The following is a 72,089-nucleotide window of genomic DNA, read 5'->3' on the forward strand; positions in this document are numbered from 1 at the left end:
CATAACGCACGTAATCATCCTTGACAGAAGTTATCACAAATTGTAGTTTTGTAGGTAGGTAAGGCGCTTTGCAGTTCGTACTCCCTTAGTATTATTCTCATTTTTGATTTGGTAGTGATTTCCCTTACGTGCACAGTTCGCTACAGCTGAATAAATTGCCTGTAAAGTCTACTCACATACATTTCACTTATTGTATTTTCTAAAAGGTGTTTAACATGTGATAGGTACGAAGACATATATATATATATATATATATATATATATATATATATATATATATATATATATGTAAATGTACTAGTATCAAGCAATTTTAAACGTTTGTTTTACGTCGTAGACTAAGCATACACATTTTCTCAATTTGTTCAGGCTCTGTACACTCAAACAAATTTTCTCTACTAAGCAGCATACAGAAATCATTATTCTATAGAACGTGAAAATGTACTGATGATGACCCTTTGGAATTTGGAAATTTTTGATGTAGTTAAAATTGTTCTCAAGTTGCCAGAAATGAATCATTTAAGCAAAAGAAATGGTTCAAATGGCTCTGAGCACTATGGGACTCAACTTCTGAGGTCATTAGTCCCCTAGAACTTAGAACTAGTTAAACCTAACTAACCTAAGGACATCACACACATCCATGCCCGAGGCAGGATTCGAACCTGCGACCGTTGCGGTCTCGCGGTTCCAGACTGCAGCGCCTAGAACCGCACGGCCACTTCGGCCGGCATTTAAGCAAAAAGTTTACCATTATCTTCTACAGGGCAGTTGTCCAAGAGACATGTCATTTTAGTATACTCGATGGATCATTCTTCAATCATTATTCACACTTAGGAACCACTCCTCTGTTCTATCCTAATTGTCTCATTTAAGTGTTTTACCGAGTATTCTACAAACACTGGATCTCTTGTCGCGGTCTTTGTACTTCCGGTGTTTTCTTATTATCTTTGTTTTTATATTTCCAGTAGTCGTCTCAAATATACTGCTGGAAGGAAAATTAGTATACCCTTTTAGAGGTTTCCAGATCACTTCAGATTTACTGTTGCAACAGTGCATATGGAGTACATGAAATGATTACATTTACAGATCAACAGCGCAAGCGGTTCTGAGGTACCAGGTATCAACCCATACTGGAACACCCATATTAGTGAAACTTCCTGGCATATTAAAACTGTGTGCCGGACCAAGACTCGAACTCGGGACCTGTGACTTTCTTGGGGAAGTGCTCTACCAATTGAGCTACCCAATTAAGACTCACGACCCCTCCTCACAGCTTCAATTCTGCCAGTACCTCGTCTTCTACCTTCCAAACTTCACAGAAGCTCTCCTGGAGGTAGAAGACGAGGTACTAGCAGAACTCAAGCTGTGAGGACGGGTCTCGGTTGGGTAGCTCAGTTGATAGAGCACTTGCCCGAGAAAGGCAAAGGTTCCGAGTTCGAGTCTCGGTCCGGCACACACCTGCAATCTGCCAGGAAGTTTCAAATCAGCGCACACTCCGTTGCAGAGTGAAAATTTCATTCTGGACCCATATTAGTACCTGGTGTAGTCTCCACGCAATGCAGGCTCTGACCTTGGCATCCAGTCAATAGTACAGTTGGCGAATACTGTCCCGGCATACGTTATGCCAAGCCTACTCAACCTTTCCATCTAGTTCTGCGCTCATAGGCAGCTCACCGCGCATGGTACACGCGGCGCTCAGGGACCACAGCACAGCTACGCCACCTGAGAATGGGCTTAAACAGTCCGAAACCGGTCGTGTGAAAATAAAGTAATTTACAACTGAAGCGGTATTTTCAACCTCTGCTATAATGCTCAGTTGCGGATGTTCTGCCAACAGGATTGTTTTTAGTTCTTTAAGAGTTACAGGTTGATGAGTCGCACAAGTCACTTCTCGTCCCATCATTGGACGTGCCCGATTGGAGACAAGTTCGGAGATCGTCCTGGTCATTGAAGTTGCTGCACATCTTTCTGTGAACGGGGAATGTGTGAGCGAGCATTATCCTGTTGGAACAACACATCAACTAACTGTTGCAAGAACTGCAAAAGAACGACTCTAAAACATTATGCACATTCCGAACGCTGGTTAGCGTTCTCTTCAGAAACACCAACGGTGAACGAGAGTCGTAGCTTATCGCACACGGACCATAAAGCCTAGAATGGGGCCAGTGTCTTTTGGATGAATGCACACTGAGGCATCTCGCCAGGTCTACTTCTTATATGTAAACGAGCATCATTTGCGTGCAGGCAGAATCTGCTTTTACCGATGAAGATCACTGCTCGCCATTCCATCTCCCAAGCGATCCTCTGACCGCATCAGCAAACGAGCCGTGCACTTCGACGTTGTGGGGTGAGTCGTAGACGGGCTAGAGGCATGCGTGTCCTTAGTCTTAGTGCTAATTACCTGTTCGCAACAGTTGCTCACATACCGTCTTATCTGTGCTGTGATAGTTCTACGATCTGCCACTGCTGCTCTTACATTACAACAATCCTAGCGGGCGTCTGGCTGGATGAAAATCCAGAACCTCACCGAGAGAGGTGGCGCAGTGGCTAGCACACTGGACTCGTATTCGGGAGGACGACGGTTCAATTCCGCGTCCGGCCATCCTGATTTAGGTTTTCTGTGATTTCCCTAAATCGCTCCAAATACTGGGATGGTGCCCTTGAAAGGGCAGGGCCGACTGCCTTCCCTGTTCTTCCCTAATCCGATGAGACCGATGGCCTCGCTGTCTGGTCAACCATCGTCGTTGCACAGCTAACGCAGCATGTCCATCTTGTGCAGCAGTTCTCCGAAGGGAACATCCCGACACTCGGAAGGCCACCATTTGTCCCCATTCAAACTCCGTCAGTTGGCTGTAGCAAGTACGAGTGCGTCTCCGCGGCATAGTTACCTACTTGCTTCACACCTATTAAAGGGTAACACAGATGGCGCTGTGGTAGCTATGCCACTGTACTATCTGTTGGCGGACGACGTTGAACGCTTTATCAGTACATTCACTACCCACCAAGTGGCATTGCTCTCATCGGATCAAAATCGCTAATACGCTCCTAGCACACAGTTTGCATTCAAGTATTACAGGACACTGAAGATGCTTCGGAAACAAATGAAGAGAAAAGCTTCTTCTTCCATTTAAGATGATGACATTCATCTGCAAAAATCACCCTTACTGACAGAGTAAATTACATTCTATTTCTGATATTGAAAAACTGGAAAGAGAAAGACGAAATTTTCATTATGTTGCCGTTACACGTAGGATACGTTTTATTTTTAGCTCTATTCGGTTTTACTTCAGCTTCGAGCGTCTTCCTACCTAGAAATAGTCGATGGTCTTGCTCCGAAATCAAATCGCTTTAAACCTGCCCCGTCATTACTCGATTTACTCATTACAGAGTGGCGCACCTCAGTTCAGTCATTTGTTCGAATGGCTCTGAGCACTATGGGACCTAACTTCCGAGGTCATCAGCCCCTAGAACTTAGAACTGCTTAAACCTAACTAACCTAAGGACATCACACACATCCCTCCCCGTGGCAGGATTCGAACCTGCGACCGTAGTAGCAGTGGGGTTCCGGACTGAAGCGCCTAGAACCGCTCGACACCAGCGACCGGTGACTGAATCATCGACTGCACGTCTCCATCCACAGTGATCTTCAGCTCTTCTTAGCACAGAATGACAGGTTTTACTAGGTGGAATGGTCATTATTCAGGGATATGAGAGGAACGATCATTCGAACCAAGAGATTATAGCAAATAATGGGTTCTAAATTGCATCTCTTAAGAGCTATGAACACTTCTTCATCCTCGATACTGTGATACAAATCTGTTCTATTGCAAGCGCTTTGTTTTCCATATGTCTGAAGGAAGTAATATGGATAAAAACAAGATAAAATTGAGTAGTAAAAATGGGCTCTAAAATGCTTACCTTAAGAGTATGAGAACTTGTTCAGTGGAAGAGGTGTTTCACAGTAGCGAAGTTGAAAAAGTACTCGTAGCTCTTAAGGCATACATTTTAGAGCTCTTGTTTACTGGACTTATTTCCGTGTTTTGCTCCCTAATACCACGTCCCGAAATAAGGGAAGCAAAGGGCTCGCAGTAAAAGAGATTTGTTTCATGGTATAGAATATAGAGAAGAGCTCATAGCTCCTAACGTAAGCATTTTAGAGCGCATGTTTCTAGAATATTTTTCTTTCGAATGATCGTTCCTGTCGTATCCTTGAATACCGACCACTCCTCCTGGGACACACTATATAATGTGAAGAGAGAAGACGTCTGGACCGTGAATGTTGGTGACAAGTATTACCTTAAACATGTGGTGTTGGAGGAAGATGCACTGAAGAGTCAAAGAAACTGGTATAGGCATACGTTTCCAAATACAGAGACATGTAAACAGGCAGAATACGGCGCAGCTGCGTGGGGTAGCCGCGCGGTCTAGGCTGTTTGTCAGGGCTCGCGCGTGTCCCCCCGTCGGAGGTTCGCGTCCTCCCTCGGGATGGGTGTGTGTGTTGTCCTTAGTCTAAGTTAGTTTAAGTTAGCTTAAGTAGTGTGTAAGCTTAGGGACCGATGACCTCAGCAGTTTGGTCCCATAAGACCATTCCAAAACTTTCCAACTTACACGTTTCCAATACGGCGCTTCGGTTGGCAACGCCTTTATAAGACAAAAGTGTCTGGTGCAGTTGTTAGATCGGTTAATGCCGCTACAATGGCAGATTATCAAGATTTAAGTGAGTATGAACGTGGTTTTAAAGTCGATATACGAGCGACGGGACACAGCATCTCCCAGGTAACGATGAAGTGGAGATTTTCCCGTACGACCATTTCACGAGTCTACTGTGAATATCACGAATCCGGTAAAATATCAAACCTCCGACACCGCTGCGACCAGAAAAAGATCCGGAAAAACGGGACCAACGACAACTGAAGAGAATTGTTCAACGGGACAGAAGTGCAACACTTCTGCAAATTGCTTCAGATTTCAATGATGGGCCATCATCAAGCGTCAGCGTGCGAACCATTCAACGAAACATCATCGATGTGGGCTTTCGGAGCCGAAGGCCCTCTCGTATACCCTTGATGACTGCACAACACAAAGCTTTACGCCTCGCCTGGGCCCGCCAATACCGACATTCGACTGTTGATGACTGGAAACATGTTGCCTCGTCAGACGAGTCTCGTTTCAAATTATATCGAGCGGATGGACTTGCACGGGTATGGAGACAACCTTATGAATCCGTAGACCTTGCATGTCAGCAGGGAACTGTTCAATCTGGTGGAGGCTCTGTAATGGTGTGGGGCGTATGTAGTCGGAGTGATGTGGGACCCCTGATACGTCTAGATACGACTCGACAGGTGACACGTACGTCAGCATCTTGTCTGATCATCTGCATCCATTCATGTCCATTGTGCATTCCGACGGACTTGGCCAATTCCATCAGGACAATGCGACACCCCACACATCCAGAATTGCTACATAGCGGCTCCAGGAACGCTCTTCTGGGTTCAAACGCTTCCGCTGGCCGCCAAACTCACCAAACAGGGACATTATTGAGGATATCTGGGATACCTTGCAACGTGCTGTTCAGAAGAGATCTCCACCCGCTCATACTCTTACGGATTTATGGACAGTACTGCCGGATTCATGGTGGCAGTTCGCTCCAGCACTACTTCAGACGTTAGTTGAGTCCATGCCACTTCGTGTTGCAGCACTTTTACGTGTTCGCGGTGGCCCTACACGCTATTACGCAGGTGTACCAGTTTCTTTGGCTCTTCAGTTTATTACGCGTAGCATCTTTATGCATCACAACTTCTCGAAGACATCACTTGTCACTAGCTGCCACGGTCCATGTATCCGTATAAGAAGAAAGTGAACACTAGTGATTCTACCAACTGCATCTTCATTGTTTTGGCTATAGCCCAGTTCTGCCATATCTTCATGAGTTTGACTATTGCAGTTTGGACAGGACGATTCTACGTTTTATTTCCTTAGCAGAATTTACTGCCTATTGATCTGATATTCTAGATATTCAAGGTCATTCACTATCTCAAGAGCCTTTAAGCAACCTGAAAGTTGGACTTGATCTAAACTATTAATTTTATCAAATCAATGACTATCAGTAGTCAAATTTACGCAATAGAATTTGCGCTCGCGTGACGTCAGTCTCCTCGTCGACCTCTCACTTGTATGATCTCGCCCAGTTTTAAATGAACTAATTGACGTATTTTTTTATAACAAATAAAACTAATCGGCTGTTTGTTGCCTGTTGTTCTCGCTATCAGTAATGACTAACTTAATGTCTCCGCTACTCACCAGACTCCCCGGAGCGGTCCCCGCACAGTTTTACAGTGCCCAGTCTCAGCTCAGCTTGTCCACACGGCAGGCGCAACTCCTCAAGGTCCACCTGCAGCTCACATGAGTCCTGAAACACGCCGACACTCCTCTTCACGCATCCTATAACACGTACTTAACTACATAAAGCTAAAACTGTTTACAGCTGAATACCTTAAACAGCAGTTACTGAATCAATGCTGGTTGCGAGCTGATGTCATGAAACTCGCACAACACTCATCGTGACGTAGGACGAGCAGACGATTAGAATCGGCGATCAAAAGTTAGTGCGTAGGCTAAACTCATCCACTGAACTGTGCTATTTGCCGTCCATCCAACGGACGGTTCATAAGAGATGAGCGTTGTGGGGTATGATCTTAACTGCAGAAATTTCTGTACTGATCGTCACAAAACTGGGGGAGTTTCTCCTACGTACAGCATTATCAGTTAATTATAATTCTGGATGTTAGTATAAATTCCTTAAAAACTATATTAGACATGCCCATTTTTAGTCCATAATGTGATGGAATGCTTCTCAAATGAAAATTCTTGCCAGTTGCTACGAAAAAAAGTAAAAACTAATGTTACAAGAAATTTTTGGTGAATATATTTTCTTACTTCAACCAGTGGAAGAAGTCAGAAGCACTAACATATATGAACTGAAAAAAATACGTGAATAATCTCAAAGTTTACAGATGCCTCCAATACATATTTTATCATAAAAACATGAAACTATTCAAGCGTAAAAAATAATCGCTAACAAGTTTATAACGCAAAACGTCGTCGCTGATGAATCTGCTTTCTTTTGGACATAATGGAAACTACAGGTGAGAAGACTGTTAACAACAATATAAAATTAATTTTGATAACTGTGGAGACATCATTATTGTACTGTCTCATTTATAACTCGATTTATTTACGAGAGACACCGTGTGACGCAGAGGGCCGCTGTGGCAGAGCGGTTCTAGGCGCTTCAGTCTGGAACCGCGCTGCTGCTTCGGTCGCAGGTTCGAATCCTGCCTCGGGCGTGTATGTGTGTGACGTCCTTAAGTTGGTTAGGTTTAAGTAGTTCTAAGTCTTTATGATCTTAGATGTTGAGTCCCATAGTGCTTAGAGCCATCTGAACCATTTGAACACCGTGTGACGCAGCGGGGAATGACAGGCATGCCGCTGCAAGGATTAATGACTCGACGACTTGACTTAATAGCAGCGAGAATGTTCCTTATCTCCCAAAGAAATTATATTTTCAGCTATTACAGACACTTCAACCCATCACTCATTACCCAAAGCACATGCTATACAAAATGACCCGTAGTCACTAGTAGATCACCGTTTCCCTTGGCGTCGTGTCAGATATATACTGCCTGACAAGAAAGCAAACATAAAAAATGAAGCAAATCAGAAGCACCCCGCTCATTTCACGGAATTTTCTTACAACCACCCTCTGTAATGCTTGACGCTCCCTGTCCGTCAGAACGTGACATGTGCTCGCTCTTGGTTTCACAATCAGGTCACCAACAGTCGACTTGGATGTTTTAAAAGTTTGGAAATGTCTGTGACGGATTTGTTGCTCAGAGGACATGCGCCGATTAGCCCACATTCGAAGCCATAGGAGCTCTCCGACTAACCCATTCTGTTGTTACTGGTTCTGCTACACTCATTTTATATTGTCCTCTCGTGACATCTGGTCGTTAGTTTCGCATTACGCAGGGGTGTTCGGTTACTTTAATCAAATAGTGTGCCAGTGGAGTGCTTTTGGCGAGATATGCTCTTTGTCTTTGCTAGTCTAATTACACTGAGGTGACAGTCATGGGAGACCACACTACATCGTGTTGGACCTGCCTGGCTTTTTTTTTTTTTTTTTTTTTTTTTTCCATCAGTCTACTGACTGGTTTGATGCGGCCCGCCACGAATTCCTTTCCTGTGCTAACCTCTTCATGTCAGAGTAGCACTTGCAACCCACGTCCTCAATTATTTGCTTGACGTATTCCAATCTCTGTCTTCCTCTACAGTGTTTGCCCTCTATAGCTCCCTCTAGTACCATGGAAGTCATTCCCTCATGTCTTAGCAGATATCCTATCATCCTATCCCTTCTCCTTATCAGTGTTTTCCACATATTCCTTTCCTCTCCGATTCTGCGTAGAACCTCCTCATTCCTTACCTTATCAGTCCACCTAATTTTCAACATTCGTCTATAGCACCACATCTCAAATGCTTCGATTCTCTTCTGTTCCGGTTTTCCCACAGTCCATGTTTCACTACCCAACAATACTGTACTCCAGACGTACATCCTTAGAAATTTTTTCCTCAAATTAAGGCCGGTATTTGATATTAGTAGACTTCTCTTGGCCAGAAATGCCTTTTTTGCCTTAGCGAGTCTGTTTTTGATGTCCTCCTTGCTCCGTCCGTCATTGGTTATTTTACTGCCTAGGTAGCAGAATTCCTTAACTTCATTGACTTCGTGACCATCAATCCTGATGTTAAGTTTCTCAATGTTCTCATTTCTACTACTTCTCATTACCATCGTCTTTCTCCGATTTACTCTCAAACCATACTGTGTACTCATTAGACTGTTCATTCCGTTCAGCATATCATTTAATTCTTCTTCACTTTCACTCAGGATAGCAATGTCATCACCGAATCGTATCATTGATATCCTTTCACCTTGTATTTTTATTCCACTCCTGAACCTTTCTTTCATTTCCATCATTGCTTCCTCGATGTACAGATTGAAGAGTAGGGGCGAAAGGCTACAGCCTTGTCTTACACCCTTCTTAATACGAGCACTTCGTTCTTGATCGTCCACTCTTATTATTCCCTCTTGGTTGTTGTACATATTATATATGACCTGTCTCTCCCTATAGCTTACCCCTACTTTTTTCAGAATCTCGAACAGCTTGCACCATTTTATATTGTCGAACGCTTTTTCCGGGTCGACAAATCCTGTGAAAGTGTCTTGATTTTTCTTTAGCCTTGCTTCCATTATTAGCCGTAACGTCAGAATTGCCTCTCTCGTCCCTTTACTTTTCCTAAAGCCAAACTGATCGTCACCTAGCGCATTCTCAATTTTCTTTTCCATTCTTCTGTATATTATTCTTGTAAGCAGCTTCGATGCATGAGCTGTTAAGCTGATTGTGCGATAATTCTCGCACTTGTCGGCTCTTGCCGTCTTCGGAATTGTGTGGATGATGCTTTTCCGAAAGTCATATGGTATATCGCCAGACTCATATATTCTACACACCAACGTGAATAGTCGTTTTGTTGCCACTTCCCCCAATGATTTTAGAAATTATGATGGAATGTTATCTATCCCTTCTGCCTTATTTGACCGTAAGTCCTCCAAAGCTCTTTTAAATTCGGTTTCTAATACTGGATCCCCTATCTCTTCTTAATCGACTCCTGTTTCTTCTTCTATCACATCAGACAAATCTTCACCCTCATAGAGGCTTTCAATATATTCTTTCCACCTATCTGCTCTCTCCTCTGCATTTAACAGTGGAATTCCCGTTACACTCTTAATGTTACCACCGTTGCTTTTAATGTCACCAAAGGTTGTTTTGACTTTCCTGTATGCTGAGTCTGTCCTTCCGACTATCATATCTTTTTCGATGTCTTCACATTTTTCCTGCAGCCATTTCGTCTTAGCTTCCCTGCACTTCCTATTTATTTCATTCCTCAGCGACTTGTATTTCTGTACTCCTGATTTTCCCGGAACATATTTGTACTTCCTCCTTTCATCAATCAACTGAAGTATTTCTTCTGTTACCCATGGTTTCTTCGCAGCTACCTTCTTTGTACCTATGTTTTCCTTCCCAACTTCTGTGATGACCCTTTTTAGAGATGTCCATTCCTCTTCAACTGTACTGCCTACTGCGCTATTCCTTATTGCTGTATCTATAGCGTTAGAGAACTTCAAACGTATCTCGTCATTCCTTAGTACTACCGTATCCCACTTCTTTGCGTATTGATTCTTCCTGACTAATGTCTTGAACTTCAGCCTACTCTTCGTCACTACTATATTGTGATCTGAGTCTATGTCTGCTCCTGGGTACGCCTAACAATCCAGTATCTGACCGAGCGAGGTGGCGCAGTGGTTAGCACACTGGACTCGCATTCGGGAGGACGACGATTCAATCCCGTCTCCAGCCATCCTGATTTAGGTTTTCCGTGATTTCCATAAATCGTTTCAGGCAAATGCCGGGATGGTTCCTTTGAAAGGGTATGGCCGATTTCCTTCCCAATCCTTCCCTAACCCGAGCTTGCGCTCCGTCTCTAATGACCTCGTTGTCGACGGGACGTTAAACACTAACCACCACCACCACCAGTATCTGATTTCGGAATCTCTGTCTGACCATGATGTAATCTAATTGAAATCTTCCCGTATCTCCCGGGCTTTTCCAAGTATACCTCCTCCTCTTTTGATTCTTGAACAGGGTATTCGCTATTACTAGCTGAAACTTGTTACAGAACTCAATTAGTCTTTCTCCTCTTTCATTCCTAGTCCCAAGCCCATATTCTCCTGTAACCTTTTCTTCTACTCCTTCCCCTACAACTGCATTCCAGTCGCCCATGGCTATTAGATTTTCGTCCCCCTTTACATACTGCATTACCCTTTCAATATCCTCATACACTTTCTCTATCTGTTCATTTTCAGCTTGCGACGTCGGCATGTATACCTGAACTATCGTTGTCGGCGATGGTCTGCTGTCGTTTCTGATTAGAACAACCCGGTCACTGAACTGTTCACAGTAACACACCCTCTGCCCTAACTTCCTATTCATAACGAATCCTACACCTGTTATACCATTTTCTGCTGCTGTTGATATTACCCGATACTCATCTGACCAGAAATCCTTGTCTTCCTTCCACTTCACTTCACTGACCCCTACTATATCTAGATTGAGCCTTTGCATTTCCCTTTTCAGATTTTCTAGTTTCCCTACCACGTTCAAGTTTCTGACATTCCACGCCCCGACTCGTAGAACGTTATCCTCTCGTTGATTATTCAATCTTTTTCTCATGGTAACCTCCCCCTTGGCAGATCCGAATGGGGGACTATTCCGGAATCTTTTGCCAATGGAGAGATCATGATGACACTTCTACAATTACAGGCCACATGTCCTGTGGATACACGTTACGTGTCTTTAATGTAGTGGTTTCCATTGCCTTCTGCATCCTCATGTCGTTGATCATTGCTGATTCTTCCGCCTTTAGGGGAAATTTCCCACCCCTAGGACAAGAGAGTGCCCTGAACCTCTATCCGCTCCTCCGCCCTCTTTGACAAGGCCGTTGGCAGAATGAGGCTGACTTCTTATGCCGGAAGTCTTCGGCCGCCAATGCTGATTATTTATCAAAATTTAGGCAGTGGCGGGGATCGATCCCGGGACCGAATACGTTTTGATTATGAATCAAAGACGCTACCCCTAGACCGCGGGTACTGCCTCCTGCAGGGTTTAGTGCAGCAATTGGACGTGGCATGGTTCAACAAGTCGTTGGGTGTCCCCGCAGAAATGTTGAGCCCTTTCTGCGATAGTGTTGCCGGTCCAGGATTTTGTGCACCAACTGATCTCTCGATTATGTCCCTTAAAAGTTCGATGGGATTAATGCCGGAAGATATGAATGGCCAAATCATTCGCTCAACCTGTTCAGAATGTTCTTCAAACCAACTGCGAACGGTTGTGGGCCGGTGACATGGCGTTTCTTCATCGATAACATTAAGTCCATGAATGGCTGCAAACAGTTTACAAGTGAGCCGAACATAACCATTCGTAGTCAATGATTGGTTGAGTAGGAGCATTCCGTGTTAATACAGCCCACACCAACACGGATCCACCACCAGCTTGCACAGTGCCTTGGTGACAATTTGGGTCCTTGGCTTCGCAGGGTCTGCATCACACTCTAACGCTACCATCAGCTCTGAAATCGGGACTCGTGTGACTGGCCACGGTTTTCTATTAGTCTAGGCTCCAACCGATATAGTCACGAGCCCAGGAGTGGATGTGGTGCTGTTAGCAAAGATACTTGCGTCAGTCGTCTGGTGCCATAACCCATTAACGCCACATTTCGCCGCTCTGTGCCAAGCGATACGTTCGTCGTACGTCCCAAATTTATTTCTGAGGTTATTCCACACAATGTTGCTTTTCTCTTACCACTGACAACTCTATGTAAACGCCGCTTGTATCGGTCGTTGAGGGAAGGCCATCGGCTACTGCGTTGTCCGTGGTGAGAGGTAATGCGTGGAATCTGATATTCTCGCCACACTCTTAAGACTGTGGATCACGGAATACTGAATTGCCTAACGATTTCCGAAAAGGGATGTCCTATGTTTCTCGCTCCAACTATCATTCCGCGCTCAAAGTATGTTATTCTCCTCGTGCGGCCATAATCACGTCGGACACCTTTTCACATGATTCAAGAGATTCGTGTGAAAAGATGCCCGACGTGATTATGGATGCACGACAGGGATTAATTGACCCCGAACGTGGAATGGTAGTTGGAGCTAGACGCATGGGCCATCCCATTTCGTAAATTGTTAGGGAATGTAATATTCCGAGAAAAAAATGAAAGCTTCGCCAATGCATTGCCATTTTACACCTTTGCGATACTACCGACATCTGTTAACGTGCATATCGCTTTCCCATGACTTGTGGCTTCAGTGTATTATTTCCTCGTTGTCTGTAGTAGTAGCTGGCCTTGGAATCGTCTGATGTGAATGACATCTTTTTTCCACGTGACAGACAGCAGTTCCCCCCTCCCCCCCACTCTCTGAATCCTGATCACCCATGTCCACCGTTCTCCCCTTCCCTGACCTCTCTCTCTCTCTCTCTCTCTCTCTCTCTCTCTCCCTCGCTCTCGCTCACACACACACACATACACGCGCAAGCGCGTATATGAAACTAGTTGTTTTTGCACCGCAAAACAAAAACAAAAAACACACACTACAACACGCCACGGGTTTTTCCATCTAGTAGCAAATGTTTTCTACTCCATCCGCATCATGTTGTCTTCCTGTAATATTTATATCATCTGCAGCTTCTTCCTCCTGCTTCTTCGCCTTCACTAGAGGCGAGATTCTCCAGATGTCTCAGCGCTACGCTACGGTCCCAGTGAATGTTTCTCCGTGTGCTTTCTAGCCCTGTCTCTGCCGGTTCCATCCCTCAGGCAGCGAGGACTTTCAAGGGTTTGAAAGCGTGCAATGTAATCGTCGCCTTCTGAAAGTTGAATACGGCTCTCAACCGCCGGTGTTTTTACTGGCGTTCTCGTATATTGAATGCAACAGCAGTATTTTTCTCATTAAACATGTCATTTATAACATACTTTGTGCTCCACTTGCAGACTAAACTTATTTGGTTGCTACCCTTCTAACGACGCGAAAGATACAGTGCGTAAAGGAGAAAAGTAAAAAGAGTAACCAGAGGTGGAGATATGAGGTGTGTGAGGTGGGGAGAGGGAGAGAGATACAGAGGGCCGGAAACCACAAGTCTGCTGTCAGTATATTTCTGTACTAATTAAATTACCCATGTTTTTGCATACTGAACAAAACGCACTGTTAACTATTATTTAATAGTGTACCGCCTTCCTCACTCAATCTCGAATTTTATCTATCCGTCTTACCGCTTTTCTCATCCTGCTGTGCTGCAAGGTATTTTGGATATATCATCTGGCTGTGTGCCTTTCGCACCTAGTTTTTACATCAGAAGGACACAAGGCGTGTTATGTAATTGAAATCCACAGAAATAACACCTCCGTTCTATGAGAAATTTTAGACCTTTTCCACACATATCCCCAAAAAATTACGATCACTCATTCCATGCCACTGATAGTACATCAGAAACAGTCGAAGGAGTATGAATCATAGAACGACAGGGAAAGCACTAATATCGTGTAACCCACATGTATGTACTCTACGTTCACAGAACATGAATGAAACCAAATCGTAAATCAAGGCACTTTGACAGTCTATAGCAGATATCAGCTAACCTGATTTAGATATCTGTGATTTCCCGAAACTGCCGTAGTCCGCAAGCAGATTTTTTGCGGTTCCTCAGACCAATTTCATATCACGTCTCGCAGGTATACAGATGAATTACGGGAACTAAGGACTTACTCTAGAACAGGTCAGATGAAACCGATTCATGAGTGTTAATGCGTCTGGCGCCGTAACATGCTTGCAAATTTTAGTTAACATATTTCATTTCGCCGCAACTACGAGCAGCCTCTGAAAAGGGGAGGAGCAGTTTTATTTTTTTATTTATCTCTGCACAGCATGCTTTATGCCCAATCTTCCTAATGAATGTATGTTGAAACGATTATTATTACTTGGGAAGTCATATAAAGAGGGAATTATCGTGTCAGGCTCAGTTACCAGAATGAGATTTTCACTCTGCAGCGGAGTGTGCGCTGACATGAAACTTCCTGTCAGATTAAAACTGTGTGCCGGACCGAGACTCGAACTCGGGGCCTTTGCCTTTCGCGGGCAAGTGCTCTACCAACTGAGCTACCGAAGCACGACTCACGCCCCGTCCTCACAGCTGTACTTCGGCCAGTACCTCGTCCCCTACCTTCCAAACTTTGCAGAAGCTCTCCTGCGAACCTTGCAGAACTAGCAAGAAGATGCAGGCTCAGTTAGTTTATTGAAATGTAACAGTTACTGAGGAGAATAGTTAATAAGAAATACCCCAGCAGGGTAAGCTAAATAAGATATCCACTGTGTGAGTACACAGAATAAACAGAAATTTATTCTACGCATTTGTTGAAGGTAAAGTGCCTCATATATAAGTATCGCGCATGGCACTGATTAATCCCTAATCTCAGAGTGACAGAGGTTAACTTGCTACCGAATAACAGCAAATGAAATTCGATTCCTGCAAATCTATTTCACAAGAATCTACGCATATGGGGGGCAATTACACATGTTCAAAACTGGTCATATAGATGTCACTCATTAAATTGTCTCAGTTACACATAATACATACATGATTGGCTCGTAAGAAGCAAGGAGTATAATATAAAAGATGTGTTACCTCTATAGATAATGACAGAATCAACTTTAAACAACCGGATAGAAATAGTTCCCTTTTCACGGTAAACGAGGGCTGATCTGAGATGTGCACAGGAAATAATCCACTGTCCAGTCACATTAATGTGACTTCCTCTCAAAAGCTTGAATAACCATCTTTTACAGTTCGGATCGCGGCGAGACTTACTGAAAGAGAGGTCAGCGAGGTTCTGGAATGTACCGACAGTGATGTGAAGACACGCCGACTCCAGCGCCGTTTCTCGGCTGAGGATTCACGGCGCGTTCAACCTGATCAAACTGATCCCTCAGATTCTCGATAGAGTTTAAATTCCTGAGAGAATGGTGGCCAGGCGAGTACGGTAAACTCATTCTGGTGCTCTTCGAACCACGCACGTACACAGTGAGCTGTGTGAGCTGTGTGCCACGTTGCATTGGCCTGCTGGTAGATGCTACCGTGGTGTGTTGATGCTTTAAGCCTTCCAGAATGCCTTCCCGACCATAACGGTCCGACGATTGTTGCGGAGTGTTTGCTTTCGGATATTTCACGCTATACCCATCAGCGGGCATATGTCCAATGGAGCATAGAAGGTGATTGGCGACAGGTGGTCTTATCACACCACTCAACGGACTTTCAGTTGCGGTACTGGGGTGCAAATTCCAGCCTTCGTTGCCGATGAACGGCAGTCATTATAGGTGCGTGAACCGAGCGGCTATTGCGGAGGCCCATGCGCAGCAACGTCTACTGAACTGTCGTAAAGGAGACACTGTTGATAGCCTCATGGTTCATCTGGACGGTCAGTTGCCCAGCAGCAGCATGTCTACTCGCCCGAATACGTCTCCGAAGCCACCGTTTACCCCTGTCATCTATGGCCCGTAATGCAGCACAGTTGGTTCGTCGCCGGTTTTGGATGGCATCATTTTGCCGTCCACAGTATGCTTTAACGATGGCGGAACGGGAATAGTTTACAAACTTTGTCGTTTCGGAATTTCTTCTACCCTTGCTCCGAAAGCCAGTGCTCTTTTGCACGTGAGACAAATCGTTCAGATTCCGCATTATGACAACTACAGCACTGTTTTCTACGCCCCCGCCACCTTCCGAGAACTTTATATACCCTCCATCTGCGAGTGACGACGAACATAGACGGTGGTCACATTGTGACTGCTGGACTGTGTACACGCCCTTGACAAGGTAACGAGCAAGACATGACAACACAACCTTCGCTCACTAATAGGAAAGAATTGAAGTGACAAAAATACGAATCATGACTATGGCTTGAAGCAAGATCTAATGGTATCATTACTCTCCGAAATTCAAACACAGAAGCAAAACACTTGTCAGTCTCCACAGCACCAGAATCGGAATCCCGTTCTATAATGCTCCACTTTCGGACCCCGGATCTGTATTGCTCCATAATCGCAACCCAAATCTATACTGCTCCAGAGTCGAACCCTGAATGCCGAAAAAATTTTAGTCTTTCTAAATTCTGGCGTCCCATCGCAAAAATCCACAAAAAACCAGCGACAGCTAACCAAAGTTCGTGGCTCTTTGTTTATCAGAGAAGAGAGAAATTTTCCACTCGAAACTCCTCCTGTTCTGTTACGTCCCCAAGAAAAACCCACGCCGTGATATTAGTGGTCAATCAGAGCTCTAGACTCGTTGTTGGCCTATGAGAGAAGAGGAAACACTTGTGCCTACCCCTTCCAATCAGAATATTTTTTAAATATCTTGACCAGACTAAAGTTGACCTTCCTCAAAAACGGGTGCACATTAACATGGTGGACAAGCAAACACCACTGCTGGTTCCAGGGCGTCGCCTCTAAGCGTTGCTCTTATCAATTATAAACCTGGATTGTCAATTGCATTCCAGCCCAAAATTTAGCGGGCCACCCCTTCCTTCGCATGAGATGCGCGGTGTGGAATTGTGGGAAGGGGGGGTGGAGGGGGAAGGGAGGGATCCTCTGCGCCACAGTGCCACCTATATATATTACGTGTAAGGAGTCACAATTGTTTGAGGAACAAGCAGGCTGATATTCCAGAATGCACACGACTCAGATGAATATCCTATCAGGCGAACTTTACACCAGACGGAAAGCCCTATTATTTTAATAAAATCCGACATCCTTGTTCTGTACCATAATACAGAGATACAATCACATTAATGTAACCACCGGAGACGTTCGATGTCTACGTGCAAAAGCCACTCACAGACGTGTCGGGACCGCCGCGGAAAATAGTGCTCCGCTGTCATAATGCTGAAACGGAGTAATTTACCTTGTGGGGTCCTGCCCAATCGTCTCTTATGGGGTGAGTAATAGATGCTGCTATCTCGGATAGCTATACAACAATTCAACCAAATCACATTAATGGTGTTTATTACAATAAAGTAGATTAAAAATACTTAACTTTGGTTTACAATGTCGTGTCGCAAGCTATTGGCGACATGCAAATAATCAAGGTCTTTCGCAATATAGAATGTCCATGCAAGCAATGGGTATGGATCACAAGTAACAGCTCTACTAGTCTTCTACTGTCCGGCCTAGCGGTTCTAGGCGCTTCAGTCCGGAACCGCGCTGCTGCTACGGCCACAGGTTCGAATCCTGCCTCGGACATGGATGTGTGTGATGTCCTTAGGTTAGTTAGGTTTAAGTAGTTTAAAGTCTAGGGGACTGATGACCTCATATGTTAAGTCCCATAGTGCTCAGAACCATTTGAACTGATCAGCTGCACGTTACGCTACTTTCTACACTCGCAAATACTGTGGTAGTTATTATGAGGGCGGCGCACCGCATCGACGTCTCATGCAACGACAACGATTATTCCAGTCAGTGCCAGTACTAGATGCCCATCAATACACCACTAACAACCTAATCGTTGCCAAAATGGCGCGTGCCAACATTCGACTCCCATGAATAGGTCCATCGTAATCTATTGTTAAACGGGCACGTGGCAATTTGAAATTCTAGTTACCTATATTGGAGGATTTTAATGTTATAAACATTTCTAATTAGTGATAACAAGTGCACAATAATTTTATTCGATGAGGGAGTCATGTATAGATAGGGTTATAATACGTCGAGGATTAGCACGGACAGTTCTGATTTTTTAGCCCTGTTCAGGGTTGCAAAAAGTTAGTTAAAAAAATGGCTCTGAGCTCTATGGGGCTTAATAAGGTCATCATTCCCCTAGAACTTAGAACTAGTTAAACCTAACTAACCTAAGGACATCACATACATCCATGCCCGAGGCAGGATTCGAACGTGCGACCGTAGCGGTCGCGAGGCTTCAGACTGTAGCGCCTAGAACCGCTCGGCCACCCCGGTCAGCCAAAAAGTTAGTGGTTCGAGAATTTTACGACCGGCGAGTACTTTTTTCTTTTTTTGCCTAGATGTTTCACATCCCGTTTTTAAACGTCCTCTTACGTCGTCCCTCTCTCAAGCTCTGACCTGGACGGAGAGTCATTTGGCATCAAAGCAAGATCAATGTGCAACGCGTTTAGGTTGTCTAGACGTTTTTAATCATTTCATCTCAATTCGTTTTTTCTCCGTTCTTTTAGAGATGAGCAAAAGAAAGTGTGTGTTTAATGTTAACTTGGAACGAGAATACAAATTTTTGAAATTGTGTAATGATAGTAACAACGAAAGTGTTTATTACGCACTGTATGCTGCAGAATTTTCTGTTGCACATGAGGGAAAGGGTGGCATTAAAAATCACGTGAGAACAGCTAAATATAGGATTGTTATTACTGGTACTGTTTCACCAAACATAAGAGATTTTTTTAAAGCTTAAGATGGTTGATAATGACATTATAAAAGACACCATCAATATTGATGACCTATTTGATAGAGAAGTGGAAAGCAACTTTTAATCTGTCCTAAAAGACTGATACTTCGTGTTGCAGTATTCCCAAATGGTTTAGTTTACCAGCATCTGCTGTAGTTGAGAGAAGTTTTTCAATTACGGGGAACATTTGCTCAACAGAAACGGTTTGATTTCTGATACCTATTGTTAAAGGCTTATCTCACTAGGGGTAAGATAGATACTGCCTTCAGGAAAATTAAAGAGACCTTTGGAGATAAGGGAACCACTTGTATGAACATCAAGAGCTCATATGGAAACCCAGTTCTAAGCAAAGAAGGGAAAGCAGAGAGGTGGAAGGAGTATATAGAGGGTCTATACAAGGGCGATGTACTTGAGGACAATATTATAGAAATGGAAGAGGATGTAGATGAAGATGAAATGGGAGATACGATACTGCGTGAAGAGTTTGATAGAGCACTGAAAGACCTGAGACGAAACAAGGCCCCAGGAGTAGACAACATTCCATTGGAACTACTGACGGCCTTGGGAGAGCCAGTCCTGACAAAACTCTACCATCTGGTGAGTAAGATGTATGAAACAGGCGAAATACCCTCAGACTTCAAGAAGAATATAATAATTCCAATCCCAAAGAAAGCAGGTGTTGACAGATGTGAAAATTACCGAACAGTCAGTTTAATAAGCCACAGCTGCAAAATACTAACACGAATTCTTTACAGACGTAGGGAAAAACTAGTAGAAGCGGACCTCGGGGAAGATCAGTTTGGATTCCGTAGAAATACTGGAACACGTGAGGCAATACTGACCTTACGACTTATCTTAGAAGAAAGATTAAGGAAAGGCAAACCTACGTTTCTAGCATTTGTAGACTTAGAGAAAGCTTTTGACAATGTTGACTGGAATACTCTCTTTCAAATTCTGAAGGTGGCAGGGGTGAAATACAGGGAGCGAAAGGCTATTTACAATTTGTACAGAAACCAGATGGCAGTTATAAGAGTCGAGGGACATGAAAGGGAAGCAGTTGTTGGGAAGGGAGTAAGACAGGGTTGTAGCCTCTCCCCGATGTTATTCAATCTGTATACTGAGCAAGCAGTAAAGGAAACAAAAGAAAAATTCGGAGTAGGTATTAAAGTCCATGGAGAAGAAATAAAAACTTTGAGGTTCGCCGATGACATTGTAATTCTGACAGAGACAGCAAAGGACTTGGAAGAGCAGTTGAACGGAATGGATAGCGTCTTGAAAGGAGGATATAAGATGAACATCAACAAAAGCAAAACGAGGATAATGGAATTTGTCGAATTAAGTCGGGTGATGCTGAGGCAATTAGATTAGGAAATTAGACACTTAAAGTAGTAAAGGAGTTTTGCTATTTGGGGAGCAAAATAACCGGTGATGGTCGAAGTAGAGAGGACATAAAATGTAGACTGGCAATGGCAAGGAAAGCGTTTCTGAAGAAGAGAAATTTGCTAACATCGAGTATAGATTTAAGTGTCAGGAAGTCATTTCTGAAAGTATTTGTATGGAGTGTAGCCATGTATGGAAGTGAAACATGGACGATAAATAGTTTGGACAAGAAGAGAATAGAAGCTTTCGAAATGTGGTGCAACAGAAGAATGCTGAAGATTAGGTGGGTAGATCACATAACTAATGAGGAAGTATTGAATAGGATTGGGGAGAAGAGAAGTTTGTGGCACAACTTGACCAGAAGAAAGGATCGGTTGGTAGGACATGTTCTGAGGCATCAAGGGATCACCAATTTAGTATTGGAGGGCAGCGTGGAGGGTAAAAATCATAGAGGGAGACCAAGAGATGAATACACTAAGCAGATTCAGAAGGATGTAGGTTGCAGCAGGTACTGGGAGATGAAGAAGCTTGCACAGGATAGAATAGCATGGAGAGCTGCATCAAACCAGTTTCAGGACTGTAGACCACAACAACAACAATTGTTAAAAGATCAGCTAAATGCTAAAGTTAATTCAGAGCTTTATTGTTGTCGCCGGCCGCGGTGGTCGTGCGGTTCTATAGCTGCAGTCCGGAACCGCGGGACTGCTACGGTCGCAGGTTTGAATCCTGCCTCGGGCATGGATGTGTGTGATGTCCTTAGGTTAGTTAGGTTTAAGTAGTTCTAAGTTCTCGGGGACTGATGACCTAAGATGTTATGTCCCATAGCGCTCAGAGCCATTTGAACCATTTTATTTTATTGTTGTCAATTTTATCGTGTAATTCATCCGACATAGAGCGCAACCGAGATTCATTGCTGCTACTCATCAGCTGTCTATATCTTCCTATCACGCTGCCATTTCAAACGCAGCCATACGCGCTGTGGTGTTAACATGGGACGGTAACTTTCAATTTCGGCTGCTTTTAGTCTCCGAGCAGTGGTACGGGATGAGTCAGAACGTTGCACGAAGCCCATTACTTGCTCTCGGATGACAGATGCAGATGCAAACGAAGAGAATGTCTGTCTGCCTTCACGTTCTCATGCAGTTGGACATTAATCCGCACTCACATCTGAATGCCCCACGGACCATGATATTGCACAGTATGATATTGCACAGTATGATATTGCACAGTACGACAGTAGTGGACCAAATGAGGCCCCTTTAAAACTCGCCGATACTCATGAACGAGCATCCGACTGTGTCGTCCAGGTACTTCACCTTTTTTTGGTCATGCAGTGTATTTCCATACACTGCATAAATAATTGAGGAAGGAAGGAGACAGACATCATAGCTTAAACGTCAGTCAGTAGGAAAGCCATTATCATCCAAAGAAAAGGATACGAACATTTCCTGCAAGTAGGCAAACATTCTACATTGCACCTGCAAGAAACAAAAAATTGGTTCAAATGGTTCTGAGCTCTATGGGACTTAACATCTGAGGTCATCAGTCCCCTAGAACTTAGAGCTACTTAAACCTAACTAACCTAAAGACATCACACACATCCATGCACGAGGCAGGATTCGAACCTGCGATTGTAGCAGTCGCGCGGTTCCGGACTGAAGCGCCTAGAACCGCTCGGCCACCGCGGCCGGCTGCAAGAAACAAATTGGATTAATTCTCATTGCGTATGGATTATTTTCACCAGCACAGCGTCATCCCCCGGGAACCTATTCCTCCCCTTCTCATCTCCTCTCCCTCGCGTTGCTACGTAATACAAGCTGATTGCAATTTCCATGTCAGACAAATCGGAACCTTGGTTTTGAATACTTTGTTTAGTTTACCAAAAATAATCCATTTTTCGCTTCTGTTTCTTTCTCTTGATTTCTCTGTGTCTGCCAGCAGATACGAGACGCAGCCACACACAGAGAGGGCGCCAAGCAGCTAGGCCAGCCCCCATGGGGAGCTACAGGGTTACGGTCAAACACAATGGAGGGTGCACATAACACGTACAGTGTTTTGCTTCTGCACATCACAGAAAAAGTTATGAAGTTATCATACATTTCCCCACCGTGTATATGAGCAGCAGTACGGCTCCACTCAGTCAATTAGTCGACAGTGTCAACATTGTGCCTCAACACATCTTCATGAATTATCTCCACTGGCTGCCCAGAAGATGTTGACGGGTCATTCTACTAGTTATTCACTGAGTTAAGGACAAGGTGAGTGATCGAAGACAGTTCTTCATACTCAAGCTACGTAGTGCACGGATATGGACAAAATGTGGAAATACCAAAAGCACAACACATTACCATACGTAATACGTAGTAGGAATACCGTTGGCATTCAGAACAGTTTCAAGTCGTCTTGGAATGGATGAATAATGGTCCTGTATGGTTTTCAAGGTAATTTTATACCATTTTTTCTTCTAAAACGACGAGGGAGACAGATATAGTTCATGTGTCCATCTTCCCAAAACAGGCCACAGTGGCTCAATAATACTGAATCCTGGTGAAGACCAGGGCAGATGTGACAATTGTTTCTCGTGCTGATGAAACCAGTCCTAGACGATATGAACTGTGTGATCAGGGGTCCTGTCGTTTCGGAACACAACATAACAAACATTGTACCATGGAATGAAACTGATTGGCCAAAATGGTCATATTATTCTTGTCAGTAAGGCCAACCTTGTATAGAAGCTCTGGGTCACATGGAATAACACATTATGGCTGCCAAAATCATCACTGAGCCACCACCACGTTTCACTGTTGCAATGTATACTGCATCAGAAGTTGAAAACAATGTAAAACGAGAATCATCAGACCAAATGACTTCCCTCCAATGCTCCATGCTCCATATTTTATGGCTTGATCACCACATTTTCCAGTTATGGGCATTTTCACCACTGATGTGTGGTTTTGGAATTCCATCTTGGCCTGCAATTTTCAACTTATAGAGGTGCCTTCATGTTGTTCTGGCGCTGAGAGGATTTTCAAGTGCAGCATTCAGTCCTGAAGTAATTTTGCAACTGTCGTTTTCTTCTTTTTCGTCAGAGTCCTGTTCAATGATCGTCTGTCACGAACACTCAATACACACTTCCATCCACATTGTATTTAAAGTGATGATCTTTTATCTGCTTATCCTGTACATGATGCAAATCATTATATGGTGCATCTTTTAACACTTTGGCTACATTAGTTATGCAAGCACCCAAGTAGTAGAGCTATAGTAACCTTGGCACACTTTGCACTTACATGACCTTCAAAAGTCCAAGTGTTTGAGCAGGTTGCTTACTTTCAGGGGCAGGGATCAATGACCTTGACCTTGACCTCATGATGCAATCATATCGCCTCCCTCATCCCCTTCGTATCTTCCCAGGCTTTGTCTGCACCCAGTCATAGTGTAGTATTAAACCAAAAGATCCAATGAAAAATGCCTAATAGTAGAAATAACCTAATTGTGACAGTGCAAGCTTAAGAAACTCCCAATTTTCCAGTCTCCTATCAAGTACAACACAGTGCTCTTTATTTCCAACCATTCATAGTACAGTCTGAAAACTCAAAGATGATGGAAACAGACTAATTGTGTGTTTTATACCACACACCCTAATCTCCTTATCTGCAACCAGTTAGAGTGTAAAGAAAAAATGGGTCAAGTTACATAATTTACATGCAGATCACTTGTGTGTTTTATACTCCATGTCTCCTCCATCTCCATCTCATCAGAGCATAATAATGAAATTGTGTGAAATTACATTATTTCTGATATACACATCAAGTCATGCCCCTCCCCATCTTTATCTCCAGAAAATCACATTGCAGTATAAAATATCCAAGAGATGATAGAAACAGACCAATCATGTGTGTTTTATACCTCCTCTCCCTTCTCTTTTTCCAACCAATTAGAGGGTAGTACTTAAATGACATGTATCAATGGTGACATATATGTAGAAAAAAATCACATAACCTCCACTTGAACATCAAAAACACACACTACTTACGATGTAAAAGCGGCAGCAAGTTATGTTACTTACATGCATATCAATTGTGTGCTTTTCACCCCTTCCCCCCCACTTTCCAACCATAGCATGGAAAGTTTGTGTCCAATTACATTACTGATGTACATACTAACTGTGTGTGTCATAATTCCTCTCTTTTTCCCAGCTCAATATTAAAAATCCAAGTAGAAGGAAATAAACAAATAGTGTGCTTTATATCATCCTGTCATGTCCATCTTCTAGTAAATGCTGAACGCTAAACTCTATATTCAACACACTAAACAGTAAACGCTTAGTGGTAAACAGTAAATGCTAAATGTCTAACAATAAATGCTAAGCCATAAATGGTAACTTCCTATCGCTTAATGCACAATATGTATTAACTACTGACCATTAGCCCTCAAACTGTATCAACTTGCTTCAGATGTGTATCAGCTTGCTCTGAAGTGTATCAAATTACCTCAAAATGTATCAAATTATTCCTCAATCTGTATGAAATTACCCCTGAAACTGCATTGAGGTGCCAAAAAAAAGTATCAAATTAGCTCTCACTGTATCAACTTGTCCAAAACTGTATCGTATTGACTCCACAAACTGTATCAAATTCCCCCCAAAATTTCCGTTGAATCTTCAAAGATGTAAATATCGCAAGCTCCTGTGCAACAAAGTACTACACCTCTCCAACCTGTGCAACCACATTCCACACCTTCTTATCTCAGAAAAATTTGAGGTGGTACTGGGTTCAAATACATGTCCTTAAGCACTGAAGGCAGTGATGCTAACCATACTGAGGGAAACATGTAAATCTTACCATAAAATGTTGAGAGCTTTTGAAAATGGTTGCCTGTGTAAAATTTTTCCAAGAAGAACAGGAAGTGCTACACAAGTTAGTTATACCTAAGTCGACTAGTATATTGAAAAGAATGTCATTCCTTTAACAACAGTGATTTATTTTTCCCACTTAACAAAGTACAAAAATGTATTGATTAACAGTCCTTTTTGTATATGAAAACTGTTCATTGATACAGAATTTATTAAAACAAATGTGCTCTTTCTGTAGCTAAAACAGGAATCTGACAAAATAGTAGGCTATTTGAAGAAATCGGTGGTGTATGAGTTAAACATTTCCGTAACCTGATTGCACATGGTAGCGAACTCTCTGATGTGGTTGCGCAGGAGCTCATAATGTTTACAACTGCGAAGATGCAACAGAAGTTTTGGGACAATTTTTTGCAGTTTGAGGAGCCAGTATGATGCACCTTTGCACGAGTTGACCCAGTTTGAAGGTAATTCCATACCCTTCTGATGTAACCCAGCACACTTTTGAAGCAGCTTGATGCAGTTTGAGATGCAATTTGATATATTTGAGGACTGATACACTTTGTGGAAAGTTGATTGACTTCTGGAACAACTTGATATATTTTGAGGGGTAATGGTCAGTAATCAAAAGGCATTGTGCGTTAGACAATAGGAATTTACCATTTACCATTATTATTAGGCATTTAGATTTACCACTTAGAATTTAACATAAGTGTTTAATGATTAGCGTTAAGCATTTAGCGTTAAGTATTTAGCGTTAAGCATTTAGCGTTAAGCATTTAGCGTTAAGAATGTAGCGTTAAGCATTTAGAGTTTACCATCAAGCATTTAGTGTTTAACATTTAGTGCTTATTTGTAGGGAACCATGGGTGGGGGTATAAATCTGCACAATTGGTCTTTTTCCATCATCTTGGACTTTTAATACTGTGCTGGAAAGAGGAGGGGAGTGGGTCGTAATGGTCTGTAGATAAATAACGACACCTAACGCTATTTTTCTGCTGGAAATAATGAATATCTTTGAGTTTCAAATGGAAGTTACGTAATTTTTGCTACATATTTGGCGCCATTTTTACATTTTATTTAAATATTATTATCTGACTGATAGGAAGAGGCGGAGAGGTATATGGTATAAAGCATACATAAATGGTCTGTTTCCATCTTCTCTTGGCTTTTTTAATGCTGTACTATGATTTGATGGAGATAAGGAAGTAGAAGGGCCATGCCTCGATGTGTACATCGGAAATAACGTTACTTGACACTGTTTTAATACTATGCTAAGACTCTTTGGAGTTAGAGAAACGTTGTGGTAGGTATAAAGCACATACCTGGTGTGTTTCAATTGTCTTGGACTTTTAATTCTGCAGTGTGATTGGTTGGAGATGAGGAGTACTGTGTTGTGATAGGCTGGAGATAAGAGGTGAGGAATGGTTTTTTTGATTTTCCACTAACACAGCTGGGCTATTTCTGCCATCTTGGACTTTTCATTGGCTCTTTCATTTTTAAGACTGTGCTATGACTGGCTGGAGATCAGGATGGGAGGAGAGACAGGAGGGTATGGGGCAGGGAGAGAGGATGTGATTACTTCATAATGTCAAGGTCGAAGTTAGTCATTGACCTCTGCTTCTAACTGGAGGTGACCTGCGTGAACACTTGCACTTTGTGAGGTCATTTAAGTATAAAGTATTCCAAAATCACTACATCCCTACAAATCCCCTACCACACGATTACCAGCAATCTTCCCACATTCGTGTTCACTTAGCTCCGACATAATGCACTGTTCTTACCACGACTGACACTTGAAACACACAGAGGACGGTGCGTAGGTGCCGTCAGTGATTAAATACTACAAGTGATCTGCAGGCAAGGCTAGCGTCTACATTTACGTTCAAGCATGCATTTCTTGAGGTATTTCCACATTTTTATCAAAACCCTCTAAAATTTACGTAGTATACTGTTGTAAAATTTAGTTAACGTGTGTTGCTACAATTTTTGCTGTAGTTTGCTTAAACCTACTTATCTCTGACGAGGCCGTAGAGTTACTGTATGTCCGCGAGTCATCTCAATAACAGCAACAACTTTCCGTGGTAGGGGGTTCTATTCCTTAAATTTTTCTGTTTGACGCCAAGAGCATTTGGTGAATACAACTGGTGCCCATCTCGTCATTGTCTTAAACATCCTTAAATAAAAAAACTCATCTGTTGCATATAATAAATCTTCTTTTCACTATGTTCTTCCTGGTGTACTGAATATTTATTATTTTAGACATTACGATTGATTTTCAAATAGTCGATTCTTCCATTAGTAGCTGAAGTTTGTCTGCTCCACAGAAAATCCGTACTACAATACCAAAAAGACTCAGGAAAACTAACATGATTCAGATATGTTGACTTAATATATCTTTGGTATCAATTTACATGAGCATAACAGTCTTTGGATCCAAAGCGGATGTCCTGTCCCATGGTCAGTGAAAAGGTGTTATCTCTCACCCAAAGATTTTTTCCAGTAGGGTTTCATAAATTCGTTGACTTACGAAAGCTCGGATAAAAAATTAAGAAGAACTGATTCGAGGGGTCGTAGCTGTCTGTCTCACTGCACTTCAAAGAACACAGATATCCGAAACCGCGGGAAAAATTTTATGGTGTCCCAAGGTGCGTACACCGGTTCCTATCAGATCAACAAAGTTAAGGAAAATTAGGCGTGGCCAGTACTTGGATGGGTTACCGCCTGCGTATGCCGCATGCCATTGATAATTTTTCCTTTACCTTTGCGTCAGATGGGACAGGAGATGTGGTGTATTAAGTCCCAGATCACCAGTCTTTGCACCAATGTGCACTGAAGTTACAGCAATTTATGACAGCAACCCGTGGATATTAAAAAAGGAGGGACATGGTACTTAGCAGAGTGAGTGATCACCACGGACGGCACTGCGTACTCTGCAACGTGCTCACATACCGGCCACAATGAGTCGCACACATACTGACTGGGATTTAAGTCGGGGAAACAGCCGGCCAGAGTGGCCGAGCGGTTCTAGGCGCTACAGTCTGGAACCGCGCGGCCGCTACGGTCGCAGGTTCGAATCCTGCCTCGGGCGTGGATATGTGTAATGTCCTTAGGTTAGTTAGGTTTAAGTAATTCTAAGTTCTAGGAAACTGATGACCACAGCAGTTAAGTCCCATAGTGCTCAGAGCCATTTCAACCATTTCGGGGAAACAAGTAATCAGTCCACTTTCCGAAAGTCCACTTGTTGCAAAAGCTCTTTCACCTTTACAGTTCGATTCGGTCGCACACTGCGATGCATAAAGATGGAACGAGGGTCAAATGCACCCCTTGAAAGCTGCATATGGGAAAGGACAGTGTCACAATAACGTTGACCTGTGGTCTTAACTTCATTTTTATGGATGACCACATCGAACAGCGCAAATGGAGGATCTCTTGCGAAGAGACGATATCCGGCGAATGGCCTGACTTGTCTGTCCCACCGATTACGTGTGGGATGACGTGGGATGACGTATTGCTGTACGTCCACATGCACCAACGACCATCCAGCAGTTATCGACCACGCTGTTGGAGAAATGGAACGCCCTACCACAAGAACTCCTTACCAACCTTGTGGCCGCGATGGGAGTACGTTGAGGCAGCATGCAGCGCGCCCTTCGCGGTGATCCCACTGCGTATAATGAGCCACGTCGCACCTTTTGTGATGTCGAGAAGACTATCATACACAGTGATGACTTCAATGTAATTAATGTCTCTGAATAAAAGTATCACTTCACGCTGCGAATTTTTCACTTACCTTCCGTACTGTCCTACACTGCAGCAGCATTTTGTTTTATGGGCCGAGTTTCGTTGAGCTATGTTGCTTGGCAGTAACACATTACGCGAAAGTTACTTTACCCCTTAAATTTTGCATACCAATGAGCCGTGTGCGGCTCGTGTTCGTACCGTTTATTGTTTATCACCTTGTCTTTGCGGTATTGTCGTCTCATTTCTAATTGGATTTATTGGCGGCACTAAGTTTCTGGCTTGCCTGCCCGTGAGTAGCAGCAGCTGCACTTATTGTGGATGACATCGGAAGTTCACTGAGGCTTTTTGCGAATGATGCTGTGGTATATCGAGAGGTTGTAACAATGGAAAATTTTACTGAAATGCAGGAGGATCTGAAGCGAATTGACGCATGGTGCAGGGAATGGCAATTGAATCTCAATGTAGACAAGTGTAATGTGCTGCGAATACATAGAAAGATAGATCCCTTATCATTTAGCTACAGAATAGCAGGTCAGCAACTGGAAGCAGTTAATTCCATAAATTATCTGGGAGTACGCATTAGGAGTGATTTAAAATGGAATGATCATATAAAGTTGATTGTCGGTAAAGCAGATGCCAGACTTAGATTCATTGGAAGAATCCTAAGGAAATGCAATCCGAAAACAAAGGAAGTAGGTTACATTACGCTTGTTCGCCCACTGCTTGAATACTGCTCAGCAGTGTGGGATCCGTACCAGATAGGCTTGATAGAAGAGAGAGAGAAGATCCAACGGAGAGCAGCGCGCTTCGTTACAGGATCACTTAGTAATCGCGAAAGCGTTACGGAGATGATAGATCCAGTGGAAGACTCTGCAGGAGAGACGCTCAGTAGCTCGGTACGGGCTTTTGTTGAAGTTTCGAGAACATACCTTTACCGAAGAGTCAAGCAGTATATTGCTCCCTCCTACGTATATCTCGCGAAAAGACCATGAGGATAAAATCAGAGAGATTAGAACCCACACAGAAGCATACCGACAATCCTTCTTTCCACGAACAATACGAGACTGGAATAGAAGGGAGAACCGATCGAGGTACTCAAGGTACCCTCCGCCACACACCGTCAGGTGGCTTGCGGAGTATGGATGTAGATGTAGATAAGAGCACGGTCGTGTTATCTTTGGAGCGACCGTTAGTATTTCCGGGTCGGCGTGTATCGAGAGTTCAGTCGGGACGGAGCGCCAGTGAGGTCCAGACAGCCAGTACTCGCCGACCGCTGGCGACACACGTGAACTGTCCGACGGAAGGAAGTAGGAGCGGCAACGACCATTGTTTGGTCGTTCGGTCGGTCGTCTCATCGGGCGACGTGTATTTGGTCTTTTGACGGTTTCTGGGCCTCGTCAGTTGGTCATCTTGCCGGACCTGGGTCGGTTCGTTCCTTGTGCAGATATGTTGGCTGGCCAATGGTCAAAAGTTCCCTCTGCATGGTTGAGTCCGATCTAGTGTCTCGGAGTTCCGAACGGACATCAAGAAATCGGGAGGAAGTTGCAGTGAGATCCGTATAGCCAAGTCTCTCTGGACCGTTGCGGACACACACGACCTTGGTTGGTCGTTCGGTTGGTCGTCTCATCGGGCGACGTGTATTTGGTCGTCGACGGCTTATGGGTTCTCTGTGTGTGTCGACTTGTGATTCTTCCTTGTTGTTGCACAGTGATTGCTTTTAGGATTGTTCGAGTTCTTGTAGAAGTTTTTTCGTGGAACTGTGTCTAGTTGTGTGATTTCGACTGAGCAGTTATTTTAATGCTGTCTGCTTACTGGAGTAAGCAGTCGGTCCTTTGGGACAGAGCAGCGAGGAAGTTCTCCGTGGCGAAGTTATTAGCATACTGTTCTTCAAAAATGGTTCAAATGGCTCTGAGCACTATGAGACTTAACATCTATGGTCATCAGTCCCCTAGAACGCAGACCTACTTAAACCTAACTAATCTAAGGACGTCACACACATCCATGCCCGAGGCAGGATTCGAACCTGCGACCGTAGCAGTCGCGCGGCTCCGGCCTGAGCGCCTGAACCGCTAGACCACCGCGGCCGGCTTACTGTTCTTCAGTGTGGTTTTCCTCCGCGTTTTTATGTTGTCCGGTACCGCTTGTAAATCGACACCATTTGATGTTGTTCATATTTTTGAGTGGTTATTGTGCCTTGGCTGTTTTTAGACAGCAATTTTTAGTGCTGCCGGTATCATTGTTCTCGGCTGATATTTTCCGTTGTCGTGCCGTTGGTCAGCGGAAGGCAATTGATTAGCTTGTTGGTCGGTCCTTCAGCCGTTCTTGGGTCAGGTTGCCATCTGATTCGTGGCTGCCTATTTCATCTAAACTTATGTTAGAGTTACCTATTCAGGCCGACCCTTGGAGCACTTCTGAGCTCCATTGTTCTGTTGTTTTTAGATTGTGATTTTCAATGGTTCAAAATGGTTCAAATGGCCCTGAGCACTATGGGACTTAACATCTATGGTCATCAGTCCCCTAGAACTTAGAACTACTTAAACCTAACTAACCTAAGGACAGCACACAACACCCAGCCTTCACGAGGCAGAGAAAATCCCTGACCCCGCCGGGCATCGAACCCGGGATCAAATGGTTCAAATGGGTCTAAGCACTATAGGACTTAACATCTGAGATCCTCAGTCACCTAGACTTAGAATTACTTAAACCTGACTTATCTAAGGACATCACACACATCCACGTCCGAAGCAGGATTCGAACCTGCGACCATAGCAGCAGCGCGGTTCCGGACTGAAGCGCCTAGAACCACTCGGCCTCAGCGGACGGCTTGTGATTTTCCTTTAGTCTCAAGTACTGTTCAAGGCCTTCAGCCGTCTTAAACTGAAATATGAAAATTCACTTGATTAGAACTTAACATTTTCTTCTCTATCTGAAATTCTTTTTATCCAGGCCTTAAGCCTCAGTTCCTCTATGTCTAGTGTGTGGTCTTCACCCGAGTATTTGCGTAATTTTTTTTAAGTAATGCCTTCAGCCGCGTGTATTCCTTAAAGCAATTTTAATAACTTGTGTTCGGGCTTTAGCTGTATTGTTTTTGAATCGTTTTAAAGACATGTGTAACTAAGTATTTTTTGGAAAATAAAGCTCGTGTGTTTTGTGCAACTAACAGTTACTGATCTTGACCCCTTTCCACAGCCATAACCTGATCCGCTCTGTCCTGCGAATCCAGATTTCAACCAATGTACAATCATTCATTTCGTACCGTTCCATGAAAGCTAGCACGATCGTCCGGAATTCTCATCAGCCACATTACAAATCTTTTTACTAGCACCCTGTTAGTTTTTATATCGAGCGTTTGCTCCCTGCATGTGCTGTGACCGTCCCAAACGGTAGTGTAATTACGATGAGCAGCAGCCCTCGGCAACGAGCAACAGCACGCCGCCATTGCCCTATACACGGCGCAAACGAATCTTCACTGGGCAGAATAATTACAATATTAATTGCTTTATCAGTCATCAGTTTCTGGTGGCGATATTGTAGGCTGCGCAGAGGCGAGTCGTGTATCGCCTGACACCGCCGGGACGGGCTGCGGCAGGCAGTCTCTCTAGAGTTCCTGCCCGCTCCACTGGCCCGTGTGATCGCGTCCCGCTGCGGCACGCTGCCGCGCCAACCCATCGCGCAGCAAGTGATGGTCGTAGGTAACCTTTGTCAACTTCTCTGGCAACCTAAGGGCTCCCAAGTAGATTTATTGTGTGTCGTGTAAGTATCTGTGAAGTAGCATCCAGAAAATAGACTGACGGAAAAAATCGCAACACCAAACAATAATTAATGCAGCGTAATGAAACTTAAGGAATAGATCTGTCTGGATAACATATTTGACAGTGACATTGCAAAATCACAGGTTAATGTAAGTGCGAGATAAACCATTGAAAATGTGAAATGCTAGTACATTAACATCCGCTGTAACTGCCAGAACGGCCTTGCCGCAGTGGATACACCGGTTCCCGTGAGATCACCGAAGTTAAGCGCTGCCTGGCGTGGTCGCCACTTGGATGGGTGACCATCTTGGCCGCCAAGCTCTGTTGCCATTTTTCTGGGTGCACTCAGCCTCGTGATGCCAGTTGAGGAGCTACTCGACCGAATAGTAGCGGCTTCGGTCAAGAATACCATCATAACGACCGGGAGAGCGGTGTACTGAGCGCACGCCCCTCCTATCCTCATCCTCCATTGAGGATGACACGGCGGTCGGATGGTCCCGGTAGGCCACTCGTGGCCTGCAGACGGAGTGTATCTGCCAGAATGTTGTTGAATACGAGTATGAAAATGTCAATGTATTGTGCTGTAGAGGTGTCGGATGTAAGTTCGTGGGATGTTTTTCGATGGCTGGTGACTTGGTCGGTCAATACAGGGATGGTTAACGCTGTTCGTGTGTCACGTTGAAGCCTGCAGACGGAGTGTAACTGCCAGAATGTTGTTGAATACGAGTATGAAAATGTCAATGTATTGTGCTGTAGAGGTGTCGGATGTAAGTTCGTGGGATGGTGTTCGATGGCTGGTGACTTGGTCGGTCAATACAGGGATGGTTAACGCAGTTCGTGTGTGACGTTGAAGTTGCGCGTCCGATGATGTCCCATATGTGTTCAATTGGAGACATATCTGGTGATCGAGCAGACCAAGGCAATATGTCGACACTCTGTAGAGCATGTTCGGTTACAACAGCGGTGCGTGTGTGGACGTTATCCTATGGGAAAATACTCCTTAGAATGTTGCACATGAACCGCGTGACCGCTGCGGTCGCAGGTTCGAATCCTGCCTCGGGCATGGATGTGTGTGATGTCCTTAGGTTAGTTAGGTTTAAGTATTTCTAAGTTCTAGGGGACTTATGACCTCAGAAGTTGAGTCTCATAGTGCTCAGAGCCAATGTTGCACATGACAGCACAGCAGGTCCAGTCACCAGACTTACGTACAGTTTTGCAGTCAAGGTTCGTGGAATAACCACGACAATGCTCCTGCTGTCATATGAAAGCCCTCGAGCCCGTAACTCTAGGTGTAGGTGCAGTGTGTCTAGCATGCAGACAGTTTGGTTGCAGGTCCTTAACAGGCTTCCTCCTAACTAACACGCGGTGATCACTGGCATTAAGGCATAACCAGCTTTCATCACAAAAACAAAACAGACCTCTATCCTGTCCTCCAATGAGCCCTCGCTTGATACCACTGAAGTCCCAAATGTCGGTGGTTTCGGGTAAGTGGAAGGCACACTACAGGGCATCTGGCTTGAAGATGTCCTTGATGTTACCGATGTGTAGCAGTTCGTTGTGTCATTGTGGTGCCACCTGCTTCTCAAAAGGCTGCTCCAGATGCATTACGATGCCCCAGAGCCCCCCTCAAACACGATCATCCTTCTCGACAATGCCACGCGGCCGTCCGGAGTCCGATGTTCTTGCGACCGTATATTCTCATGACCACAACTACCAGCAGTCAAGTACAGTGGCTATTTTCCTGTCATGTCTATCGGCTGTATCGAAGTAGCAACATCCAGCTTCTCGCAACTCTATATACGACCTCGTTCAAACTCAGTGAGGTGTCGATAATGGCTTCCTTGCCACTTACAGGCATTCCACATAGTGGTGCTACTGGCGCCAGTCTTACGCGACTGGTGCGAAATTTGAATAGACATCTTTCAGATGTAGAAACCCGTCTACCAATGAATTTTCGGGAATTCGTTTGTCTAGGTACCAACATTGCAAGAGCGCAGGTTAATGCAAGCGCGAGATGCCAACTGCTGTTCAGATTGCTGCTGCAGAAGCAGTACGATGTGCCAGAGCCATACGCTGAACACGACGGTCTTCTCTCTTGGTTGTGCCACGTGGTCTTCTTGTGACCGTACATTCTCGTGACCACCGCTCCCAGCTATCATGTACAGTGGCTACATTCCTGACAAGTCTTTCTACAATATTGCAAAAGGAATATCCAGCTTCTCGTAGCCCTAGTACACGACATCTTCAATCTCAGCGGGTATCGATAATGGCGTCCTTTTCGCTTAAAGGCAATCTTGACAAACATCGACTCGTCATGTCGAATCTCAAAGATAAGTAACGCTCGCGACTGTTACAGCATGTATTTAAAGGAAACCTGATTTGCATGGTTAGTGTGACGTTACTAGCACCAGTCTTATGCGGTTGGCCCGAAATTTGAACTGATCACTTTTAAGATGTAGAAACGCGCCTACCAATTTTTGTGTACGTCGGACGACTCCATCTTGGTGCTGCGATTTATTTTCCGTGAATGTAAATGTTACAGTGTTGTCGAGAGACAGGCGTGCCACCACTCGCCGTGCACTTAATCCTAGCATGGAGTTGTTGCAGCATGGGTTGAGGTACCCACATCTCTCATTCAGGTTCGGTTTTGCATAGAGCCATTGATGTTGCCTGATGTAGGATCTCTGTACAAACTTTCGCACCGTTCATAGCCACAAATTCATACATATTATAAAAATTGATGTAACTATTATGTACGTTCCGTATTGCTCCTAAATGACAGGACCAATTTCAACCAAACGTGTTGCACAGGACCGATGGCCTTTCTAGTCTGGTTCCTTCAGCCACCACAAACCAGCCAACCGTCTTAAACATATCACCTAATGTCAGGAAAGAATCGCTGTGGGTGTAAAAAAATACCTACCTATCAAAGAGTAAGGGTGGGGGGGGGGGGGGGTGAAAAGGAAGTATAGCCCATGACGCGCGAGTACTCAAATTTTATTCATCCTCTACTTGAGAGTGAGAGCACTAAAATAATTTGCAACAATCTTTACATATGAAACTTCCTGGCAGATTAAAACTATGTACCGGACCGAGACTCTAACTCGGAACCTTTGTCTTTCGCAGGAAAGTGCTCTACCATCTGAGCTACCCAAGCACGACTCAGGACCCGTCCTCACAGCTTCAATTCTGCCAGTACCTCGTCTCCTACCTTGCTAGTTTTGAAAGGTTCGCAGAAGAGCTTCTGCGAAGTTTGGAAGGTAGGAGACGAGGTACTGGCAGAATTGAAGCTGTGACGACGGGTCCTGAGTCGTGCTTGGGTAGCTCAGATGACGCCGGCACGGTAACTCAGCATATTTGGTCAGAGGGTTAGCTGCCCTCTGTAATAAAAAAACTGAGTTGATGGATCAACAACGAACTGAAACGGGTGTCGTGTGACGTCCGCCCCGAGCACATACAACGAAAAAAATGAGATTAAAAAAAAAGAAACCCAGAGCACTTGCCCACGAAAGGCAAAGGTCCCGAGTTCGAGTCTCGGTCCGGCATATAGCTTTAATCTACCAGGAAGTTTCATAACAGCGCACACTCCGCTGCCGAGTGAAAATCTCATTCTTGAATCTTTACATATAATTTCAAAGTTTTACGAAACTTTTTGCCACCGACAAAACCCACAAAATGATAAAAGGAAAAAGTATATCGCTTACCACATTTCCGCTGTTCATGCAGTGAAACTGCCGCACAGGGCATTGTGTTATAATTTATTCCTTCTTTACAATTTTTTATATTTGCAACACATATTGCGGATAATGTCCACATATGCCACAGAAAATATCTAAAAAATTGTAACATTGTACGACACACAGTTCTGGAGATATGGTGTCATAAATACAGAGATGCGTGAAGAACTGCCACAACTTGCTTGATGTTTTAATTTATTACGTCCCTATTAGGAGAAGATGGACGCCATAGGCGAGAGGAGAGGATAAACGGAGAGGAGATGGACATAGAAAAGGAAGAGGTTGAAAAGGATGGTAAGAGGGGGGAGGGAGGGTGGACAGAGAGAAGGGTAGAAAGAGATGGGCAGAGAGTGGAAGGAGGAGGAGATGGATAGAGGGGGAGATGGACTAAAAGGAGACAAATAAATGCGTAACTAGGCAACACCGTCTGTTCAGCTACTCGTAGTTTCCTGTAAATTTGAACGTGTATTGTTCCTACTACACTGAATATGCACAACAATGAAATTTTCGTTATTTAGAATGCCTCCTGATATTGCAGTTTTAATGGTCAGCAGTGTGTGTGTGTGTGTGTGTGTGTGTGTGTGTGTGTGTGTGTGTGTGTGTGTGTGCGTATTTTACTCGCTATGCCGCCAACTATGTACTCTATGATCTGTTCTAGCAAAGGTAAATGTCAGAGAACAAATTTAGAAACGTGAACTAGGCCGTAGTGATCTGAACTAGTGTTGTTTCTTTCCGACGTTACGTCAGTTTAACATTCACTTGTTTCCACATTCATCTGTAGTCACATACACCCATCTTTCATTATACAGGGTGATTCACGAAGATACGTAAATATTTTAATATGTTATTCTAAAAGTAAAACTAAAGAAAAAGGTTCATATAAACATAGGTCCGCAAATGTTTGGTTACGGAGTTACGGCTAATAAAATATTTTGCCTGAAATTTAGCATCTTCGCTTATATGAGGCCTACGCAAAACTGTACGAGGTTAAAGTAAAGCACGATTTCCATTCATTTTGTTGCTATTGGTCTGGTGAATCTAATAAAACGTGTCCCAGACGTTTATCTACAGCAGTTTTCCAGAACATCCAGAGTAGCAAAGATTATTATACAAGTAAATTTGTTTACTTTCGATTAATAATGTAGAAACGTTAGTCATTATTGGCAGCCCTTAGTGAGTTGTTTGTCATTTTCTAACCTTGAAACGAGTTAGTTTTCTGTATTTTTCAGTAAAAGGATATAATAACAACATTATATTTAAGTGAAACCACACAGTATTTGTTCTATTTTGTAGATTATTTATGAAATAGGGATGTCTTGTACATTTACGACCGTGGGACACGCCGATATGGTGTTTATTTCTGGCAAATGTGATGGTAATGCTACGGCTGGAGTTAACGAATATAGCGTACGTTATCCAACTCGGGTATTCCGAGTGTACGAACGATTATTTCTGCCTAGCGTTCAGAATCTGGATCTTCTGGAAAACTACTGTAGTTACACGTCTGAGACATGTTTTATTAGATTCACCAGATCAATAACAATAAAATAAATGGAAATCGTGCTTTACTTTAACCTCGTACTGTTTTGCGATGGCTTCATGTTAGCGAAGTTACTAAATTCCAGGCAAAATATTTTATTAGCCGTAACTCCATAACTATACATTTGTGGACTTATGTTTATATGTACTTCTTTCTTTAGTTTTACTTGTAGAATAACATACTAAATTATTATCATAGCTGTTCTAGGCATTTTAGTTGGGAACCGCGCGACTGCTACGGTCACAGGTTCGAATCCTGCTTCGGGCATGGCTGTGTGTGATGCCCTTAGTTAGATTTAAGTAGTTCTAAGTTCTAGGGGACTGATGACCTCAGATGTCAAGTCCCATAGTGCTCAGACCCATTTGAACCAATTATTAGCATATTTTCGTGAATCACAATGTATCTCGTTGGTTTTTATATTCGATTTATGTCATTCCGTAGCTCATTTTTCATGTGCAATAGCAGCAAAATGAAGATAATGGTCAAATGGCTCTGAGCACTATGCGACTTAACTTCTGAGGTTATCAGTTGCCTAGAACTTAGAACTAATTAAACCTAACTAACCTAAGGACATCACACATCCATGCCCGAAGCAGGATTTGAACCTGCGACCGTAGCGGTCACGTGGTTCCAGACTGAAGCGTCTAGAACCTGTTGGCCACACCGGCCGGCAAATGAAGATAATCTGGTACAAAACCAAGGAATGTGGTATTCGTAAACAATAAGCTGAAAGTCAGACGATTTCATCGGAATATTGAAAAAAACGTGTACTGTAACTTGTTGAGGAAAATAACCATAGGTACAGTTGTGTAAAACTGGATCCACCGATAATAAATAAAATAGTTTACCAGTGGTATACTTTGGTACTTGGGAAAAGTAAGTTTAGAAGTAGAGACGCCGCCGGCTGCGGTGTTTCCTTGTGCTGACTGGCAAAAACCGTCCGTCTTGGCTGAGTGGCGTCCTACACGAAGGGCTGCCAACTTTTCGGCACTTGTCTCAGTCTGGGGCGTGGCGAAGGGCCGGCCGAAGTTGCCAGATGCTCCCAGGATAAATTGGACGTGCCGGAGAGCTGTCAATATTTCATGGAATACGGTGTTTGGAACTCGTCTCCCAATACAAGAGACAAGTTTCAGCACGAACGTGCACTAGCAAAGCAACCGTGCTGTATATTTCACACCTACCGTTCACTTCTGCTTTTGTCGAACGCTGTCGTATTGCTTCAGATAGAAATTCTGCTTTCCTTTCGCATGTCTCCGTGTCAATTTCAGACTATATCTTCCTGGCCGCCGCGTTCTGCTGATTTATGTTAAACTGTCAGTTTTTCTTAGTCACATTTCGAAGGCAGTTCCCTAACGCCGGCCGGAGTGGCCGAGTGGTTCTAAGCGCTTCAGTCTGGAACCGCACGACCGCTACGGTCGCAGGTTCGAATCCTGCCTCGGGCATGGATGTGTGTGATGTCCTTGGGTTAGTTAAGTTTAAGTAGTTCTAAGTTCTAGGGGACTGATGACGTCAGAAGTTAAGTCCCATAGTGCTCAGAGCCATTTGAACTAGGTCCCTAACGTCACGTGTCTTACATTTCGGTTCACGACAACGCCGTTTACTTACTCTGTTGCATCAAACTGTCGACTATATCCTCTGCGTGCAAATGTGCCCTAAGCATCTGTCCCCTTCTCCCCATCGTCATCCCACAAAATCAAAACATGCATCAATTTTCTCCCCGTTATTTTAGAATGGTTTCAGAAAGCAAATAGAATTCTTTACAAACGGAGATTGGAGGAAGTGTCTATTATTACTCAATATCTTAAAGAATTTGATGATAGCTCCAACTATTTTTTGGCCATATCGTAAGAGAATTACCAAGTGCTCGCTCTCTCACTCATCATTATGTATTGTATGTAATGAATGGCATCCTTTAGTACTAGTCTATACTGAGCCTTTTTTTTCATTTTTCTTTTTTTTAGTAACGGATTCCGGTCAAATTCAGACCATCTTTGAGTCATAAAATATGTATTAAAATAAGCATTCCCCACCTGCAATAACTAACAATTCTTTAAATGTGCTGCTTAGGTAATGTTAACATTGCTGTTTATATTTCAAGAATAATTAGTTACTGCGGTTGTAGAGTGTACTGGAAAATATGTGTGCGTCACCAGAAGATGGGCTGAATTTTGACCGATATCGATAGTAAAAAAAAGTTAATACAGCTTGGTACTGATGCAGTTCTTGACATTTGTGAAACCTATCCAACACAGATCACACTCAAAACAATTTAGCTAACACTTAAATATTGATTGCCGAAACAACGAAACTTCAGCCCTTTTTCTGACGAGAAATTTTGACAACATAAAACGCAAATTCAAGGTGAGTCAGGTGGAAAGATGCATATTGTAGGGGTGATAATATTGGTGATTCTGAACAAAAAGTTTCATATGAACATATGCCAAATTCCTAATGGTTTCCGAGATAAAACACGTTTAATGTACATTGTTATTCATTTTCTGTATGACGAAGTGTGATCAAAATACACGGTGAATAATTCTATTACAAACAAAGTAAGTTTACATGGGATTCATTTCATCTCCTCTAAGTTACTGCTCTTCAAGAAGTGCACTTACCACAACTTTGAAACCGTGATCGTAAGCATTTCTGGAGGGCTTCTTTTGGAAGGGCGTTCAGTTGTTCTGTGGTGGACCTTTCAAAGTCAGGCATGATGTTAATTTGTCTAAGCACGGTTTTAATTTTTCGAAAAGCCAGAAGTCGCTTGGTGCTAACTCTTGGGATTATGTCGATTGTGGGCGGAGAGGAACACTTTTCCGACCAAAAACTAGCGATTTAAAGGCGAGGTTTGACACGGTGCATTGTCCTGATAAAGAGAAGGAAGTCATTGGTCTATTTGTATGGTGTATTTCTCTGTACATCGTTTTGCAGCAAGCCTTTATAAAATTCGGGGTTTCCGTTTCTTCGCCTTGTAACGAACTCTGATCGCACTGTGTCTTCAATATTAAAGACAAGTATGAGCATGATTTCCATATTCGATTGTAATTGACATACACTCTTAGGGCAAGGAGCTTCACTGATTTTCCATTGGGAACTCTGAATTTTCGTCTCACTCTAGTGTCTCTGGTCGCTGACTGGCAACGCTTAATAAAAGCAAGTCTTCTGGTCCAGACTGTATACCGATTGGGTTCCTTTAAGAGTATGCTGATGCATTAGCTCCATACTTAACAAACATATACAACCGTTCGCTCGACGAAAGATCAGCACCGAAAGACTGGAAAGTTGCACAGGTCACACCAATATTCAAGAAAGGTAGTAGAAGTAATCCACTAAATTACAGGCCCATATCGTTAACGTCGATATGCAGCAGGATTTTAGAACATATATTGTGTTCGAACATTATGAATTACCTCGAAGGAAACCGTCTATTGACACACAATCAACATGGGTTTAGAAAACATCGTTACTGTGAAACACAACTGGCTCTTTATTCACATGAAGTGCTGAGTGGTTATTGACGAGGGATTTCAGATCGATTCCGTATTCCTGGATTTCCTGAAGGCTTTTGACACTGTACCAAACAAGCGGCTCGTAGTAAAATTGCGTGGTTATGGAATATCGTCTCAGTTATGTGACTGGATTTGCGATTTCCTGTCAGAGAGGTCACAGTTCGTAGTAATTGACGGAAAGACATCGAGTAAAACAGAAGTGATTTCAGGCGTTCCCCAAGGTAGTGTTATAGGCCCTTTGCTGTTCCTTATCTATATAAACGATTTGGGAGACACTCTGAGCAGCCGTCTTCGGTTGTTTGCAGATGACGCTGTCGTTTATCGGCTAATAAAGTCATCAGAAGTTCAAAACAAACAGTAAAACGATTTAGAAAACAATATCTGAATCGTGCGAAAAGTGGCAGTTGACTCTAAATAACGAAAAGTGTGAGGTCATCCACATGAGTGCTAAAAGGAACTCAAACTTCGATTAAAAGATAAATCAGTCTAATCTAAAAGCCATAAATTCAACTAAATACCTAGGTATTACAATTACGAACAACTTAAATTGGAAATGTGATGTCACCGCCAGACACCACACTTGCAAGGTGGTAGCTTTAAATCGGCCGCGGTCCATTAGTACATGTCGGACCCGCGTGTCGCCACTGTGTGATCGCAGACCGAGCGCCACCACAAGGCAGGTCTCGAGATACGGACTAGCACTCGCCCCAGTTGTACGGACGACTTTGCTAGCGACTACACGGACGAAGCATAGCTCATTAGCAGAGCAGATAGTTAGAATAGCCTTCAGCTAAGTCAATGGCTACGACCTAGCAAGGCGCCATTAGTAACATTGCATGTATCTATGGAGTCTCACTTATATCGTCAATAGCGATGTACCAAGGATGGATTAAAGTTAAGTATTCCAGAAGCTACGTACTTTTCTTTATAGCATTCATTACGTATCCTGTTACAGACGTATCTCTTGCCTGCTAAACGCGTGCCTTTCGGCTACTTCCGTGGCGTGGCTGTCTTGCTACGCCACAACAGGAAAGAACACATAGAAAATGTTGTGAGGAAGGCTAGCCAAAGACTGCGTTTTATTGGCAGGACACTTAGAAAATGTAACAGACCTACTAAGGAGACTGCCTCCACTACACTTGTCCGTCCTCTTTTAGAACGCTGCTGCACGGTGTGGGATCCCTACCAGAGAGAACTGACGGAGTTCATCGAAAAAGTTCAAAGAAAGGCAGCACGTTTTGTATTATCGCGAAATATGGGAGAGAGTGTCACAGAAATAGTACAGGATTTGGGCCGAAAATCATTAAAAGAAAGTCGTTTTTCGTTGCGACGGAATCTTCTCACGAAATTCCAATCACCAACTTTCTCGTCCGAATGTGAAAATATTTTGTTGATACCGACCTACATAGGTAGCAACGATCACCACGATAAAATAAGGGAAATCAGAGCTCGTACGGAAAGATATGTGTTCATTTTTTCCGCACGCTATACGAGATTGGAATAATAGAGAATTGTGAAGGTGGTTCGATGAGCCCTCTGCGAGGCGCTTAAATGTGATTCGCAGAGTATCCATGTAGATTTAGATGTAGATGAAGAGACAAACAATAGTTTGGCAGTTTGAGCAACAAACCACCGGGAAAAGTTCTCCCACGGTGGGTGATCAGTAGATCTAAGGCCCTGCACACGTTGAAGATGAGTCTGGAGTATTTTTATGTCTGGCTCTTCTACGTTTTCTTCCTCAGTCAATAGTCTATGGTACTATGGATCGTGTCTTAGGAATGCGACTATATACAGCGCCGAAGATTAGATGACTAGATTGTCTTGAGTTCTGAAAACGCTGCCTGATACAGCTCTGCGAGCTCGTGTCCATTACCATCCTCACTGGCGTCCATAAAAATCATGTCCGCCTGCTCACGAAATGAATACCCTGCCGTGTTTGAAAGGAGAGCGCTTTCAGTTAACTCACTACCTGCAGAACATGTAAACTATGGACACGTTGAATGTAAACAAGTCTCCCTGGCAACACAACGCCATCTATAATATAATGAGTCAAACGGCTTCATAAATATGAGAAGTTGTTGCGTTGTATCTGGAAAGCCGCTTTAATTACCAACTCGAAAATGAATGGTTTTCGGACATATGATTGTATGAACTCTTTTCTTATTCTGATATAAGGAATCTGTCCCAAAAATTTGTAAAAGAATTTTGGAACACCCCTATGTTCCCATGGGCCACCCGAGCAGGTCATCGGCACGGCTGGGCAGTACATCGCCATACGTCAGTCTCTACCGGAGGACACTCTACCGACGCAGCTAACACTGACCAGCTATGCTGCGACCAGTGACCGCTGCTTGACAGCATAGCCCTTACGTTACAGTCAAAATGACTCAAATGGGTCTCAGCATTATGGGACTAAACATCTGAGGTCATCAGTCCCCTAGAGCTTAGAACTACTTAAACCTAACTAACCTAGGGACATCACACACAATCATGCCCGAGGCAGAATTCGAACCTGCGACCGTAGCGGTCGCGCGGTTCCAGACTGAAGCGCCTAGAACCGCTCGGCCACACCGGCCAGCCCAAGTTACAGTCACTCTACTATCATCCCCAGAGACCCGTCACCGGTAATGCAACCGTCCGAGGTATAAACTGAGGTTCTCCCAGCTCTGCGCTGATGGGGTCCCACGCTACTGGATGCAGCATTTCAGCCGTCCAGGATCCGCCATCTGGAGGTCACCGCTGTCTCCTGGTAGCCTGGCCAATAGCCTACGTTTTGCGGCTACCCTAGCTAGGACGCTGACACATCATCCTGATTCACCGACAGTCGACCGCTTGGAATGCGGTAGAAGGGCGCTCGCTGCTACGCTGCCTCTTCGAGAAGCACTTACATTTGCGCGACCACATTGGTGTCCCTGTTTGGAGTGTTCAGCGTCCGTCACTTGTTGTCTGCTTACTACAGGCATGGTACACTACAGCCCAACTAAAATTTCTTGGTAGTTGACACTTCACGCGTTGGAGCCGGTTTCCTTCCATCAGAGCGCTCAACGTCACGTAGAACCGTTCGCCGTTTGGATCCCGAACATTGGATGTGGCCCTTTTATTTCGTATTTCATTGCACATGACGACCGCACCAAAAACGAAACACACACACACACACACACACACACACACACACATACACACACACACAAAGAGAGAGAGAGAGAGTGAGAGAACGATAACGATACTAACGATATACACACGTTTCATACATAGGACTAATCACACTACTGGATCCCTCTGTGGAAGACGCGATTCAGGGTCATTTTTAGTTATTATAGTCACATTAGATAAGCTTTTCACGACACTGCAGGAAGCCGAATTTTTTAAGGTTTTCAAATAATCGTTGCGACTGGAATAAACAACGTCATTAATAAAACCGCATTTTGCCGTGTAATATCATAACGTAATGATTAGCGTAAAAACCTGACGTCCAGAAGGTCAAAGGTTCAAATCTCCTCAAATGTAGCGAAATTTTCTATTTTTCTGAATCTAATGACAAGACTATCATTTTTATCCAATTAACTGGTTTAAATGTTTTTTTTTAAGTTTCTAATACTTTGCCACTTATTTCATCATATCAACTTTTTTATTTGCCCTTATTTTTATTCTATTATTATTTTTTTAGTTTGAAATCTGCTTGTGTCGTCTATAATCTCAACCGAGTGCCAACCAGAACTGCTCATCGGCTGGTAAAGCGGTATGCCGTGTGGATGGTTTCAGTGACAGCGAGAAATTATAGGTTGCTTGTATCGCTAAAACTGAAATTTTGCTGCGGAAGATGGATATCCAAACAAATACGTCATGAAATTTTTCTCTCTTGATTTCCCCCTAGAGGTTAGCCTTAAACGCCGTGAACAAAGCGGTCGTGATTATAGTTCTGGCGCAGATTGTTGATCGCCGTTTTCTCGAATACATAGCACATCGTGAGATTGTGGTTAGTTTAGGACATAAGTTTAAATTCAGAACTACAAAACCGTCTGCCGTAGTTCACTCATTGGTCACTTAAAACCAGCTGTCGACAGAGCGTCAGCCATTTCCGTCATACCTCGCGGCGGCCGCTTCCAACATTGCTCCGCCTTAGACATCAACAGCATTTGTGAAGTGATCCGCGATGTTAGTGTATCGTCTGTAACCGAGCGGTAGCCAGCAGCGGATGTGGCCACACTGCAGTGGCGAGTGACAAACGTCAAATATCAATTTGTTTTAATCGGACAGTACACTGACCAGCCAGAACATTGACCACCGACCTACTAACTATATAAACCCTTCCACGTGAAAGCGACATCACCAGGCGAGGAATGATTGCTAGTCAGACACACGCACGATGAATGGAGGAAGGCGCGCGATCTATCTGAGTTTCACCGAGGCCACGAGTATTTATGAAACTTCACGACTTGTCGGGTGTTCCAGGACTGATGTAGCGTGTGTCTTCAACATGTGACGAAACCAGAGTGAAACTACATCCAGACGGCCACCTCTCATTATAGATGTCGGAGGTCGTAGGCTGGGCAGACATGTAAAACAGGACGGGCGGCGAACTGTAGCGGAACTAACATCAGACTTTAATGTTGGGCAGAGCACAAGTGTCTGAACACGCAGTTCACCGAACATTCCTAACGATGTGCATCCTCTGCCGACGACCCATACATGTTCCAATGATAACATCACGGCATCGCCAATTACGACTGAAACGGGCACGTGACCATTGGCGCAGTGGCAGAGTGTCGCATCGTCTGATGCATCCCGATACCTTCCTCATCATGCCAACGGGAGGACGCGAATCCGTCGTGACCCAGGGGAGCAGCTTCCCTGACACCTTTACTGCGGGACGGAAACAAGCTGGAGGCGGCTCCATTATACCATAGGGAACATCCCACCGGACGTCCAGTGGAGCTTGTGCAAGGCACCATGACGGTGCAAACCACGCTCTCCCCTTCTTGACAATCATGTTCCACAATGGCACGGGCATTTTTCAACAAGTCAGTGAGCCATGTCCCAAGGCCAGGAGTGTGAAGGAATGGTTTGAGCAACAGAGTGGCGAGTTCCAATTGATGTGCTGGCCCCCAACTCGTCAGATCTGAACACGATCTAACACATGTGGGATGTGACTGAACGTGGCATCAGAGCTCATCGGCTCCCCTCCCCGGAATTTACGGAAATTAGGTGATTGTGTGTGCAGATGTGGTGTCAACTCCCTCCAACGAACTACCAAGGCCTCATTGCTTCGGTACCGCAACACATCGCCACTGTTACCCATGCCAAAGGTGCACATATCGGCTATTAAGTAGGTAGTTATAATGTTGTGGCTGATCACGGTTAACAGTAAAGAACTGTGACATCATCTGCGCCTCCATCCAGCTCCAGCAGAGAATCACTCGTGCATCCTATTCTCCCCGACACCTTTACACTTCCATGATGACTAAGACAAACTGCGAAAGCACACATGCGGATCACCTGGTACATAGAAAATCACGCAGGTTAGAAGTACGTACCTGAGTGGCAGGCATCACGGTCCAGGAACAGGAGTAGTTGCGCCCAGTAGGCAGAACGCTACTGGACAGCTGGAAGGTGCTGTTGCTGATTACGCCCCCACAGCACGGCAGCTGGCGGTAGCGCAGGCTGAAGCCGCGATGGCCGGCGGGGGCGACCGCCGTGCTCGTCACAGACAGCGTCACTGACGCAGCCGTCGACGTCCCTGCACAGTCCGTAACCGTAACTGCCGTCTGTTAACTTCAAAACGCGTGGGACTGTCTCACACTTGTCTGGAGCTTAGGAAGCAGACCAGTACAGTATTAGTTGCTAATTCGATCATCTGTATAACGCACAGTGTGAGTAATTTCTCTGTCTCTTTAGGAAGGGTGGCAGGTATCAATAGTTCGACAGGCTACAGGAAGTAGTGGATCCTTTTTCTTTATCGTTAATGTAGGGAAAGCAGATGCTAGGCTGAAAGTCATTGAGGGATCAACAAGGAAACGTATTCCTTCCACGAAAGAAGTGGCTTACTGAACACTTGTTTTTACTGATTCTTCAGTATTTATCAGTTTCGGATCCTTACCAAGTGGGTTAACAGAGTAGATAGAAAAGATCAAACGAAGATGGGTGCACTTCGTCACGGGATCATCTAATCGGTACTACTGCTAACGTAGCAACAGGCTCTAGATACCGGCTCCCAGGTTGATGCCATATTTCTCGACTTTCGAAAGGCGTTCGACTCAGTTCCGCACTGTCACTTACTCCAAAAAGTGCGTGATTACGGTCTATCCGACGACATATGCGGTTGGAAATAAAGTTTTCTAACAGACAGGGAGCAGTATGTCGTCCTGAACGGAGTGACTTCAACGGCAACAGCCGGCCGGTGTGGCCGTGCAGTTAATGGCGCTTCAGTCTGGAACCGCGTGACCGCTACGGTCGCAGGTTCGAATCCTGCTTCGGGCATGGATGTGTGGGATGTCCTTAGGTTAGTTAGGTTTAAGTAGTTCTAAGTTCTAGGGGACTGATGACCTCAGAAGTTAAGTCCCATAGTGCTCAGAGCCATTATTATTATACTAACATGAAGACACACACAAAACACTGGCGTCTCCTGCACACGAATATTCACTGTTGACGTACAAGGCCGGGGACCTGCCAAAGTGGAAAGGGGCAGGTAGGAGGGAGAGGGGGAGGGTGTAGATGCCAGTGGCAGAGGAGAAGGGATGGGTAGGGAAGAAGGAAGGGGAGTAGGGGAAGCCTTCAGGGGGGAGAGGAGGGATGGGGGAAGAGAGGAGAGGAGGGAAAGGATCAAAGTTGGTAGGAGAGGGGATGAGGGCATAAGGGCATCATCAGGGAGGGGAGTTGGCGGAAGCCACCTTGGGCAAGGGTATGGAGTGTGGAGAGATGTAGAGCGGGTGGGATGTGGGAATATAGGCGTGACAGCAGACGGGGGTGGGAAAGGACAGGAGAGACAAGTGGGTAAGGGGGATCAAGTTTGCGGGAAGTGTAGAACATCCATATCCGTTCGAGGAAAAGGAGGTTGTGTGGGAACAGAGTTAAGTCATAGAGGATCCGCATGGACGAGGGGAGACGTATGCGATAGGTGAGGCGGAGTGCATGGTGTACCAGAATTTGAAGGGATTTGTAGAAGGTAGGAGGGGCAGAGATCCAGGTGGGATGGGCATAGCAGAGGATAGGGCGGATGAGGGATTTGTAGGTGTGGAGGATGGTGGAGGGGTCCAGACCCCATGTGCAGCCAGAAAGGAGTTTGAGGAGGCAGAGTCGGGAGCTCGCCTTGGCTTGGATTGTCCGGAGATGGGGGGTCCAGGAGAGGCAACGATCAAGGGTGACGCCAAGGTACTTGTCGCTGGCTGAAATTTTTTTTTCTTTATTGTGATTTCATTCCCCTGCCCCATACAATCCGCTGCACTTCACCCAAGTGACACAAAAACTAAAACAAGAATAAAATGATACAGACATAAGGCGATAAAAGGGGGGAACATAAAACAGAGTATAGGGGAGAAAATGGAGGTAAAAATACACTGTCATGGAGACGTTCATGGGGGACAGGTAAGAAAGTCACCAGAAAGTTAAAAAAACACATTTGGCGATTCGTAAAACACAGAGAAGAATCTGAATGCGCATGCACAGGTTAAAAGTCGGCCACAGTATTACAAACACTCCAGAACAACACACTTAAAACCCATTTGGAGCACACATGACAAAGAATAAAACTGCCAGGTGGGACCTGCTGAGGGAAAGGTCAGAGAGGATCGAAAAGGAGGGGAGAGCAAGGGGCAGCAGGGGAAGCGGCAGGATGAAGAGAGGAGGGGCATCAGTGGGTTGACAAAGATGTAGGAGACACGTGGGGCAGGAGAGGAAGAGGAAAGACAAGGCAGGAGGAAGTGCAGAGACACTGAAAGGTGGCACAAGAGAGGGAGGGGGAATAGGAGGGGGAAGCCGTGCAGGAGGAGGGAGGGGGAAGAGAGGGAGCCCTGAGGAGGATGGGGTTAGAGTTGGTAGGAGGGGTAGATATCAGGGCGAAGCTCATCATCCGGGAGGGGTAGATGATGGAAGTTGTGTTGGGTAAGGAGATGAACTGTGTGGAGATGGAGAGAGGGTGGGACACAACGGTAAAGGCGTGGCAACTGGTTGGGGGTGGAGAGGAAAGGAGACACCAGGGGATCAGGGGGATCAAGGCGGCAGACAATATATAGTGTGTGGATGTGTTCAAGGAAAAGGAGAAGGTGGGGGAAGGGGATGAGGTCATAGAGGATGCACGTGGGGGACGGAAGGCGAGGCAGAGGGCATGGCGTTTGAGGATTTGGAGGGGCTGGCTGAAGTTTCTCCGTTATTGAATTTCGATTCCCGCCGAAGGGGGTGGGCTGGCAGCAGCTTATTACGCTGCTCTGCAGCCTACAGACATTTTAAAACGTCAGAAGAAGATAAGAAACAATAAAAAGGCGATAAAATGGTGACTTAAATTGTAAAACAGCGAAAAAATTGGGGAAAGTTACAACATAAAGCAAAGGGTTGGCAATGCTAATAAAATACACAGAAATCAGACAAGTAACATAGTAGGCAGACAATTAAGAAAACATGGCGACAGTCTGGTTTCTGTTCGCAAGAGATATGAAAATCAAACCCAGCAACAGTATGATGTCCATTCGCAACACTTCCGAAAAGACACACAACAGTGAACACTCACTGTAAACACTGCACGAAAACTTCGGCACAAAAATGCACACCCTAGCCAAGCGCAGATGGGGGGTGGGGGGTGGGGGGTGGGACCTGGACAGACGAGGGGGAAAACAAGGAGGAAGGAGAGGAAAAACGAAAGGGGGGGGGGGGGGAACGAAAGGGGGCTGGCGCTTAAATACTCTATCGGGGGCGCTGCTATTGGCCGCTGAAACCACGTGTTCCACTGTGGCACCCTCACACTAAATGCGGGCCAGGACGCGCGCACCGCCACAGGGATCTCTAGGGGTCTTTGACGTCCATGACGTTTGGCGGGGATTCAAATTCCGTGGTGCGCGGTTCCACAACCCGTATAAACCAGGTCCCTGAGCTTAAAGATTACGTACTATTCTAAGTTTAAGGAAATGTTTCATGTTTTAGTTATTGTAACTCTATTTTCAATTAACTGCAATTGCAATATAACTTTTTCACTCTTTATCCTACCCCTTGAAACTCTGCATGATTCCACATTTTTAATTTCATGCATATGATCATTTCTTCCATTCGATCTTCCTGGCACAACTCACTACATCACTTAATAAATGACTTGCTATTGTGGCCTTCTCAGAGTCTACAAAACAGTTCTTTTTGATAATGGAGGTTTGAGCTCAGTTCCCGTGCTCATAGGAAAATAATAATGAAATAAGGATGGGTCCTGAGGCTGGCCTGGTTGTTGGCTGTATCTAAGCCACAACAACGTAACAGGACACAGTATTTAGAAGCGACCATACACAAAAATAAACACGTCAAAACTAAGGACTAGTACCTAGTGTACTAATGTAGACCTGCGAATACATGTCCAAAGGTACATTGCATTGTAATCCGGAATAACACAGGCACTGAAATATCGTATTTATCCAAGCGTCTTTCAAGTAAATTGTTTCGCCTGTACGGGAATATACAACGTACATAATGGATGTACGAGTACAGGCTGTAGACACATGGTTGACGACGTATGGAAGTGTGGGTTTGGCCGTGGATCGTGCACGGATAGCCTAATGTTACGACGACCTCTCGCTGTAAGCGGGAAATTTGTGTTAGAGTTCCGGTAAGGAGAAATGTTCATTGTTGTAATTCCAGTCTACAGCTGATGACTGTCCATATTCGAAACTGCGAACATATTTAATGTTGGGGACGAACTAGGGGCTGTAGTCGTTGCAGTACCTGTTACTTTTGACATGTATGCATGTCAAAGGAACATTGTATCGTAATTCGGAATAACACAGGCACTACAATATCATTTTCTCGAAAAGAACTCTAATTCAAAACTGCTTCCAAACTGGCTTTCACATATCTCACGTCTCTCTTCCCTCTCTCGAAATCTTTTCCTCATTCTTGTACGTATCATTTTACATCTACATCTATAGCTATACATCGCAAACGGGGCTACTTCTAGTACCACTATCTTTCCTCCTTCTCTATCCCATTCTCAAATGGAGCACGCGATTGTCCGATTTTCTCATCGTGGTCGTTTCGTGAAACTTATGTGGGACGAACTAGGGGACAGTTATCTATATTGTTCTGTGTGTGGCGGAACAGATCGTGTAAAGACAGCGGTGGTTCTATTGTAGTTTTCATCCAATTTTCTGTGTACGTGGCGAAGAATTATTGCTATGTGGTTCAGTAGCAACGCAATGTTTTTATTTATGGGTGAATACAACTGAAGTAATTTTAGTTTTCTGGCAGTCATTAATCTGTATTCGTTGTAGTTCGTTTATAGGAAATTGACAAAAACTAAAGGGCGTCGTTGCGTATAGTGCACCGCTGTAAATTTCCGATACTGTACCGGTACAGTTTCAGAAACTTGGTCTTATAGTGGGCTTTAAAAATGCGTTTAGCGTTATTAGTGCAACATATTATTAGGAATGATTTGGTGAATTTTCTATTGCATTCTTTATCCTAAGTTATTAGTTAAATAATTACTTTGTATTACAGTACGCCAACAGAAAGGCTAATTATGTAAGTGTAGACCAGATATGGCTCAAATTCAAAGATACAGTATCGACAGCAATAGACAGATTATTACCGCATAAGTTAATAAGAGACGGGACTGAACCACCACGGTACACAACACACATCAGAACACTGTTGCAGAACCAACGAAAAAAGTATGCCAAATTCGGAAGAACGCAAAACCCTCAAGACTGGCCAAGTTTCACGGAAGATCGAAATTTAGTGCGGAAGTCAATGCGAGATGCTTTTAATAGTTTCCACAATAAAATATTGTCTCAAAATATGGTAGAAAACACGAAGTGATTCTGGTCGTATGTAAAGTACACCAGTGGCAAAAAACAGTCAATACCGTCAATGCGCGAAAGCGATGGAAATGTTACCGATGATGGTGCCACCAAAGAGGAGTCACTAAATACAGTTTTCCGTAATTTGTTCACGAAAGAAGAAGAAGTAAATATTCCAGAATTCGAAACCAGAACAGCTGTTAGTATGAGCGACATAAAAGTAGATATCTTAGATGTTGCGAAACAACTCAAATCGGGGTCAGGGATTTTCTCTGCCTCGTGATGACTGGGTGTTGTGTGCTGTCATTAGGTTAGTTAGGTTTAAGTAGTTCTAAGTTCTAGGGGACTGATGACCATGGATGTTTAGTCCCATAGTGCTCAGAGCCATTTGAACCATTTTTGAACCAACTCAAATCACTTAAGAAAGGCAAGTCTTCCGGTCCAGATGGTATACCAATCAGATTCCTTTCAGAGTATGCAGGCATAATAGTGCCTTTCTTAGCAATCATATACAACCGCTCAATGACGAAAGGTCTGTTTCTAAAGACTGGAAAGTAGCACAGGTCACACCAATATTCAAGAAAGGAAATAGGAGTAACCCATTGAATTACAGACCCATGTCACTGACCTCAATTTGCAGTAGGATTTTGCAGCATATACTCTACTCGAGCATTATGAATCACCTTGAAGAAAATGACTTATTGATACATAATCAACACGGGTTCAGAAAATATCGTTCTTGTGCAACACAGCTAGCTCTTTATTACCATGAAGTAATGAGTGCTGTCGACAAGGGATTTCAGATCGATTCCATATTTCTAGATTTCAAGAAGGCTTTTGATACCGTTCCTCACAAGCGACTGTTAATCATATTGCGTGCATATGGAGTATCGTCTCAGTTGTGTGCCTGGATTCGTGATTTCCTCTCAAAGAGGTCACAGTTCGTAGTGAATGACGGTAAACCATCGAGTTGAACAGAAGTGATATCTGACGTTCCGCAAGGTAGTGTCATAGGCCCTCTGCTGTTCCTGATTTACGTAAATGATCTAAGTGATAATTTGAGCAGCCCCCTTAGATTGTCTGCAAAAAGAAAGCCTAAACGATGTATTGATTTTATTTACAATGTTAAGTTTTGCCCAAAATCTTACTAGTTCTTTAAGAATATTGATAATGACAGCAATATCTGTAGCAAGTGGCGGAACAAGTTTCATTATGTTAACATTAATTAAAAACTTTTTACGTTTGAATATGAAAAATCTTCATAATGGTCTGGCCATCTTCTCAACTGAGCCTGAAATGGCTGATCAAGTACATTAAAAAGGAGCAATAACAAAATCTGTGCCGGCACGGTAGCTCAGCGTGTTCGGCCAGAGAGCCGGTTGGCCTCTGTAATACAAAACTGAGTGGAAGGATCAATCACTGAACTTAACAGGATGTCTTGCGACGTCCGCAACGACCGAACACAAGAATCAACAATGAACAAAACGCAAAAAAAGGGGTAACGCCTTTGATTAGTAATCAAAACATTCTCGGTCCCTGCTTCGAAACCTGCCACCGCTTAAACTTTGATTAATAATCAGCACTGGGGGCCGAAGGCTTTCGGCATAAGAATTCACACTCTTTCAGCTAACGGCCTTGTCAAAGAGAGCGGAGGAGCGGTTAGAGGTCCAGGACACTCTGTTGTTCTTGGCGAAGAATCAACAATAATCAAAGGCATGAGGATGCATAAGACAACGGAAACCACTGCATTAAAGACACATAACTTGTATTCACGGAACATGTGGCCTGTAATGAAAAAGTGTCATGATGATCTCTCCATTGGGAAAAGATTCAGGAACAGTCCCACATTCGGATCTCTGGGAGGGAACTGCCAACGGGGAGTTCACCATGAGAAAAAGAACTAATAACCAACGAAAGAATACCGTTTTATGAGTCGGGTCATGGAATGTTAGAAACGAGGGTGGTAGGGAAGCCAGAAAATCTGAAAAGGGAAATGCAAAGGCGCAGTCTACATATAGTAGGGCACAGTCAAATGCAATAGAAAGAAGACGAGGATTTCTGGTCAGAGAAGTGTAGGGTCATTTCAACAACAGCAGAAAATGAAATAACTGGAGTAGGATTCGTTATGAATAGGAAGGTAGGGCAGAGGGTGTGTTACAGTGAACAGCTCAGTGATAGCGTTGATTTTGTCAGAATCGCAAAACACCGACAACGGTAATTCAGGTATACATGCCAAAGTTGCAAGCTGTAGATGAAGCGACAGAGAAAGTATACGAGAATACTGATAGGGTAATTCAGTACGTAAAGGAAGATGACAACCTAATAATCATGGGGGATTGGAATGCAGTTGTAGGGGAAGGAGCAGAAGGAATGGTTACAGGAGAAATGGGTGTGGGACAAGGAATGGGAGAGGAGAAAGACTAATTGGGTTCTGTAATAAATTTCGGCTAGTAACAGCGTAAACTCTGTTCAAGAACTCACAAGAGGAGGAGGTGCACTTAAAAAAGACCGTGTGATACGGGAAGCTCTCCTTTATATTACATTATAGTCAGACAGAGATTTCGAAATCAGATATTGGATTGTTAGGCATATCCAGAAGAACATATAGACTCAGATCACAATGTAATAGTGAAAATAAGAAGAATCAACACGCAAAGAAGTGAGATACAGAAGTACTAAGGAATGACGAGATACGCTTGAAATTCTCTATGGCTGTAAATACAGCAATAAGGAACAGCTCAGTAGGCAGCACAGCTGAAGAGTAATGGACTTCTATAGAAACGGCAATGACAAAAGTTGGAAGGAAAAATACAGGAACAAAGAAGGTAACTCGGAAGCCACAAAATGGGTAAAAAAAAAGAAATTATTTAGTTGATCGATGAAAGAAGGAAGTACAAAAGTGTTAAGGAACAATATAATTAGTACATAATATGGACTGACACCAAATCAAAGTAAAACCAAAGTAATGACAAGTAGCAGAAATGAGAACATCGAGAAATTTAACATCAGTATTGTTGATCACGAAGTAGATGAAGTTAAAGAATTCTGCTACCCAGGCAGCAAAATAACCAATTAAGGACGGAGCATGAAGGACATCAAAAGCATACTAGTACTGGAGAAAAGAGTATTACTGGCCAAGTGAAGTCTTATAGTAACAATCATCGGCCTTAATTTGAGGAAGAAATTTCTGAGAATGTACATTTGGAGCACAGCATTTTATGGTAATGGACTGTTGGAAAACCAGAATAGAAGAGAATCGAAGCATTTGAGATGTGATGCTACAGACGAATGTTGAAAACTAGGTGGACTGATAGGGTAAGGAATGATGAGATTCTGCACAGAATCGAAGAAATATGTGGAAAACACAGACAAGGAGAAGGGACAGCATGATAGGACACATCTTAATACATCAGAGAATGACTTCCATGGTAGCTGTACCAAACTGGAAGCTGTACCAAACTGTAGAGGAAGACAGAGATTGGAATACATGCAGAAAATAGTTGAGCACGAAGGTTGCAAGTGGTACTCTGAGCTGAAGAGGTAGGCACAGGAGAGGAATTCGTGGCGGGTCCCATCAAACCAGTCAGAAGACTGACGACTCTAAGAAGTAACACTTAAGAGAAAGATTCAAAGTAGGTAAAAAATCAATCTCGTTATGTATAAGCAACATATCAAAAACAGTATAAATTACCAATGAAGCCATAGAACATATGTATTTTCGTGTTCACGACAGCTGGAAGCAAAGAGACGGAAAGAAAAAATAAATAAATAAACATTAATAACAAAAAGAGTAAAAATGCCGTAGTGGGTTTTTGGTAAACTAAATAGGGTGCTCAGGATTAATCTTCTGATATATCTTAAAAGGAAAACAACCAGTCAGTTTTGGTTATCGGTTTTGACTTGTAAGAATGAGTCATGCACTTCTTGTGCAGAAACCATTTAAAAACGGAGGATTGCGGTGAGAGAAATACATGCATGTTGGTATTTACTGGAAAAGTCGAGGAAAAAACAAAGGAAACGACGCTGAAGAGGATGATGTGATTGTGACTAAATTGGAAATGTGGTTGACTTACAGTATTTAAACCAGGAGAATGGGTGGAACAAGAAAATTCTTTGCTGAATTCCAAGAGACAAGAAATGATCAAGACTTCGTAAGGTGGGTGGATTTAGAAAAAAATTCTGAAGAAACGTGTATGTATAAAGCTGAAAACTGTAAAATCCAAGCAGAAGAGCTCATACCAAGCAGAATATACCAAACAGCTGAAGAGGATTTTGAAAACTAATGAAAATAAAAATAAACATCACCACTGTTGGGCTTTATCTCTACAACTTCCTAGTGCCAGTCTAGTCTGCTAACCGTTTACGCCTAATGTATTTTGAAATACGGACGTAAACAGATATTGATATTGATGCTATATGTTAATACAGACGGAAACTATCTTTTCATATTTAATTCATTTTTAATTGTAGAATTAATTAATTAGACAGTATCAACCAATCTGAAGAATAAACTGTATATACATCGAGGACAGAACAGACAATCTTGACTATTCGGGAGCTGATAAGGGATTACGTCATACATATTAGCAGTCGTCGAGAATATAGTTTTTTAAACCAAAATGACAGATTTTAAATTAAATTTTGGGGCAAAAAAAAAAAATGGTTCAAATGGCTCTGAGCACTATGGGACTTAATATCTGTGGTCATCAGTCCCCTAGAACTTAGAACTACTTAAACCTAACTAACCTAAGGACATCACACACATCCATGCCCGAGGCAGGATTCGAACCTGCGGCCTAGCGGTCACGCGGTTCCAGACTGAAGTGCCTAGAACCGCACGACCACACCGGCCGACTTTTGGGGCAAAAATAATATCTTTCTTCAAATGAAGAGTGAAATTAGAGAACTTTCTGAGTGCCCGTTTTTGAAAAACAAGAATAGTTTTCAGTTCTGTTGTGCTGTCGTCACTCTGTTGTATGATGCTAGACTTCATCCAGGTGCCAAATCATGTAGAAAGTCTTTCAAACATGCGTCACTAGATGGAGCATGTTATCTGTGCCAAGCTTTGCTTTTCTCTGGAGTTAATAATTCTGTTAATTTACACAAATAGCGTCGTTACAGGTTTCGAACCACAAATTCATCTGCATACAACTGTTCACAAATAATTATATTTGGCGCTCGGAGTGGCCGCGCGGTTTGAGGTGCCATGTCACGGATTGCGCGGCCCCTCCCACCAGAGGTTCGAGTCCCCCCTCGGTCATGGGTGTGTGTGTTGTCCCTAGCATAAGTTAGTTTAAGTAGTGTGTAAGTCATGGGACCGACGACCTCAGCAGTTTGGTCCCTTAGGAATTCACTCACATTTAGTAAACAATGTGCTTTTTTTTTTAAATTAAAAGTTACATTTGCTTACCTTACTTGCCAAAAAGGAAAATAGCCAATAACCAATGTAAGAAACCACAAGTGTAATATAAATGTGAACGGCCATATGAAGATGAATCTGTCGATTCGAAACTGGTAACAACGCTATCTGTGTAAATAAGTGGGATTTTAAACAGTGCGTGGTTGGTGTTTCCTTCTTTGTAAGAATCAGCTTGTTAGAAATTTCTTATTGGACTTTAGAACCAATCAGTTTCATGGTATGGCACTTAAAACGTTCTTAATAAGGTATTTGTGTTCTAGTGATACCTTCTCAGTTTTTTCGATACAGATGTTATGTACAAAACAGATATACATTGTATTTTCACTCTCCTGATACATGCCTGAATGACTTATCCAAAAGAAGTATGTACCTCCCTCCTGCTTAAAGGAGGAAACTATGTGAGTTTCAGTGCTGTTGCTACTTTGAGGAAAATGAAAACATTTCCCTTAGGAGGAGATTCGATTACATTTTTGATGTTCTGCAGATATCACTTAACAAAACAGCAAGATACAAATAGAGGAGGAAGAGAAGACGACAAACGGATCGTAAGTGAAGAGCGTATGAACGGCAGGATGGGTGTTACCTAGCTAACGGGGTTGTATTACGAGACAGCCCGGGCCTGTACGTTTATAGGCAGAAGGAGACCTTTAATTTCCGCTCTGCAGTAGCTTGCTCTTAAGCTTGTTGCGTGGATAACTCAGTAATTTACGACGGCGAAATTAATTTCACCGGAGTAAAACGAGGCGCATTATATACAGGAGACAGAACGAAGATTCTAATAAAGCACCGCAACAAATTACACACATTGAAAACGGAAGTCCAGAGTGGACGGTGGAAGCTGTTACTGTGTTCTGAGAGAAGTGCAGGTTATTCAGGAAGTACTATCTACGTCACCCTAAACATAACAAATCAGCTTATTGAAACGGTATTTGAAACATTCGCAGAAAAGTTCTCAGATTGGTATATTATTAAAATAAAATTAAAGAGTTCAATTATATGTAATGTGAACAACGTTATTGCATGTACAGAAACTCACATGTCTTTGATAACAGCGAAGTTCCACAGTATCTCTGACCTCCCTCTGCTGTTTGCACGTAGCCTTCCGTGCAGCTGGGACTCGAAGGCAAATCGAAGTCTTCCATAGTAAATTCAATTGCACAGGATTCATTGCTAAGCGAAAATCTGAAAAAATAGAAAATTTATGTTTCTTAGAAGCTAACACGTTCCTTGTTTTTCAAAGTTTCTCTGATTCTACAAAGAAGAGCAGCGACTTAATTTTTTTCGACATGGTATGTAGCCTTCTCCTTGTGGTTACATATTTATTTAATTATATATAAAAAGTTCAATTTAATTTCTGTTTGGGCAATGGTGTTAAATTCTTGTAAAGGATAAATGTAAAATTATGCATCAGAACTTTGGCGTATCATTGCCGAGGAACTGTATCGAATATTCTTTGTAAATGTAATAGTTTATGAGAATTATGTTTACGCTGCCGGGGTTCATTTCAATAAAATCCCTCATGCGATGTGGCCATGTTTATCTAATAAAACTGCCAACATATGGGCTGTTGTTGTAGCCTGTTGAGGACTGCCTGCAACAGCGGCCGAAACGTTCGTAGTTTTATTACAGATGACGCGGTCACATTTCATGAAATGGAAAGAGATTAACTATATTTATCCGCAGTTCAGTTGTAACGTATCCACAAAAATACACTTAAAGCAATGACGCTTTCAATAAATGTTAAAAAATAATAAATGAAAAGCACCAGTTTGCTTTTGTTCTACAATATTGTAGAACAAAAGCAAACTGGTGCTTTTCATTTATTATAATGTTGTTCTACCAAAAAACGGCGGCAGATCTGTTAATATGTTTAAAAAATAAAAAATAAAATAAAAATTAATAATATAATTAAAAATTAATAAGGTAATTAAAAATTATTAAGACAATTAACAAGAGTAATTTTTTTCATTTATCAGTTTTACCGTGTTACTCTACCAATAAATTTCAGGAGGCCGACACAGTACTCAGCGTAGTGAATTTAATTATATTCGAAGTGTTAAGAGTTACAGTGGAACATTCATGTAAGTGTTTTAAAATCAGAAAGAGGTGGACTCTACATTTCGTAACGCTTGCAAACAGTAGTACAGCTCAGGGGATACTGAAGACGATCCCTGCTAGTATAGTGCTGCATGTGGCCTGAAAAGTAAGTGAGTATACTCATTTATTGATTCATATATTAGTGGACCAGAAAATAAACCAGACCATCCTACATGTTTTTTCACAGAAGAGCCGAAGCAGCTGATATGGATGACAATTAAAAAGATCTGAACTAACTATTAAGAAGCGAGGAAGTACCTTGGGAGAGACAACAATTGTTAGAGATATCAAATGTACAGACAAGAGCTGTAGTAGTATATCTATATAGGTGAGGTTAATTGAACAATTTATATTTGGAAAACAAAATACATGTGCAGTTTTGTTGTGCGATTATATGGCAAATTAGAAGTCGCCTCACATGAAGGTGGATGGTCTTTTTTTTCATCAGGCAAGATGTCAGTGTTTTCAGTCGAGGAATCACAAAGGCTGGAAGAAAGCAGTGCTACAGTGCAACAAACATCATCATCACCCGAAGATGGTGTTCCAACTGTGTAAGATCAGAAGTGTTAGGGTAGCTGTCCTACAGAGCATAGCCTGAAACTGAACAATAAATACGGTGCGGAAAAACTCTATGCATCCATGCACGTGAATAGACTATTGGTAGCCTAAGAACAATGTGAGTAAAATTTTGTATTTTTCTTGGAAAAGAACAGCAAAATGGTATATCAAGAGTGGAGAGAGGCTATAAATTTAATTTCGCAAACGAAAGTGACTGAAACCGTCTTGGAATTAACAGATCTAGGTCATGACACGGTGCTTACACAGAAGGTATACATAAAAATGGAAAGGAGAAAGTGCAATGGGGGTGTTATAACATTCTAAGACAGACAACAGGCCTACTGCGAACTGAGGCGCAAAAATGTAGAGATTTAAGGAGGATTCGACAGCGATGAGATACGAAATGAATAGAAAAGGAATCTCTTGACAGGAGAAGTAAACATTATTATCAGCACAAAAGTACATTTATAAACTGGGAAATGTGAGGGAGAGTGAATGAAAATCAGCCTATCAAACTGCGAGTTTGTAAAAAAGGCAAAACTGTTGCTGGGATTTGTTAGGTGGTAGAAATGAATAAGCTCCAAAACTAAATGTATCTGGAAGTCTACTATGGGTAGAATTCTTCCTTGACATGAGTTAAAAGAATGTGTACCTTACAATAACAACATTTTGGAACTCGAATCTTTGGCCTTTGAGTTTGATAACCAGTTTGTCATTTGCGAACCATATCTGCTGGCGAGCTTCGATTAGCCCGCTACTAGTATGCGTCTAGATTACCTACATCGGCAGTTACGTCCTGTTTTACTAGTGTACGCTTTGCGAAGGGTATGTCTTATAATTTTATCCCGTGAATACGAGGGTTGAAACTTAAATAGTGGCAACTACGTATTCACAACCGATACAAAAGAGTTACATGTTTGCACCTGTTACTGTCCTTCAGAGTAGTCACCAGCGTTGTGTAGAATCCGTTGCCAACGACGTGGAAGGCGTAATGTACCGTTAGCAGAGCCTGTTCTGTTGATGGTGCGAATGGAGCAATCTACTGTCTGTCGTTGAATCTCTGGAACAGTTCTGAAGCGAATGCCACGAAATGGTTCCTTCATCTTCGGAATCAAATCAATCAGCGTGATTGCCCCAAACAACAGCCAAGGTCAGCCATGTACTGCCTCCAAAAACAGCTTTTTCATCACACGTGAACTCCATTCGTAGTCAACGAAATACATCAGGTCCACCAACAAGCTGCTGCTTATTAAATTGACCACTCAAATCAATATCACTTGCTCTAAGTGTCTTGTAGACAGGAGCACTGCGCCGCCAACGGTGACGATACGATAGTCGCAAAGGCATTGCTGTCACTTCCTATAAACAGAGCGCAGATATGTTTACATTGTCGACATCTACATCTGTATCTATATTACGAAAGCGGCATTACGGTGTGTGGCGGACAGTACTTTCTGTAAAACAGTCATTCCCCTCTTCTCCTCTTCCAGGTGTGAATAGTTCGCGGGAAGAACGATTCGCGGTAAGTCTCCGTGTGAGCTTGGATCTCTGTAGATGTTCAGATAGATAGTAAACTGTCGTGGAAAGCCCACGTTCAGGATCTTGTTCAAAGTGAAGTGAAGTGAGTGATCATTCGACACTAAAAATTGTCTACTTTGCTTATTTTCATTCGCTTAATGCATATGATATTATATTTTGGGGTAACTCTTGCCATTCTGAATGGATATTTTTGGCTCAGAAATGGGCGCTTCGGGCAAAAAGTGGTGTAAGTTCACGAACCTCTTGTCGACCCCTGTTCACGAGTCTGGGTATTTTGACATTGGCCTCTCAGTATATATATTCCTGACTGTAATTTTTTTGTTTACAATATTAGCTTATTCCCAAGAATAAGGAGCTTTCATTCAGTTAATACTCGGTGGAAATCAAACCTGCTGCATCCATTTTCGATAAGCTACCGCTCCAGTTAAAAAATCTTAGCAGTAATCCACGAGCTTTCAAATCGAAACTGAAGAGTTTCCTCGTGGGTCACTCCTTCTATTCTGTCGAGGAGTTCCTTGAAAAATTAAGCTGCTTCTTGTTATGTTGTTGATTGCGTTTTCTTAAACCTATCGATGGACTTTTTTCGGATTCAAAAATATTTTATTTTTATCTTTTATTACTTTCATTTTGTAATTTCATGTACTGACATATTTCATGACCTTGGAGATTTGCTCCTCAATTTGGCCCTACGGAACTTGAAGTGTAAATAAAAAATAAAGTAAAAACAAATAAAATATAAAGGATTTCTTAAATAGCACTCAAAAAATTTAGTTACTCGAACAATTGCCTCCTTTTATAGCAAACATAGAAATTATATAAAAATACAACTTATTATATCTTTCTGATGAAGAAACAACGGTGTTGCTTATTAGCGTAAACGGATACAGTTGAGTAGTTGAACAAACTATTTAAAAATTGCTCATTACAGATAAGTAGTAGGCCTAATTAGAAATACAGTATATTTATTACTTCAAACACTAAATACATCCTTTATCTTATGAGCTACGTTGAAAAGACATAATTCAGATTGTATGAACTTACAGATCACTAAGAAAAACTGTATAATAATTTCATACTTTGAATTCGTTTATTTTTCACGTACGTTACTGTTTTCCCCAGCAAGTACAAAAGACTAGGTTATCACCTTAAATTTTAGCAATGAGTGCTATAATTTACAATATTGATGGGCTTAGATTATCATTTCGAGCGTCATATTTGAATTCCGCAAAACACTATACAATCCAAATCATTTACTAGACTCCTGTCCGTCTAGACTCTAGCGGCATTTGGCGTGAATAGTGACTGAATAGTTCTTCCACATGCCTCTAGAACGGGCAGCCATCGGCTTCGCTTATTACCTTGGAACATTAAGTTTCCCGTTCTTACCTGTCTAGTACGGGGTATTTTAAAATTTTGCAAGTTTTATATCATTTTATTTTAACTTTGTGACCGGATACCCTCATTGACGCCATAGTCGTAATGGGAACATAACGGAGGGAAGTCGTGTGCACCATCTGCCTGTGAATCGTGTAAACTTTGTTCTGTGCGTTACCGTGTTTTAAATGTTGGCGTGTGGTATTCTCTGAAACTTGTTTTACAGACCTAGCCACCATTTGTCTAAACGGGTGTGGAAAACTTCCTAAAAACCACACTCAGGTTGACTGGTGTGCTAGCCAACGTAAGAGCAAGCAATATGTTGGTTGACTAATCTAGAGACGCACACGTTCGGGAAATACACGGTGTTGCAAAACGCTTCTCTTGCAACGTCTGCCACTGGGGTTGACTGAGCATCTCCATGAAACTTCCAGGCTTACTGAATGGACCTGTTACAAAACACTCTGCTCCTGTTTGGCTCTTCTCTATTTCCTCTACCAGTCCCTTCAGGTATGGATCGCAGACTGACGAGCAACACTCAAGTATTAATCGAACGACGGTTTTGTAAGCTACCGCCTTTGTGTATGGACTACATTCTCTGAAAATTCTTCCAGTGAATCTCATCATCTGTCTTACCTGCCAGTAGTTTTACGAGTACGAGGTCTGTTCAAAAAATTCCGGAACATTCGTAATTTCGCGTCAATGGTGTGTTAGAGCGAATGTGGTTTTCATCCCTGCACACGCTTGTGTCTAGTGTGTAGCTCCCGGAAGAATCATTGTTGTATGTCTATTAGTTACTGTTCAGTGCTGTATTTGCGTAGAATGTCGTGTCATACAGTTCGCGAATTTCAAGATGGCAGAGTTAGAGGAGCAACGCGTCTGCGTTAGATTTTGCGTGAAACTCAAGAAAACCTTCACAGAGACACGCCAAATGATGCAGGAAGCCTACGGTGCTTCAGCCGCAGTCTGTGTTAGGGATGGTTTACTAGGTTTAAAAATGGCCGGACGGAAGCCAAAGATGACGCTCGTTCAGGATGACTCTCGACATCTACCGACGACGCTCATGTCATTTACGTCAACGACACTGAGTGTGCCAATCGATTACTGCCCGTCGGAGGGATTGTAGAAGAATGTAACATTTCAGTTGGATCATGTCATGAAATGTTAACACATCTTGGAATGCATCATGCTACCGCTAAGTTCGCCCCGCGGCTAATGAGTCATGCGTGACTATTGCACAAAAAACGAAATCACTGGGCTACCTCATCCTCCGTACTCATCCAGACCTGGCCACTGCGAACATTTTTTTTATTTCTTAAGGAGAAAGTACGGTTGGAAGGACGAACACTTGCAACGACAAACGAGATAGAAGAAAATTTAAATTATTATAATTTGCAGTAAGAGGCGTACCAAGATTGCTTCCGGTCCTGGAAACGGCTTTGGGAGCGGTGCATCAGTTGTTGAGGAGAGTATTTCGAAGAAGCCACATTTAACTCTCATTTCACAGCATTTAGTATTAATGTAAAGAGACTGATATATCTCATTACGTTCATTTCGCTTTGTTGCTCTACAGTTCATTTTACTGTTCTTCTTTCTTACTGTCAGGTGTTATTGCTAAGAAACTAAACTCCGCCCGAATAGGCCATGAAGACCCAACGGTACCGACCGGTCGCCGTGTCATCCTCAGCCCACAGGCGTCACTGGATGCCGATACGGAGGGGTATGTGGTCAGCACACCGCTCTCCCCTTCCGTCCGTATGTCAGTTTACGAGACCAGAGCCGCTACTTTTGAATCAAGTAACTCCTCCGTACGCCTCACAAGAGACAGACGTTAATTCAGATGAAGGAAAACCCGCATTTTACATGCAGTCACACACGCGAATTTTGTAGAAACAGAATATTATGACAGAATAGTCACTTAGCCCAACATTTCATTGAAGCAAGATCGAATCGCTGGAAAGTGATGTCTAAAACCAACGTTTTTACAGATGTCTTAGCTATTTCCACAAAAAACACTCTGTAAGCTTTAGAGTGGATAACATTAATGGTGATAAAGCTAAAATAAACATTTTGGCTTTCAATATTTCGAGAGTGTAGAACCATTATTCACTTGTTTCTGAAGCCATTGATAGGTTTGGACGAATTAAGGCTATCTCTAGATAAATTAGCTTCTAAAGGGCATAAAGAAACCGATTTATATCTTACAAATTTCTCAGAGATAAACCATTAGGCAAATAGTAATTGGTAAACCTTCCGTACTACTGTTATACCTAAATATGTTTGTTGGTATTTCATTTACCTCGTGTTCTACAATAGCTATAGTTAATGTAATGACAGACCCACAGTCACTCTAAATCGTCCACTCAATTTCGACAGGTGAAGCATTTGTCATTCAAATTAAGGCAAGATGTAGTACGCGCTACCATGTAGACGCCTCCAGTTCTACTTTTCGTGAGTTCACTTGTCAAGGTTTTTCCTACCTTAGGTAGATGTAATCCTGGGTGTCAAACCCAACTGGCCATTCCATTCATCCACGTTATTCGACACTGTGAGCCATGATATTAGACGAAAGGATTGACATAATGTCATTATCAAGTCATGTGATAGAATTTTGTTCAGTAAAAAAATTATTAAGACTGAATCGCTAATTACTGTAAAATAGTCACACGACCGGTTTCAGAATTATATTACCATCGACGGATGTGGAATGTCCACAGGAAATTTTTGTCAAAATTTAGAAAAAAATATTCAAATATGTGTGAAATCTTATGGGACTTAACTGCTAAGGCCATCAGTCCATAAGCTTACACACTACTTAACCTAAATTATCCTAAGGACAAACACACATACTCATGCCCGAGGGAGGACTCGAACCTCCGCCGGGGCCAGCCGCACAGTCCCAAAATGTAGAGAAAATAATTATATTTACATGTACGACAACAACGATAAACGAACCTTTAGCAAAATATAAGTACATTTCGGTAACAGAGATTACGTACAGGATGAGAAAAGTTATGGATAACTTCAACAGAAACCAAAAGTCAGAAGTATCGAAGTACATGAAAGGGGCCCGCCCGGCTAGCCGCACTGTCTAACGCGCTGCTTTCGGAGCGGGAAGGCGTGCCGGTCCCCGGCACGAATCCGCCCGGAAGATCAGTGTCGAGGTCCGGTGTGCCGGCCAGTCTGTGGATGGTTTTTAGGAGGTTTTCCATCTGCCTCTGCGAATGCGGGCTGGTTCTCCTTATTCCACCTCAGTTACACTATGTCGGTGATTGCTCCACCGGGGACCGAACTGCACAATAACCCTCGGTTCGGTGTGGGGCGGCGGTGGGGTGGGTGCTCCGTCATTTCTATGTCCCTGGTTCAATACACACACATGAAAGGAAAGTACTAGTTGAGAAATGAGAAAGAAACTTGGAAGCCTTGTCCGATGTTAATCTACTTCTTGATCAAGCATTGAAGGGCACAAATGAGAAACTCTGAAAGGGAATTAAATTTCAGGGAGATGAAATAAAACCTTTGAGGTTTACTGGTGACACTGTAATTATGTCGAAGGAAGCAAATGACTTCGCAGATCACTGAATGCAATAGATAGTGTCTAGAAATGAAGTTATATGATGAACTTCAACCAAAGTAAAGCAAGAGAATGGAATTTAGGCCAGTCAAATCAGATGATGGTGAGGGAATTATATAACGAAGTGAGACTATGGAAGTATTGGATGAGTTTTGCTATTTGGATAGATAAACTACTGACGATGGCAGACGTAAAAAGTATATAAACCTCAGATAAACAGGAATATCATTTATGAAAAAGGAAATTTTGTTAACATCGAATAACCAGTGAACATTGAAAAGTCTTTTGTGAAAATATTGAGCTGGAGTTTTGCGAAGTGAAACGTGGACAATAAACAGTTTAGACAAGAAGATAATAGCTTTTGAAATGTAGTGCTACAGAAGAATGGCATGTCGAGTACTTAATGGAGATGTACCGAATCAGAAATTTACTGGAAAGAAATTTATGGAAAATTGGAAGAATCGCATAAAAAAGTGGGAAGGCGAATCACAGACTGCGTTTTATTGGTAGAGCACTTACAGGATGCGACAGATCTACTACATAGACTGCCTACACTGCGTTTGTCCGTTCTCTACTGAAGAAACACTGCACAGTATGGGACCCTTCCCAACTAGGACTGACGGAGGACGTTGTAGTGTATTGTATTGTATTGAACTGGGGAGTTAGAAACGAGGGATAGGCTTCGTCCCCCTCGTAGCCATAGTGGCACACAACCCCACAACAAGCTACAGTAGTCCGCTCACTGCGCCGCTTCACGCAGAACCCAGGGTTATTTTGTGGTTCGGCCCCAGAGGACCCCCCCCCCCCCCCCCTCACCGGCAACGTCGCACACCAGAGGAGTGTAACCCCAATGTTTTCTTGGTAGAGTAGTGATGGTGTACACGTATGTGGCGAAAGGAATAAGGGGAACCAGCCCGCATTCGCCGAGGCAGATGGAAAACCCCCTTAAAAGCCATCCACAGTCTGCCCAGCGCACCGGACCTCGACACTAATCCGCTGGGCGTATTCGTGCCGGGGACCGGCACGCATTCCCGCCCGGAAAGCAGAGCGCTAGATCCCACGGCTAACCGGGCGGGCCTACGAAGGACGTACAACATGTGTAAAGAAGGGCAGCTCGTTTTGTTTTATTGCGAAATAGGAGAGAGAGACTTCCGAATACGATGCTCGAGTTTCGATGGCGGTCATTAAAACAAAGTATTTCTTCGACGTGGCGAGGTCTTTTCACGAAATTTCAGTCATTAAGTTTCTCCTCCTAATGCGAAATTATTTTGTTGGCTCCCACCTACACAGTGGGACACGACCATCGTAATAAAATAACACAAATCGGAGCTCGCACACAAAGATTTAAGTATTCATTTTTGCCACGTGTTATTCTACATGCAGGCCTACATCAAAACTCCGCAAGCCACCTTACGGTGTGTGGCGGAGAGTACTTCGTGTATCACTGTCACTTCCCCTTTTCTGTGCCATTCGTCAATGGTTTGCAGGAAGAATCATTGCTGGTAATCCTCCGTGTGAGCTTGAATGTCTCTAATTTTACGTTCATGGTTTTTTCGCGAGGTATGCAGTGCGTGGGTGAAAGCACTATATTGTTTGACAGGAACATACGCTCTCAGAACTTTCATAGTAAACCTCGCCATGATGCAGTACGCCTCTCTTGCTGCGTCTGCCACTGGAATTGGCTGAGCATCTCTGCGCGGCTATCGCGCTAACTAAATAAAACTGTAACGAAACGAGCTGCTCTTCTGTGGATCTTCTCTGTTTCTTCTATCTGTTCTGTCTGGTACGTGTTGTAGTTTGATAAGTACACTACTGGCCATTAAAATTGCTACACCAAGAAGAAATGCAGTTGATAATCGGGTATTCATTGGAGAAATATATTATGCTAGAACTGACATATGATTACATTTTCACGCAGTTTGGGTGCATAGATCCTGAGAAATCAGTACCCTGAACAACCACCTATGGCCGTAATAACGGCCTTGCTACGCCTGGGCATTGAGTCAAATAGAGCTTGGATGGCTGCCCATGCAGCTTCAACACGATACCACAGTTCATCAAGAGTAGTAACTGGCGTATTGTGACGAGCCAGTTGCTCGGCCACCATTGACCAGACGTTTTCAGTTGGTGAGAGATCTGGAGAATGTGCTGGCCAGGGCAGCAGTCGAACATTTTCTGTATCCAGAAAGGCCTGTACAGGACCTGCAACATGCGGTCGTGCGTTATCCTGCTGAAATGTAAGGATTCACAGGGATCGAATGAAGGCTAGAGCAACAGGTCGTAACACATCTGAAATGTAACATCCACTGTTCAAAGTGCCGTCAATGCGAACAAGAGGTGACCGAGACGTGTAACCAATGACACCCCATACCATCAAGCCGGGTGATACGCCAGTATGGCGATGACGAATACGCACTTCCAATGTGCGTTCTCCGCGATGTCGCCAATGGGACCATCATGATGCTGTCAACAGAAACTGGCTCATCCGAAAAAATGACGTTTTGTCATTCGTGCACCCAGGTTCGTCGTTGAGTACACCATCGCAGGCGCTCCTGTCTGCGATGGAGCGTCAAGGGTAACCGCAGCCATGGTCTACGAGATGATAGTCAGTGCTGCTGCAAACGTCGTCGAACTGTTCGTGCAGATGGTTGTTGTCTTGCAAACGTCCCCATCTGTTGACTCAGCGATCGAGACGTGGCTGCACAATGCGTCACAGCATGCGGGTAAGATGCCTGTCATCTCGACTGCTAGTGATACGAGGCCGTTGGCATCCAGCACAGCGTTTTGTATTACTCTCCTGAACCCACCGATTCCATATTTTGCTAACAGTCATTGGATTTCGACCAACGCGAGCAGCAATGTCGCGATACGATAAACCGCAATCGCGATAGGCTACAATCCGACCTTTATCAATGTCGATAACGTGATTGTACGCATTTCTCCTCCTTACACGAGGCATCATAACAACGTTTCGCCAGGAAACGCCGGTAAACTGCTGTTTGTGTATGAGAAATCGGTTGGAAACTTTCCTCATGTCAGCAGAAAAAATGGTTCAAATGGCTCTGAACACTATGGGACTTAACATCTATGGTCATCAGTCCCCTAGAACTTACAACTACTTAAACTTAACTAACATAAGGACATCACACACACCCATGTCCGAGGCAGGATTCGAACCTGCGACCATAGTGGTCGCCCGGTTCCAGACTGAAGCGCCTAGAACCGCTTGGCCACACCGGCCGGTAATTTTATTTGGCCTTTCCGCTTCAAATCGTTCCGTATGCATAGTCGTATGAATTTTTTTGGATGTTACTGGTTCCAGCTACTGTTTTGGAAGCGAGCAATCACAAAATAGTCGGTCTTTCTGGCTACAGTGATTTACATTTGTTTATGTCAAGAGTCGTTTCCCAAACTCTGCCCAAGAGCTGATCCTCTGCAACTCTTCTTGTACTTCGCTACAATTTCCTGATACTGCCACTTCTATGTACACAACAGCGTCATACGCGAAATGCTTGATGGAACTACCACTTTGTCCACGTGCTCATTTATATGTACTGTGAAAATTAATTATGCAAAAACGCTCCTTTCGATAGTGGAACGATCGAGAAAAAAGTGGCGTGTGGAGGAGGAGCGTTTAACGTCCCGTCGACAACGTGGTCATTAGAGACGGAGCACCAGCTCGGATTAGGGAAGGATGGGGAAGGAAATCGACCATGTCTTTTCAAAGGAATCATCCGGGCATTTGCCTTGAACGATTTAGGAAAATCACGGAAAATATGCCGTGCGGGATTAGCCGAGATGTCTCAGGCGCTGCAGTCATGGACTGTGCGGCTGCTGTCCGCAGCTCGTGGTCGTGCGGTAGCGTTCTCGCTTCCCGCGCCCGGGTTCCCGGGTTCTATTCCCGGCGGGGTCAGGGATTTTCTCTGCCTCGTGATGACTGGGTGTTGTGTGATGTCCTTAGGTTAGTTAGGTTTAAGTAGTTCTCAGTTCTAGGGGACTGATGACCATCGATGTTAAGTCCCATAGTGCTCAGAGCCACTGGAACCATTTTTGTGCGGCTGCTCCCGGCGTAGGTTCGAGTCCTCCCTCGAGTATGGGTGTGTGTTTGTCCTTAGAATTATTTAGGTTAAGTAGTGTGTATGCTTAGGGACTGACGACTTTAGCAGTTAAGTTCCATAAGATTTCACACACATTTGAACATTTTTGAACGGAAAATATAAATTTCGATAGCCGGACGCGGATTTTGAACCGTCATCCTCCCAAATGCGAGTCCAGTGTGATAACCACTGCGCCACTCCGCTCGGTAGTGGTGTGTAAAGTCTCTGCGAAGCACCTATGTGTGAATTACGGAGCAGTCACGCAGATGTAGACTAAAAAAAGGTATCGGTTGATAGGACACGTCCAGAGGCATTACGGAACCGTCGGTTTGGTATCTTAAGAATGTGTGGAGGTAAAAATTTAGAGGGAGACCAAGTATTGCAGTAATCAGTCAATTGGATGTAAGTTACAGCACTTACGTAGAGATGAAGGCTTGCACCGGACAGAGTGTATCAAACCATTTTTCTGACAGTAAACCACTAATACATTTCACTGTGCACTATTAAAAACGTAACTTTTAGCATAAGATATTAAACATATTGGTTATCTGAATTTCAATTAAACTCTATGGCTTCGTTGGCAACTCTCCCCTGTTTACAACTGAACGCGATTTTAAGCGCCTTCTACGCTATTTGTTCTGTACTTGTTCAAATGGTTCAAATGGCTCTGAGCACTATGGGACTCAACTTCTGAGGTCATTAGTGCCCTAAAACTTAGAATTAATTAAACCTAACAAACCTAAGGACATCACACACATCAATGCCCGAAACAGGATTCGAACCTGCGACCGTAGCGATCGCGCGGCTCCAGACTGTA

Source organism: Schistocerca piceifrons, chromosome 5 (assembly GCF_021461385.2).
Source record: "Schistocerca piceifrons isolate TAMUIC-IGC-003096 chromosome 5, iqSchPice1.1, whole genome shotgun sequence".
NCBI classification, from domain to species: domain Eukaryota; kingdom Metazoa; phylum Arthropoda; class Insecta; order Orthoptera; family Acrididae; genus Schistocerca; species Schistocerca piceifrons.